Genomic DNA, 72,089 nt, shown 5'->3' on the forward strand with positions numbered 1-72,089 from the left:
ACTATATCATCGATACCTGCTTTATTTGGTAAACACTTTTAAAACAAGACTAACTTAAATTCTCACTAATTTATTATTATGTAGAAATGTTTACCAATTTAAATGACAAAATTTTATTTATAAAACAACATTCCTAAATAAAAATTATAAAAATTGATATACAATTTTATAAAGTTGCATATTTAATATATTAAATTTATTTATATAACTAACTATAAAATATTATGATATCAAATATTAAAATTTATTTAGAATTAAAATAAATATATTTATTTCAATAAAAAAAATCACATTGTTTTATCGATCAAACTCATCTGCCATATTGTAGGCGGTTTCTTGAACAACATTTCAATTATAATTTGCACACATTGGTAAAATTCAAATTTTTATAATACTAATTGAAATAAAATACTTAAAACCCCAAATATTCTATGCATATTCTCTATTAAAAATTATTGAAGATAAATTCTAAAATCCATCATGCCAAAAGCGGTAATTAATATTTTATTTATCTTAATTATAAGATCAACCCTTTGCACAATAAAACTTTATATATAAATATATGTCAAATTTAGTATTTTTAATTATTCAAATAGTGTTTCATATTAAATATATAAATGAAAAAATACATTAAAATATAATATGTTATTATTTTAAATTGAAACTAAGATCAATGTGAGGGTTATGACTATGGATGCTGAGTTGGAGTTTGCCATCCAACCTAACACCACAGGGAAGCAACTGTTTGATCAAGTATTTAAATATTTATAAATTATGATTTTTATACCAATATTATAAATATATTTATAATTACTATCAATATTTCATATAATATAGGACATATTGGTCTTTTATTTTTTGCATATTTTTTTAAAATATTTAATAATAAATTACTTGTTAATTTTATTTTTTAAAACTTTAATTAATTCATATCAAAAAAATCAAACAATTTTAATTTAACAAATCAATGTTTGACAGAAAATATGAAATGGTATTATGCTGTGATATAAATAAGCTCACCAAACTCATATTTATCTTGATCTATTACTGAAATTATTTTGATATGCTTTTCTTATATTTTAATTGTTTCTTATATTATAACCAACTAACTATAAGACATGAATATTACATTTATTCAATTATTTATAAAAAAAATCACAAAATAGATTTATAAAATTATTTAAAAAAAGATTTTATTAATATATCTTTTGTTTAAACATAGATTCTTATTGTATTGTTTTTACATGATGTTTTTTAAATTTTCCTTTACAGAATTTTATTTATTAAAAATTATAATTTACAAAAAGGTATTTTCTATTTTTGCCATTAAAATTCTCAGGCCATAATGCATATGTATTTTTTTGAAATGCTTGTTAACTTCTTCGCTTCAAGATAAAATAATAATAGAATCCTCTTAAGAATTATAAAGCTTATATTATTTTGAGAAAATTATTTTTTCAATAGATTTTTTTATCTTAATTAAACATTAAATAAATTTTAACCTTGAAACCTTGAAAATGGCTTTTTATTATTTACGTTATTGTTTTTTTCTTCTCATGATAAACTTTTTTTGTTTATTAAATTCTTTTCAGATTAAGGGGTATTAATTAGTTTATATTTTTGAATATTCAAATTTGATTTGTATTTATAATGTAGGAGATATAGGTTGAGATGGATAGGCTTAAATAGCTATATTTTAACTGATTTTTAAAAACTGCTAACTTAATATTTTAGCCAGAAAAATATTACCGCATAAGCCTCAAAATTTCACTTATACATTCAATACTTTTTACCACCTGTGAGCAAAATCTGCAGACTTGTAATAGTTTTCTGGATAAAATATTGAGTTCACCATTTTTAAAATAAATATTTTTCAAGCGTTTTTCATAACGATTAATTGGAAAGTTCTAATAAACACTTGAGTTAATAATTTATTAATATATTACTAATCATAAATTCCAATTTTATTAAATAATAACTAACTCAATAAGCTTAAACTCATAATTCTTTAAATCCTCATCTTTCCCTAATAAAACACCTTCAAGAGAATAGCTTCAGGATTTTTTTCCTAGTCTAAGCATTGAACTTCAGTCAAAATAATTTAATAGTTTACTATACCTCAGCCTCAATATGTAACCTCAGCCCAAAAAATGATGTTATGGTTGTATATGTAAAGATAATTTATCATGCAACAAATAATTTTCATTAAACCGAGTATATTTTTTTGCCATCCCAGACAACATAGGCCTAAAACGAATTATTCTATTATTATTTTTTGGAATATGAAAAACATTTGATTATGAATGAAGTAAAAAAAAATTGATAGATCGAAATCATTCTTAAATATTTTAATATTCATCCGTAACCCCCTATTTATTATTTTTTTAACGTTATTATCACATTGTCGAAATTAGCGCGATATCCCCCTTCATAGTTACGATATCCGCTTAATTGAGGCGGGTTACTCATTGTTATGGATCTATATCGCGCCTACTATAAATGCTGCCTTACCCTGCGTTCACGATTATTGTGAATTCGCATAGAAGTATACAAAAATGAATGTATAATTATATTTATATGATATTTTGTGTACTTCGCCACGAATTCGTGCTTCTCTGGGAACGCAGGGTTAGGCCTCGTTATAGTGAGCGTGAGCGCATATCGCCCAAACGACCGCGACATGTATAGCTGGGTATTTTTCAAGAGCAAACAAATAATTGGCAATTAAAGTATATAATCTATATAGATGTAATTCATTTCATCGCAACTCGCACTCAAATTTTTACCTATTTTTGCTTGTTTTTGAAAGATACCCAGCGATACAGGGTTGCATCGCTTTAGCGATACGCGCTTACTACAAACGCTACCATTTTTTTGTCCTTTTCGACGTTATTCCTTATTAATTTAAATGTATTCGAGTTTTAAATTATTTTTCATCTTAATAATTGTTTCGCAAATCTTCTTCATAATTTCACTTTAATTCACTTCTTTCGTTTGTTTTCCCATATTTTTTTTTAATATGTAACAAAAGCGAAAAAAGAAGTTTATAAAAAAATGAAGATTATTTTTTAAAAAAAACTTTTATACAAAAAATATAAATAAATTTCAATATATAATATATAATATGGGTAGTGTATGTTTATTAAAAACATAATATATTTTTTTTATATATAAATTAAATATTAAATGTAAATTATTTGACATTGTAACCTATAATAAATAAAATTAAAAAATTTTTTTAGATTTAATAAAATAAAATATTATGGATTAACTCGATAAATTCTTAACACAAATTTTTCAAAAGAAATTTTTACATGGAAGATTTATCCTTTAAAATCGAGAAAAAAAAAGACAGCGTGGCGGCTGTTGTCAACTTGTTTTAATTGGGAAACTCTTTTCATTTCATCACGAATTAATCCTTGCGTTTTGTTCTTTAAAACAAGGTTAATTTTAAATGTATTGTTTAAAAAATTTTTTTAAAAATTAAACTATAACGAAAACATTGTAAAAGGTTTTTCGCCGTGGATGATATTTTTCTCAATTATCGGATAGGATTATGTATATATTTTTATATACATGTATCAGTTTTTTGTTAATTAATTTCTATTTTTTCCCTTTTTAATTATTATTTTTTGATTAAAAGAAATATAATTTTATCAAATGGAATCATTACTTCGAGAGGAGGATGAGGAAGGGGGGGTGTGGGATATTGTAAAATTAAGATTCGTAATTAAAGTTATTTGTTTTGTTCTTATAACATTTACATAATTTGTAAAATGAAACGCAATATCTGAATAAGAGATAGAGAAATAAAATGGATATTTTGCGCTTATTAATTAATGATGTATTAACCCATATTATTTGTTTTATTTTCGATAAAAATGTATTTGAGATAAGATTTGAGGCTTCTTTTTTTTTTATTGGCCGATATAAATACGAATTTGTCAATTTATTGCGATTTAAAATGCATTCTTTTCTTAGAAAGAAAGAAACTAACATAAGATTTTTTGAGCTCGATTCAAACGTAAATTCTAGAAATTCTCGTTCCTGAGTAGCAAAGTTTGATCAAATCGAACAGTAAAGATTGCTTAAGGGGGAGGTGGCTCACTAAGTCATTCAATTACCATGTTTAATACTATATTTATTCATTATTTTTTTCGTGTAAATTTTTATTTTTATTTTTTCTAAAAAAATAAATAAGAAATACAATATTGTTCTTAGGGGTATTTTGAATTAAAAATATTTTGTATTACATATTCTTTTTTTAAAAACAGAAATCATACTTGATAAGTTGATTAGCCCCCCTGGAGGTGCTAAAAATATGCAACATTTTTTTCTTTACACATATTATTTGGAAAGAAAGTTATTATTTTGTCGAAGAAAAAAAAATTGAGGAATTAAAAATAATTTTGTAGGTGTACCATTTTTAAAAAAAATTATATTTATTTGCTTTTCATGTGACAATAATATAATAACCGGTCAAATAAGTTTCACTTTTTTTAAAAAAATATTTATTATATAAATATATAGATTAAGTGTTACATTTTTTATGTCATTTTTCTCTTCTTTCCTTATAAGTAATAATTTAAAACCATAAGCAAAATATAAATTATTAGTTTTTTACATCATCGATATGATGAATATATTTATTACATAAATAATTTATGAACTAAAATACAATTTTGTTTGTTTGTATCCATAAAATAATACTTTTTAAAAGAAATGTGTGTCTTAGTTTTCTAATTAATTAATATTAGTTTTTCTTTTTTCTCATTCGATAGTAAATATAAGATTAAATGTGCATTGCCGACTACTGGTCTAATTACCATGATGTTTATATCAACATTAATCTTTCACTGAGGAGAAGAGGTTTGACTTAATACAGTAAGGTTCTAGTGTTAAACGGCTAACTCAATATTAGTCAGAAAAATATGGTCTAAGCCTCGAGATTTCTATAATATATGTCTAGACCTTTGTTCCTTGTATGAACAAAATCTTCAGGCTTGCGTAATATTTTTCTGGATAAAATATTGAGTTATCCGTTTTTAAAAATCGGCTCAAACGAGCCATTTAACAACACTAATAGGTTCCTTCCAAGAGCGGTTTTATATATATCGAAACCATAACTAAAGAGTTTCCTGGTTAAAACTCTAATGGTCCTCAAGGGTAATCGGGATTTTATGAATATATGAGAATTCTGGAATTCTATATATTCAAATTATTTTTTATTGTTCTTTAGTTTCAATTGATAATTCTTATTTCTTTTTTTTGTGTGACGCATTTTATTAAAAATGTCTTTTCTTTTTTCTCTTATCTTTTTCATTCAAGGAAATAATCCATAATATAAAATATTAATAATAATCATAACGAACAGAACAACTAAAAAAAAATGGTTCCGGTTCGAAATATTTTCTTCCAAAAGTAATTTCCGGTTTCTGGAAATGGCTTTGTTTCCGGTTCTTAGATTCTTTTTATTCCAGATTTCGACCGTTTAAGTTGAATCATTTGACCAGGTTTTCTAGGGTTTTAATTTTATTTTAAACTATGAAGTTCTACTCAGATTGTTTCTTTGCATGTTGACAGCAATTAATTTCTCCGATATATTCATATCTTATAATGCCAATCAGTTTTTCAAAAAATTCAATCAAAATTCATATGTTTTGTTTAAAATAATTTCTAACCTTTTTTTAATTATAAATTTACTAATATACTCTTCTTTATTACACTTTGTAATCATGTATCAATATAATTATTCAAAAAACATTACGATATCACTAACATAAAAAAGATAAATATTATATAGTTTTTTTAGAATCTAAGCCTCAAATTGATCCGAGTGTTTAATAATTTTACTATTCGTATTTTTATTCATAATTCGAATCGAATAACGGATATATATTTTTTTAAAATCTGAGCTTATGGAAATAAAAATTTGTTATTTCTTTACTGCTTAGAGAAGACCTCCTAAATATTTAAATCCTAAATAATATTGTTTTGCTTCCATTTTTTCAAAACTATATCCACCCTTTCCCCTAACCCGATTAAAATTTTACTCTTAACCCAGAGTTGAACTTAATACCATCGAAATTTTTTCGATCTTTGGGCCCCTGTGCATAAGGTAATGATATTGCACAGGTTGACATGATAAACAAATTTACCATAAAAAACGACCAAATTTTATTAAAATGCAATAAGTTCAATTTTGAATGATACATTAACGAATGGAAGTTTAGTCTAAATCATACCCTACTTGGCACAGAATTACCTGTTAATTTCAGAATATTGTTTCCACTGGGATTGAACCAAGGTTTAAGCTTGTTGGGATTTCTTAATCTAGACCTCAGCGCCCTTCCTGACTCACATGTCACTTGAAAAAAAAGGTTTTTTATGTATAATAATTTCACCACAAAAAATCAATAACAGCAACTAGAAAAGGATTTTAAAATATCGAATGAGTCACATTCAGCTAGTTAAACGGCTTGATTTATCCATTTTAAAAACGGTTAATTCAAGATTTTGGCTAAAAGTAAGTTAATTGATTTAGCTTCTTTTAAATCGGCTAAATGGAGCTGTTTAACAACACTACATTCATCCATAAACTTTACAAATATTTTAATTGAGATATATTATCTACCTTTGAAAAATATTAAAAAAACGAAATAAACTTAACCATTCGTGGAAGTTAAGCTGGTTTTATTTTAAAAAATAGAAAATATTGATATTTTTTTACAACATTGATTCAAGGATAGATGGTAAATTAAAATCAATATAAATATCGGATCGGTATCGAATCGATTTTTTAAAATAATATCGAATAGGTAAAAAAATTTATTGATTGGCTCAGCCCTATTGATATGCTCAAAGTAGTAAAATATTAAATAAATATCATTCAATATATAATATTTAAATTTTTAAAATTGTATATTAATTAATAAATATTGTAAGAGCGTTAACGTAAAAGCGAAATCAACAAAATAAATATTAGCGCGCTAATTTAACAACGTTTGCAGCCGCTGCACACTATCATCACTCTTATGCACAGGGGGTGGGGTAGTGAATACTTATAATAGAGGTCTGCAAAAGTGAGCCCTGGCCGGGTTCGAGCTGAGATGAGCCTCATATTTAAAAGAAGCGGCCCGGGCGGTCGGGCTTAAATTTTGAAATATGTTATAAAATTTTTGGAAAGAAACAAGGCGACAATATTTTACATAGTTTGTAGTATAATTTATATAAAAAATATATGAAAAATTTAATATCAATTATATTAAGTTTAAATGTTCATAAAAAATTTGTCTGAAATTTGTAGGGTAGGTATTTCCAACATGACGGCACACATTTTAGGGCAAAGTGCTCAAAAAATGATTTAAAGTTGAAAAAATAACACATTACCGGAATAAAAATATTGCCGCTAACACATATATATATACGTTAAAAAGCATCGATGCCGGGTGAAAAAATGTGATTTATATTGCTCATAATAAACGATACTATTTATAAAAAAAGATAAAAAAAACTCGATTATGTTCGGTGTAAAAAAAGAGTAGATAAAACCTTAATGAAATATATATGAATTTCTGTATTTATATAAATTCGGGCCTGGCCTGGCGGACAATTAAATTTTATGCCTTTCGGGACAAATACAAGAAATTTCGTTCGAACTTGAGAAATTAGGTCCGACGCAGATCACCAATTTATAAACCTTTACTTTAAACGTATTGAATTGAAGGTTCAAACTTTCCGTTGGGCAGTATTGTATTTGGTTTCCGCCCTTTCATTTAATGAGCAACGTTTACGCTCAAAAATTTCACTTGCCTTTTATTTTATTCTTTAAATTAAAGATTTAAATATATTTCTCGATCGAGCGAGATTTTACGTCTTATTTGTATTTTATTATTTTTTTTTAATGCTAATTTTAATTTAACAATTTTATACACCAACTAAAAAGAAAAATTAAATAAATTATATAATTTTTTCCATTTTTTTTTTAAAAATAAAAAGACTAAGAAAATTATAAAAATGTTTTAATCACCCCTAAAGGTGAAAAGCAACGTGTACAGCAGTTTCGAGAGGAAGCATAAAATTATAATTTTACGTGTAATTAATTTTCTCATTTACTTTTGCTTTTTTTTTTGTTGTTGCATATAATAAATGCATATTTTAAATACTCTACCTGTTTTTTTTCCTATATTTTCATGATTTATTCTTCTTTACCGTAAACCTTTATCTGATTGGGTCCCCCTCCCTTCCAACTGATTCTCGGGTGATGACGGAAGTATTTCTCGTTAAATTTTTACGAAGTATCTTTTTTTATCGCCGGGAATTTCCGTAATAATTTATATCGAAATTTCTTTATTTTTTTTGTACTTTAGTTTTATAAATTACGTTAAAAAAAAATTGTTTACTTCCCTTTTTTATAAGCGATATTTTTTATAAATCGTTGCACTTTCCGAAATTTTCATATTATTGACCCGGATTTTTAATGGCCTCGTAATTGGATTATTTAATTTCTTATTAACTTATATCTTTCTAAGGGTGCTCACCTCATTGAACTGACCGCTTAGGTCCCTTTTTGCCAAAATCACATGTTTATTGACCAAATTGTATCCTGAGTGGTCCCCTCTTAGAGGCTTACATATATTTATTACTTATTTAAGAAGATTTCAATTCAACCTTAATAAATTTTGACAGATTTATAGTAATTTAATCCATGTTAAATACATTTTCCTATTCGCTCCTTTTTAATTGTATGATTCTTGTTATGTTAGAAAACCATTAAACATATAAATAAATGTTTTATATTAAAAAAGTTAGAACCAAAATTAGATGACATGAATATAAAAATATTATTTATTGCACCTAGAAAACCCCGCCATAAAATTATTCACCACTGCATCTTTTAAATACTAAATATTTATTTTAAGTTGTCAGGATTTAGGTTTCCATTAAATTTAAAATTGTTTGGTTTGGTAAATATGATTCATCTTTCGCAAATTTTTTTTAATCTTGTCACTTATCATTTTCCCTGCCAATCAAACATCTAATTCGATATCTTATTTATTTGTAATAGGTTGTCAAGACTATAGGACTGAGGGAGATTTGGTTTTTTGGTTTGCAATACGTCGATACCAAAGGCTTTACCACGTGGCTCAAACTCAACAAAAAAGTTTTAACAACAAACATTTTAAAATTTTCACAATTTGGGAATAATAACACATTTTACTCAACTTATCCCCGCCTTAAATTACACGCCTTCCCGCGTTTTTTCCCCTTTCATCTTTTGAATTTTTGTTTTTTCTAAATTTTTTTAAAATTAATTTTACGAGAATTACCTTTAAAATAAAATTGGTAAATAATAGAGAAATATATATTTTTTTACAACTAATATTAATTAATTAATTTAGACAAAGAAATGTAAATCGTTATAAAATGGCCTTGGATATTAAAAGATTTTGATTAAAAACATTATACATATATCAATATATTTTTTTTTATATGTGTACCAGTGTAGCTTGGAAATTTATAGAAATTTATTTTTTTTATCATAAAAAGGTATAAAAAAAATCATTTCTATGACTCATATCCATATTTTTTATAAGCATATCTACTGTTGTTTCTGTAGTAATCGATATAACATAAATAAGGGAGGAGGAGGGATTATAGTGGAAAAATGTAGGAAACATGATCTGAAAAGGTCCTGCCGAAGTGAATAAATTTTTCGTTCTCATATAAATTAACACTCCCCCCCCCCCACCATATAAATAATTATAAGCCCGATATTATAAAAAAGGGACCGAGAAGAGTAAGTTATTCTCCTCCAGGAAAATCCTGCATTCGCCTTTATTAATTGGTTTGGATTCGGAGTTATCCATACATTTTGTTATTACATCCTTATTTGGACTTGGTGTTCACTATCAATTTCATCTTGTGATACACACATGTATTGTCGATAAGGCCAATTTAATTACATTTGTTTGACACCTGACCAAAATAATACGATTAATCACAATCAATTAATTTTTTTATATATATTTTACCCGTTAGGTATTAACACAAGATATGAAAAAAGAGATTCCATTACAGTTCAAATTCAGGGCTAAATTTTTCCCCGAGGATGTTTCCGAGGAGCTAATACAAGAGATCACCAAAGTAACTTATTATTAATACGCCCATTCTTTTTAATTAATTTTTTTTAAAAAAAATAGTTTTAAAACTTTAAAAAAAGAATTATAGAGGGTTAATGTAACAATTGCCTAAGGTTAATTATCGAGAACGCTTCCCCCTCCTAAAAAAATTTATTTTTAAATATGGGTGCAACTAGTGCTGTTTACGGTTCGATTTCTCGGGCTTTCGTCGATATATGCCCAATTCTGCTTCGTCTATGAAGAAATAGGCTTGCATAATATTTTTTTTGCCTACAATATTGGGTTGTTTTTTAAAAATTCTAATCGTTTAACGAACGCTTGCAATCTTTTAAGGAATGTAAGAAAAAGAGTTCATAGCTTTAGTGATGTCACCTCAAGGCACTGTAACTTTGTCCCAATTATATGGATGAGTATACCTAGTCATCTATTATTCATAAATATATTTATAGAATGCTTAATTAAATGCCTTAGCATTACTTTTTATTACCTATATATTGATTTTTTTTTTCACGGCTTCCCGAAATATCGTTGTTTAAAATATTTTTCTAATTAAAAAGGTTATATTTTTAAAAATAAAAAAAATGCTTTTCGTAAACGAGAAATTTATGAGAAAAAAATATAAAATATGGCGGAAGAATAGTAAATGGATTTTTTTAAAAATTTCATTTTAATTATTTATTCTATAAGAGGATATCTTTTTAATTTTTCGAAATAATATGTTCGTCGCATTGTTTTTAAATGGCATGATAATATTTGCCTATTTTTGATGATGTAAAAATTTACATGGTTGAGCAATGATTTAGTAAAACCGCCCTATTTGAGCCGATTTTAAAAACGACCAACTCAATATTTTAGTCAAAAAAATATCGCCTAAACCTCGCAAACCTTTGTATCATCTATGAGCGAAATCGTCTGGCCTGCATAATATTTTCTAGATAAAATGCTGAGTTAGCCGTTTTTAAAAAAGCGGCTCTTATGCAGTGTTGTTAAACGCTACTTTTAAAAGTAGCGCGCTATCGCTACCGCTATCGTTTTCAAATGAGTAGCGTACTATTAGCTACTTTTTACGCTACTTTGATTTTTTTTTTAAATATTTTTTTTTACGTAACTTTATTTCCAGAAATAAAATATTGATATAAAAACATGACTATAATTTGTTACATATATATATATAATTTATTTATTATTGCATTTTAATAATAATAACATTTCGGTACTGTCATCCCCAAGTCTAGAGCGACGATCAGAAAGTATAAGCTTTGCCATACTAAATAATCGTTCAGCACTAGCATGGAGGGAAACGCAGTATTTAATTTAATAAACAAACTTTTTATATGAAAAAAATCATCAAAAATATTTAAATTAGTATTTTTAGATTTAAAAAAAGCATCTAGAGGTTCAATAATATTATTATTATTATTATTTATTTCAAAAAAATCGTCTATGGAAGGCTGCGGTTTCGATCTTGCTATAGTATCGTGGTTAGGCATGCCATTTTTTAACGTTACCATCAGCCTATCAAGTTGCCCTTTAGATTCAGTCAAATTAATGTATGGCCAATTTAACTTGAAACTAGGATGAACGATAGCAGCTATTACATTATCATCATCATACAGATCTGGAAATCTAATTTATATAAAGCGATTGTATTTATTATAAAAAAAAGAAGAATACCATTTTAATTTTTAAAATTTAAATTTATCTGAGATTTAGATTCATTTATAAAAAAAATATTAAAATAGCAATAAATTATGGTAAATAAAAATTTTAAAAATATAATTATTATACACAAGGTAATTAATAATATATTAATTTTGAATTTTATATTAATTAATAATTACTATATATTAATATTATAGATTGTGTTGTAAATTAAGCCAATTTAAATTATGGCTAATCAAGCAATAAATCATTCATTTTATATAATTGTATAATAGTAAATAAAAATAAAGTTTTGACCTTTTCGCAATGCCTTTTAGCATAGACTCTACCAGTGGTTGGCAAAATTTTAGATTATTGATTCTTTTGAGCTTGGTAATTAATATACTCAGTGTGGGCACATCATATCCCATGCTCATATTATCTTGCCCTTCTAAGATTTTAAGTGAGGCAGCAACATATTGCAAAACCTAAAAAATAAAAATGGTTAAATATCAGTGTTGTTAAAAATAGCGCGCTACTTTTTTCAGTAGCGGTAGCTATAGCGCGCTACTTTTTTAAAATAATAGCGATAGCGGTAGCTCGCTACTAATTTATAAAAATTATTAAAATATATTTTTTATAAAATCTAAAATTATAATCCTTTTATTTAATTTAATTTTGAATATTTAAATTTATATTTAAAAATATATATTATTGTTATATATTAGATATAAACAGTTGTTAAATAGCAATCTGTATTTAATTTATATTTCGCGCATTCATTAAATTATATATTTTTGAAATTCCGTTATTGGTATGTCCTTGCTTTTATCTTATTTTATATTTCATTTTACATTTTATATTAAGCATTATAAATCTTGTTATGTGTGAGATTGTTGAAGATATTGAAATTTCTTTGGAAAATGAGCAAAATATAGATGATCCTTTCCCAAAATTCAAGAAATACTTTAACCTTGAAGAAAAAATTAATACTGGATATCGATTTCGGTGCAAGATGTGCCGCAAAATTATCTCATCAAATTATACGAGCAGCTTTAATTTGAAAAAACATTTAAAGGTAAAATATTAAACAAATTTAATAGCAATGTGTAGGCTAATCTTTAATTTTTAAAATAAATTAAAATCAAAAACCAATTATTTTTTTTATATATTCATAAATTTTATCTAAATTATTTAAAACATTTTAAAATAGTTATTTCAATCATTTTTATGTATACTTATCTCCTACAAAATTTTTATTCTAAGTATTTTATTATTTTAGACTGTGCACATAACAAATTATAAAGAGATTGAAAAATATACAAAAGTTTTGGGGTAATGGAAGAAGATAAACCCACTTCCAAATCAAATTTAATACAAACAAAATTAACCAATTTGGATTTATCAACACCTGGTGTATCCCAAAAATTGGCTGACAAAGTCATTATGAACTTTATAATAGATACAGTTCAACCATTATCCTTGGTGGATAATGATTCTTTTATAAAGATGATAAACACTTTTTCTCCACGGACCAAGATCATCCTAGTTTCAAGTTAAATTGGCCATACATTAAATTGACTGAATCTAAAGGGCAACTTGATAGGCTGATGGTAACGTTAAAAAATGGCATGCCTAACCACGATACTATAGCAAGATCGAAACCGCAGCCTTCCATAGACGATTTTTTTGAAATAAATAATAATAATAATAATATTATTGAACCTCTAGATGCTTTTTTTAAATCTAAAAATACTAATTTAAATATTTTTGATGATTTTTTTCATATAAAAAGTTTGTTTATAAATTTAATTCTGCGTTGCCTTCAAGTGCTAGTGCTGAACGATTATTTAGTATGGCAAAGCTTATACTTTCTGATCGTCTCTCTAGACTTGGGGATGACAGTACCGAAATGTTATTATTATTAAAGTGCAATAATAAATAAATTATATATATATATGTAACAAATTATAGTCATGTTTTTATATCAATATTTTATTTGTGGAAATAAAGTTACGTAAAAAAATAAAAAAAATCAAAGTAGCGTAAAAAGTAGCTGCGCGCTACTCATTTGAAAACGATAGCGGTAGCGAAAGCGCGCTACTTTTTTTATAAAATAGCGGTAGCGATAGCACGCTACTTTTTTTATAAAATAGCGGTAGCGATAGCGCGCTACTTTTAAAAGTAGCGTTTAACAACACTGTTAAATATAATATAATATTATTTACTAATTAAAAATACTTCAGTATATTCTTTAATAAAAGTATGCTCCTCCACATTAAAATACTGTATTCCCATTTGATCCAATATATAATTCATTTCCATTTTTTTCTCATCTAGAAACAATGCTAAAAGTTTCATAGCATTGTAAACACTATTCCATCTTGTAGTGTTTGGTGTCAATAAATAACGTCCTAATTTTTTTTTGAAAATATCAGACGTCTTTGATGACTTATTTTGTTTATTCCAAAGAGCTTGGCATTTATGTAGATCTTGATACTCTTTTAAAATCCTCATTTAATAATGCTTCTTTAGCATCCACTGTCGCAACTAAATTTAGGTTGTGGCAGGAACAACGATGATGGCTAGGTAACATAGAAGACTTTATTGAAGATCCTAAATAATATAAATTATATTTTATATTGGTGAAAAATTAAATATAAAATAATTTAAAACCAAGGATGTCATGAACATCAATTATCTCAAACTGCATTTCATCATCCTCTTCTTGTTCTCCATCTTCAATATTTTTGTCAGGAATATTACTAGTATTGTTATTATTATTATCTTCCCCAAATATTCTATATTATTTATATCATATTATAATAAAATTATAATAAATTTAAACCTGAAGGCCTTCAGAAATTAGACCCATTATCCGTAATCATCTTACAAACCATGTTTTGAATTTTGTAAGACCTATGGATTTCTGCAATAATATTGGCTAGAATGTCATCTGACAGCCAATTATTCTCTTTAGAGCTAACGCTACAGATTTTCGTTTAAGATTTTTAGGATCAATCCAATGTGCAGTTACTCCTAAATAAGCTCTAAAAATATGACATATTATAAATCAGAAAATAAACATTTTTACCTTCTATTGTGAGTCCAGCAATCTGCCGTTGTACAGACGTAGGAGACATCTGATAGATTTAATATCAAAGATTCTTTCATTTCCTTAAAGCTCTCCAAAATTCTTGCCATCAATGTCTGCCGGCAAAATATCTTGGTCCGTGGAGAAAAAGTGTTTATCTTTATAAAAGAATCATTATCCACCAAGGTTAATGGTTGAACTGTATCTATTATAAAGTTCATAATGACTTTGTCAGCGAATTTTTGGGATACACCAGGTGTTGATGAATCCAAATTGGTTAATTTTGTTTGTATTAAATTTGATTTGGAAGTGGGTTTATCTTCTTCCATTACCCCAAAACTTTTGAGATATTTTTCAATCTCTTTATAATTTGAAGTGTGCACAGTCTAAAATTATAAAATACTTAGAATAAAAATTATGTAGGAGATAAGTACATAAAAATGATTGAAATAACTATTTTAAAATGTTTTAAATAATTTAGATAAAATTTATGAATATATAAAAAAAATGATTGGTTTTTGATTTTCATTTATTTTAAAAATTAAAGATTAGCCTACATAGTGATATTAAATTTGTTTAATATATTACCTTTAAATGTTTTTTCAAATTAAAGCTGCTCGTATGATTTGAAGAGATAATTTTGCGGCACATCTTGCACCGAAACCGATATCCAGTATTAATTTTTTCTTCAAGGTTAAAGTATTTCTTGAATTTTGGGAAAGGATCATCTATATTTTGCTCATTTTCCAAAGAAATTTCAATATCTTCAACAATCTCACACATAACAAGATTTATAATGCTTAATATAAAATGTAAAATGAAATATAAAATAAGATAACAGCAAGGACATACCAATAACGGAATTTCAAAAATATATAATTTAATGAATGCGCGAAATATAAATTAAATACAGATTGCTATTTAACAACTGTTTATATCTAATATATAACAATAATGTATATTTTTAAATATAAATTTCAAAATTAAATTAAATAAAAGGATTATAATTTTAGATTTTATAAAAAATATATTTTAATAATTTTTAGATGTATTCACTACTTTCTAAATTAGTAGCGAGCTACCGCTATCGCTATGTTTTTAAAAAAGTAGCGCGCTATTTTAACCACACTGCTCTTATGAAGCGATTTGCATTACTAATTGTGTTGTTAAATGTCTCGATTTGAGTCGATTTTTAAAAATTCCTAACTCAATATTTTAGCCAGAAAAATATCTCCCAATCCTCGATATTTCGTTAATAGATGTCCAAACCTTAGTTATCTACTAATAATATTTAGGATTGCTTAATATTTGTTAAGTTAAGTTTTAAAAAATCGGCTCAAATCGAGCCGTTTAACAACCCTATTATCATTGTGCGTGGTTGAAAATTAAATTATTGAAAATGCTTTATAAAAATGGTAAAAAATTTTGCTTCATTAATTCGTTTAAATTACTAATGAGGATGCACCAATGTTTTTTAAAATATATTGTAACCCTATCATTAAGTAACGTATTGGTAGACATTTTAATATTTTCCTATTCGTTTTTATACCCTGGACTAAAAAGGGTTCCAGTTCTGAATATTTTTCTAAAAGAAGAAATTCCTGGAGGTTTTAAGAAAAATTATTGTTTATTAGACATCCAAAGAATGAGTTCGTTCTAATTCTGGTTCTTAGATTTAAACTCGGTTTTATACTTTACCTAAACCTATTTCCCCCCTCACCTTTACGACGACATACTAGAATCATGACAAATAATTTTGTTTGATATCGCCAATTATATAAATAACGGATGCAATTCGTTTTTTATATGAACGCGATGTCCTTTTATTCGATTAATCTTGATCAGCCTTTTAGTTTCTTAGTTACCTAGAATCCACTATTACTACTCAGTTAAACCAACACACACATATCGATAATGTTTTGGAAAACCGGGATAAGAATGGTACTCGATTAATTGCTAAGACAATTTATCTATATAGGTGATTACGTTTGAACCAACACATGAAATAGATTGGTTTTATAAACAATTCTCTAATCTCTCGAATTTTTTATATTCCCTCGTTTTAAAGACGTGATGCACTATTAAAATATTTATCGAAATACTTTATCTTAAGGCTTGGTTTTATTTTCCCGAATCGTTATGTTACTCAACTCTAAAAAATTTATTCTCTCCCACATTAACGAACAGAGAATGTTTTACCTGCAAGTCAAGGACGCCATTCTCAGCGACGAAATATATTGCCCTCCCGAAACATCGGTCCTTTTAGCCTCTTACGCGGTCCATATCAAATACGGCGATTATAACTCAGACGTGCACAAACCCGGCTTTCTCTCCAACGATAGACTGTTGCCACAAAGGTTTTTTTAAGATATGAAATACCATATTATGTTCCTTGTGGAGTATAAATGTAAGCAGATATGTTTTCTTAACCTCCTCCACCAAATGCGTTAACACAGTTCACAAAAAATCGATTTAATATTTTGATAGCTGATAATTTGAATTAATTTGGTTACTGCCGGCAAGTAATGACCATTATAATTCTTTATTACTTATTTAAACATATGTAGCTAATTGAGTATGTTTCTGACAATTTTATTGTTCTACCAATTAATATGATCGATTTATTATGACAATATAAATATTTTAATTCTTTATTAAGTAATTTAGTGTTGTTAAAAGCCCGATTTCGATTTTATAAAATAGCCCGATAAGATTTTATTCAAAATAATTTTATGTAAGCCTAACAAATCTTCTTGCCATCTATACGCAAAATCTTCAGACAGTGACAAAGCATCGAATACTACAAGGGAAGCAATAGAAAATCATTTTTCCTTTTTATAAGTCTAACCATACAAAAAATTAAAATGTATAAATAAGCAGAATTCGTCCTTGTTTTTGAGTAAAATTTCGTTTCATATTTTGCGCCTGGAATCTATCATATTTTTTAATTCAATTTTTGGCAAATCGACTTCAAATAAGCCGTTGATTCTTCATGCTGTAAAACTGCCTTAAAAAATTATTCATATCCAAACAATTATGTCAATCCAAACATATTTTTCCTTCAAGAATAATAGGCGACCAACAATATAGAGATATAGAAAATCCACATCCAGTGAGCCACTCATATTTTTCATATTAATCGCTTTGGTTTTTATCTTCCTATTAATAATCCATTGCTTCACATTCTTAAACTAAATGATATTTTTAATAAATTTTCAATTTTACAATTTGCAATTATTAGACATAATTAATAAATTCTTTTAGAAGTAATTTAAAAAAAGAACAGATAAAAATATAATATAAATATTCTCAACCTCTTTTATTTATTTAAAAAATAGGTATTTTTTTATTTACTTCCCCAACACTTATTTTTTTATATGTAAAATTACACATACATTCGCATGATTTTCTCTTTATTTATTTTGAAAAATAGGTAATATTAAATTTGCTTCACTCATGTAATTTTTTTAAGGTAGTAAAAATAATAGTAATTTTTTAACATAGTATAAATATTTATTATTTTTATTTAAGAATTAATGTGTATGCTTCCTGGGGATATAGGCAGTAAAAAATCTTTTTCGGATGGAATTAGGGTTTTTTTTCTCTCATGTAGAGGTAGCTGATATAATTTATTAATAAAATGAAGACTAAATAAACACTCACAAAAAAATATCCAGGTGTAAATAATATTATTTTAATTCAACCCAAATCGGAAAAGAATCATAAGACACCAGTTGAACATGTGTGTTAAATAATCCTGTGAGTCACTAGAATTTTATAAAGATTCTATAATTTTTACAATATTTTTTCAGAATAAAAAACTCCTTTAAATGCCTTTATCTTTCATTTTTATAAAAATTATTTTCACCCAAAAGGATTCATATTTAATCGAAATTTTTTAAAAGCAGTTAAAAATATATTTACGTAATGTTACGACTACACATTTTAAAGTAACGTTTAATGAATGAATCATCAGTTTATGTATTATTATATGTCATTGCCCTCTATAAGAAACAATTTTAGGTCAAAGCATCTACTATATAAGTATTTTTATCACTGAAAATATGTATACAATAAGCGCGAAAAGAATTTATTTATAAATTTTTATATTCAATTTACAATATTGTACAAAATAATTATAAAAATGTAAATAAAGTATACACCATATATAGCAAGAGAATAATAAAAATGTAAATATATAAAAGAAATATAAATAAATCGGGTTATGATTGTTGTTTTATAAAATATGAAACATTATCTAAAAAAGGATACATTTCCATTGTACGCTCGTATATACGAGTTAGATTATCAATGTTGTTATTTAATTGATCGTATTTTTTATTTTTTCTCCTCACGTTCAACCCACTATTGATTTGTAAGACCTTAAGCTCACTCGAATGTTGGCGTCTTTTTAAAATATTTATCAGACAATAAATATTCGGATGAGCCACCTTTGTTTTTCTCTCGAGGGCATGATGATACCCCGCCAGGTGGTTGTTTGTACTAGGGCCGTCAATTTGATACCTAAATTGATTATAAGTAAAGATAATAGGGAATATGGCATTAACACCGAGCCATGTAAAATCCTATACTCCATAAAATTTGCGAGCAAAGGATAGCAGACAGAGCATGGCATGATGCCCGTACCTCGGGAACATGTTCTTCTTTGCAAAATGGCAAAGTGGTCATTCGTCTAACAACTTGATGAACGGTAGTATTATGCAAATAACCGGTAACTAAACCCAGCGCCTGACATTTACGTCAAAGAGCCTGGGAATAGTGAAAAAAACAGTCTAATTAATTTTTATGGACATATTGGGGAAAAAAAACCTGAGCGCCGATATAGCTGCGGCCTCGTAATCAGTTGGGGTTTCATCATGCCCTCAAGAGAAAAGCAAACGTGGCTCATCCGAATATTTATTGTCTGATAAATATTTTAAAAAGACACCAACATTCGAGTGAGCTTAAGGTCATACAAATCAATAGTGGGTTGAACGTGAGGTGAAAAAATAAAAATACGATCAATTAAATAACGAGCGTACAATGGAAATATTTCCTTTTTTAGATAATGTTTCATATTTTATAAAACAACAATCATAACCCGAATTTATTTATATTTTTATTATTCTTTTGCTATATATGGTATACTTTATTTACATTTTTATAATTATTTTGTATTATTATTCTTGAACGAAAAATATGTTTGGATTGACATAATTGTTTGGATATGAATAAATTTTTAAAGGCAGTTTTACAGCATGAAGACCGCTTATTTGAAGTCGATAATTCAATTAAAATCATTTGCCAAAAATTGAATTAAAAATATGATAAATTCCAGGCGCAAAATATGAAACGAAATTTTACTCAAAAACAAAAACGAATTCTGTTTATTTATAAATTATAATTTTTTGTATGGTTAGAATTATAAAAAGAAAAAATGATTCTCTATTGCTTCCCTGGTTGTCTGAAGATTTTGCGTATAGGTAAGAAGATTTGTTAGGCTTACATAAAATTATTTTGAATGAAATCTTATCGGGCCATTTTATAAAATCGAAATCGGGCTTTTAACAACACTAAATTACTTAATAAACAATTATAATATTTATATTGCTATAATAGTTAAATAGTATAGCCATAATTTACAAAGTTGTAATATTTATTTTAGATTATATAATTAAAGTTTTGTAATATATATTACAACTTTTTATATAATTAATCGTTTAAAAATTGTATAAAAATTATATGGGAATATTTTATAATTATATAACAATAGTCTCATAATATTATAATGATTTCTATATCAATAATTTACAATTACATATTAATAATTTCTAAAATTATTTATATATTAATAATTTAGACTTTTTTACATTTTCATCATTTAATATCTCGCTATTTTGATCATCGCTATTGGGTTTAGTTAGCGTATATTTACATAACTTTGCCATTTTGCAAGGAAGAACATGTTCCTGAACTACGATCATCATTCCATGCTCTGTCTGCCGAATATCATCATTCTGCTTTACCATTTTAATAAATCAAATGAGAGATAAATGTTTTTCATGGGTTCCCTAGTTTCGTCACTGTTATAGCTATTCACCATAAGCTATGTTAAAAGTAGCGCGCTACATTTTTTAAATAGCGATCGTTATATTTACTTTTATAAAAATAGTAGTTAATTAATAGCGCCGCCATTTATTTAGAGTAGTCATAGCTAAAAAAGAGGGGAAGCTTGAGAGGAGATTGTAGAACAATCTCTGAAAATATTTAATACGTAACTTATGATATTAGATTAATTTTTAATATTTAATTATAATTTTTTATAGGAAAAAATTGTAGTTTTTAATTAGTTTTCATTTTTCTAATAATTTATGATTTGCTTCTTATCAGCGTCTACATAGAGAAAAAAAAACTCTTACCTCCTACCCCTAAATGATTTTTTATTCACTATTCTTAAAGACTATATGATGACATGTACATTCCCCCCCCCCCAGCATCTCGCTATTGCTTCTTATTAGTATTCTCCTTCATTAAATACAAATTTATAATTATACTATAATACCGCCCCCCCCCTCCCTCCCAATACAATTGTAATATACATGTTTATAATATATGATAAATATAATATTAATATGGATAAAATATAGTTAAAATTTATGAAAGATTTATGTGTACATTTATTATATATTTATAATAATATAATAATAGTTTTATAATATTAAAATGATTTATATTTATATATAATAATTTATACAACACTATGAATATATAAAACTTGTAATATTATAATTATATAATAAAAGTAATATAATAAAATGATTTATATATTTATAATTTATAAAATTATTTACATTTTAATAATTTATAATAATTTATATATTATTAGACTTCTTAAGGTTTACATTCATTTAATTCTTTGCTATTACGATTCTCGCTATTTAGAGGTAGAACCATCATATCAAATATATGGCGGCCATTTTTGTGAACATTATTGTTAATATTCACATTTTTCGCTATATTGATACTTGATATTTAGGTCTCTTGCCATTCTAATTCATATAAAAAAATAACAAAAGTACATTTCTATTTTTTTTTAAAAATATGCAGAGTTTTCGATCAACACAAACTAAGCAGGGAACAATGGGAGGAAAGGATCATCAATTGGTATGCCGAGCACCGGGGCATGTTGAGGTTGAAATTAATTATACTTTTTTTTCAAAATATAATTACATAAGAATAATATTAAAATTTTGACAATTCTATATGAATCGCATTTAATTCGCTGAACATATTTATGATTTGAATTATTTCGATCCACTATTACAAAATGAACTAATAATTATTTCAAAATACATCATGCAAATGACACGTGACATATTCGTTGGCCTAATTAATATAAACCTATGCTCTGGAATCTTTCACAACTACTATCAGTCAGCCATGCATAAATTTCTAAATTTCGCGAGTGTTTTAAATGTGTGATTTCGTCATAATTGTGATTTTTTGATTAAAAATACCCCACATGTGTGACGAAGAGATAATCTCCATACCGATTTTACTTTATCATATAAAACTACGAATTCATACTTAAACAAAATATATATTGACAGAGAGGACGCCATGATGGAATACCTCAAAATAGCTCAAGATTTGGAGATGTATGGTGTCAATTATTTCGAGATCAAAAACAAAAAAGGCACCGACCTATACCTTGGTGTAGATGCTTTAGGCTTGAATATATACGAGAAAGATGATAGGTTACATATTTTTAGAGATCTTATGAAAAAAAATATGATTAAATTTATTTGATTGATAGGGGATGTATACAAGGTAAACAATTCAATGTTAAGTGTATTCATTTATTAAGAAGTCTTAATTTTTTTTAGAGATTATTCTACAGTCTCCTGTGAATTAGTTACTATATATTAAAGTTTATAAATGAGGATTTCTATTATCGAGCATACTTTCTTTATGAAAACCTTAAATCCCTAACAAGCTATCAAATTCAATCCATAAATTCCAAAAAATGTTTGATAACGACCACCTGATCAGCTGATAGACTTTGCAAAAATTTATCGTTTATTTTTGTTGGTTAAACATTGAATTAAAAATATATATTAATAAAATTTCATTGGCTTTTAGGTTAAATCCAAAAATCGGTTTTCCTTGGAGTGAAATCAGAAACATATCATTCAGCGATAGACGTTTCGTAATCAAACCCATTGACAAAAAGGCTCCCGTAATAATATATAATTAAATTTGAGTTGCCATAAACGAGATTTATAAAATCTTTATTTAAAATAATATTGCTTTTTATTTGCATGAAAATTAAAACTTCTTTCTTATTTTGAACAAAATCATGTTGTTATTTAGAGTGTTAGGTGACATGAAAGATTTATAAGGTAACCCGAAAAGTTTAATTTTTCCAGTTACTTCCCATTAAATCTAATCTTAAAATTATGCAATATATTCACGTAAAAGGATTTCATCTTTTTCGCTCCCCGCCTAAGAATCAACAAGCGTATTCTGGCGCTTTGCATGGGTAACCACGAATTGTACATGAGGAGGAGAAAACCGGACACCATAGAGGTTCAGCAGATGAAGGCCCAGGCTAAGGAAGAAAAGGTGGCCAAGGAACAGGATAGGTTTAAATAATCTCCATTCATTTTTCATTCAACCCTAGCCTCCCTCTCCAATTTAATATTTTTCATAGTCAATTGAGAGATACTACATGTACACAGGCATTTATTCTTCCTATTGTATCAACCTATTTTGTCCTCAAATAAATTTTATTGTTAAGAATTATTTGCTTTTCTACTTATTATTATTAAAGAAATTTCGTTTAAAAACAATCAATCTTAAATATACTGGTGTTAAAATATTAATTTTTAATTTTTACCAGGGCCCGTCTTCAGAAAGAAAAACAGGCCAGAGAAGAGGCCGAACGGATAAGAGGAGAATTAGAAAAGAGACTGATGAAGATGGAAGAAGAATTTAAACGGCTACAAGAATGTAAACACTTACGATTATTTAAAAAATAAAATTTAAAGGGCGAGTCATCCTGATAAGCTCTCCCTACCCAAAATCAATCCAATTTTTCCATATGGTTGCAACTTACATACTTTCCTAATAATAAGATTGATAAAGTGGCCAAGCTGGGAAATTTCCCTCATTTATTAGGTACCATTTCAGGTTCTATCTCAGTGATATTAACCCTTCGACAAAAAAAACAGCATCTGGGTTCAGAGATAAAATTAAAAAAAGGGTTGGATGTTCAGGATTAAACATGAATGCTCGGGTTACATCTCTGATCTACCTAAAGATCTTTTATCATTTTATCTAGCCTTTACTTACTTGATTAAATATCAAATTTATCAGACATAGCTACACAGCAGCCATTAAATGGAGACTTGTTGATCATAATTCAGCTTTGCTTTATATAGTGTGACTCTTAGAGAAATGATCTATTATTATAAATTCGAGAATTAATTTTTTTGTTAAATTACATTTTCCTGGGTGAATTACTCTTATTCAAGGTTGACAAGGCGGTCATTTGACCTGGTCAAATATGGTCAAAAAAATATTATTGGTGAAATAAATATATTGATTTAATTAACTATTCATGCTTATCAATATAAATTTGTATCATCAAGAAGACATTGATTTAATTATAATTTTATATTAAAGTATAAGATTTTTATTAAAATATTAGAATTTCTTAAAATATAAAATTGAAAGAATTTTTCTCATTAATAATTGGATTGGATTTCAATACATAAATAAATATGACAATTTTATTACATTATGTACAATTATCCAAACATGATGGGCATCATCATTAGAATGTAAGAGCAAATACAAATATGCAAAGCTCTGAAAACAGCTGTTGAAGTAGTTGGATATTTGTTCAAAAGGAATTATCAATATATATTAAATGAAGAAATATTTTGGACGAAAATTTGAAACCATTCTTTAACCTCTATTTATCTAATTGTTGTAAGTGCAAATGGATACATACACTTTATCCCACATAAAAAACAAGATGTTTAATTTGGAAGACACATAATCATGCCATGATTTTATAATTTCTCTACCCGAAGAAAAAATAAATTAAAGATACATTTGAAAAAGAAAAAACAATCCAAATACATGTGCTATTTATTGGATTCTCAAAATAAAAGAAACATCTTACTAGTAGTGAGTTTGATGAAATATGTTATATAATATAAGAATTAGACATTTTAAAAGGTGATGATAATTAAAATAAGTGATATAATTTTTGTAAGTAAAACGGCGGTATATTTAATGGCCAAAATATGTGTAAAACAACTTAATTTCGGTCTCGATTTGTTGAAATGGGCTTTGTCCACCTTGAACCTGTGTCTAATATCATACTAACATTCCTAGTTATACTTATTTTTCGTAAGAAATTGATCGGTTTTGGGTAATATTTATACGAAGAAAAGAAATCGATTTAAGATCTCGACAAACAGAAAATTGGTAAAAGTATATCATAACCTTAAAGAAAATGATAATATTGAATATAAATCCCTAACAAGATTCTCCCATAGAAAGCGAAACATTAATTATGGAATTTAAAATAATTCATTTTTTTTACTAGTTTAATTTGTCTTAAAAAACATTTATTTGAATTTGACCATTCAAATATCGGTCATTTGACCGAATGCTATTTGAGCCGGCAAATGTACGACCATACTCTTATAGCTCATTCACCCCCTAATATATTTACCCCCTCCATCTTCTCTTTTCTATTCATAGGTCTTAAAGAATCGCAAGAAAAGACGGAAAAACTAGAAGAACAGTTCGAGGATGCCGAGAAAAGGTCCAGGCAACTCGAGGAAGACAGACGTAAGCTGGAAGAAAAGAAAATGCTAGCCGAACAGTCGGCCCACTTGGAAAAGGAGGAGAGAGAGCGATTGGTATTATACGATTTAATAAATACAAACATATATACATTATACTCTGCCTTTATTCAGTTATACCCACTCTCGTTATTTATCTTAACATAATACAGGGAAATAGTGATGTATATCAATATGATCCATATTATTATTTATAATAAATGAAAATAGACAGCAGAAGCTGAGGAAGCCCTGCGAGGCATCCGCGAGAAGGAAGCGGAAATGGCCCGGGTTGAAGAAGATCGAAGGCGCTTACGTGAAGAACTGGCTCAATCTAAGGTCTGTATTTTTTTCATAGAATTTTAACATTAATAATATATAGGGATACAAGTTTATAAGTAAACTGTTTTCTTAAATATAAAAGAATTAAATGTTTAGCATTTTTTTATCAGGCGATCTTTTTTGAAACTGCCTTTAAAGCAATATACATGGTAACCTTTTCTTAAATTATTTGTATAAATGAAATGTATTATTTTGATATCTATCTAAAACTATACTAATATTCTTATTATACATAAAACAAATGTAATTAATTTTTTTTTGAAAATATATCGCATCATGATTTAAATGATTTATTTTACAATATTAAAATAACTGCGAATGGTTTAATTTATATGACATAACGAAGAACACGGTTTGACATTAGTATTCTGGATTTCCCAGGGGCTTGACTACCCTGAGCATCTCTGACTGAAGATAGGACCTTGTTTTTCTCGTGTTATTTATTGATCATCAATTCCGTTTAATTTTTCCCGTCTTCTCACTCATAAAATTTAAACATTACATATTTATGAAGCGATCCCAAGAGGAAGCACAACACGCCCTCTTGCGAGCCCATTTACAACCACCTCCCGAATCCCACATGAATAACGAAGGAGGGTCTCTTAAAGACGAAGATGAGGACGACTACGAAGATGATGGGAAGTATCATAATGGGAACGGGATGGCCAATGGTCGGGCGATGGGTAATATATATATAAATCTCGGAAATTTTAAGAAATTGTTTTAATGAGGGAATTTTGCTTTCATTCATGCATTCATTCTTTCATTCATGTATTCATTCTTTCATTCATGTATTCATTCTTTCATTCATGTATTCATTCTTTCATTCATGTATTCATTCTTTCATTCATGTATTCATTCTTTCATTCATGCATTCATTCTTTCATTCAAAAAATTAGGGGGAGATCTAAATTACAACGAAAACATGATGAATAACGACGAATACAGACAAGAAGAGTTCCGCGTCACACAGTTAGAAAAAAACGAAAAAATCCAATCTCAATTAAAAGTACCCTATTAATAAATCATAATTACCCTTTTAATCATGGTTTATCTCAAATTAATGTATACATGAGTGCTTTATACAAAGAAAAATTTGTAAATTGATAAATTCGATATCTTATCTCTATAAACTAGATATATAATATACTTTATCACGACTTTTTATTTTACATAGTCACTAGGTGCCGACCTAGCCGTTTCAAAAGACGAAGAAAAAATAACCAAAAACGATATGATCCACACGGAAAATGTCAAACAAGGCAGGGACAAATACAAAACTCTTAGACAGATCAGACAGGGAAACACCAAGATGAGAGTCGATATGTTCGAATCTATGTAGAGCCCACCCTTCAGAATTGCTGCCTCCAAATTTTTTTATATATAAAATTCACTACCAGATACATCTTTTTCTTTACAAATGAGATATTTCTTTGAGGGTACTAAATTAACACTATTCCATTTTACAAAAAGTTTTTTTTTATTCAAACCGCGGAATATCAATTTTTTATTATAATACCATTTTCTCTCCTCATACTTTACCTGTTATTTTAAATATTTAATTCTAATATTTAATATTCCTACTCTAAATCTCGCTCATTTAATAATATGAAGAATAGATTTATTATTATTATTATATAGATTTTTTAAATTTTTTTTTTTTATGTTGCGTTAAACCAAACACATTGTGCCTAAAATAATTTAGAAATTATTGTTTTAAAACAAGTGCTTTGCCAGAGATAAATATTTTCCACAAAATGGGTTCTTTAACCGTAAACAATTTTTAAGAAACATAGTTTTGTTATGGGGGCTGCTCATTTGACCGATATGAAAACTGCGATAATTTCTACCAATATCAAAATTGATCATTTTTTTTATATAAAAATCAAAGTAAAATTGAAGTATTGCAAACCTTTTGACCATATTTAAGGAGACATTACATTTTGTGTTCATTTCTCAACAATTCATACTTAAATTACCTTTATAAAAAAATGTTTTTTTATAAAAAAAAAAATTATATTTATAAAATAAAAATTAAATATTTTGTAATTTTTTTTGCTAGATTTAATTATTGTAAATATATAAATTATGTATTATTATATATATATATAAATTATCCATCCAATTTAAAATTTTCTTGCCTACAACCAACAATTTTTATATTGAAATTAATTAAAAAAGGTAATTTTTTTTATCTTTTCTTACACAACGTTAGTTTAAATTTAAGATTATTTATAAAAGTTATTTTGAAATAATTTTTTAAAAGAATAGTTAGCCAAGTGCGGTAATTCATTCATGAGAGACCCAATAATTCCATATTTATTTTTCAAACTTATTTTTCGTTTTTAATTATATTCCGACATTTAATCATTCACATTCATCATATCAACTATTACTTCTTATGTTTTTTCAAATTATACATTTTTTTTTTATCATTCTCTCTTTTATAAATACGATAAGAAGATTTAAATAAATAGTAAGATTGTTTTTTTCATAATATATTATGTAGAACAGAATTCATAAAATGAAAATTTCATCAGATTTAAATTATCGATAAAAAAATTTACGTTTATATTCGAAAATAAAAACCTGAAATTAATCAAAGCTTTTGTAAAAAAAAATTTCCATCTGAATGCTAGTAAAATCTAGCCTTGTTAATTGGCTTAATTTTCAAAGACGGCTAATGGAAATTTTGTTCATAGATGGCAGTAAGGTCATCTATAAACAAAATCTCGAGGCTTGGATAATATTATTTTGGCTAAAGTCTTAATTACTTTCTTTCGCCATATGGATGTAAGTGGTAGTGGATGACGTGAGAAAAATGCCGCTCACAAATTTCTAAGCCCATGACCATGGAGGATCAAACCTAGAAATCTAAAACCGTTAATGGTGGCTCCTATTTTTTTGCCCTAAGAAAGTTTGATTTTTTTTATAACTCATGCCCTATTAATATCAACCCGATATATTATTAATAGCTTCTCTAATTATCTTTATACCATAATATATCGTGAATTTTATTCCAATTACGAAATTTTTTAAACAAGATTTTTTCGTATTGAATAATCTTTAACCTATTTAGGATGAAGGTGGCATTAATACAAGGTAAATTTAGGTTTTATTTATCACACAACTCAAGGCCTACCAAAAATCGAATTGAATATAAGTATTCATATAATAAGAATAAAGAATGGTAATTTTAAAAAAAAATCGAACATATTTAAATTGCATTAATATATCATATACAAATATGATAAAAATAACTATATTTAAAGTAGTCTTTTAGTGATTACAATTATAAGCGTTTGCGATTCAAAGGAAAAAACGTATGCACCATGTAGACAGCCCACATAACCATAAATGTTAAAGGGTCATCGAACAATTATCGCTTGAACCATAATGAGACCACTTTAACTTTACCCTCCACCAATTTATCCCAGATCCAAATCTTCCTCTATCATCATTAAATGTGTAGTCATAATAACTTGTCCATATTGACGGACTCTCCCCTTTGTAAATTTAATCTGCTGGGCAACTATTCCTAATGGATTACGTCTAATCTTTAACTTAATAGAGGGTGGCGACGTTGCTAACCTATAGCCCCAATTCAGCCTCATATTTCTTGATTTGTTGCTAGCCCATAGCCACAGCGTAATATATAATTATGTTAATTAACCATGTTTTCATCAGTATCGATTTTGATATATATTCTTTATTTCTTTCCCTACTATATCCTAAATTCCATATTTTTACATTAATTTTCCTGGTCTCATAACCAATAACCTAATTGCCATATTTTTTTTCAAATATCTCAATTTCTTCAATTTAAGTTTGATAATATACCATCAATTTCTTCCAAGGTCACATTGTGAACTAATTTTCATAAAACATTAAATTCATCAAATTTTATAATATTTTCAATAAATTTAATATCATAATTATTTTATAATATTTTCAATAAATTTAATATAATAATTTTTTAATAATCCCATTAAATTATTATTAAAATATATCAGATTTCCAAATAATAACATAGAATTATAAAAAATTTTAATAAATCTCAATTCCAATATTTATTAAACAACGTCAATAATCATAATTTAAATTTTATCATATTTTCCAAATTAATATCCATTTGTTCCATTATATTCCATTCATTATAATAAGATTTCATAATATTATCACCAAATTAATCAAAATTAACATAAAATTTAATCACTTCTATACCTATATGAAATTACACCAAATTAACATTATTCATGTCATACTTTAATATTTTTATGATCACAAAATTTCCATTTGAAACCATTTATTAAATTATTATAAGATTTTAAATTAATACTCGTTCATATTTGTCCTTCATTACTTCCCGACTTTCTGACGTCTTCGCCTCCGTCACTTTTTGCTTTTTTCGCTGCCGTCCTACCTCCATTTCCCCAATTCCTCTTTCCTCCTCCTTTCTCTTAATATCCCAACTATTATCGCTACTTGTTTCGCTCCTAGAATTGTTTTTCCTTATTTCGCTCCTTGACTTATTTTTACTTGTTTCTCTCCTTAAATTATCTCTCCTTGAACTATTTTTCCTAGTTTCGCTCCTTAAATTATCGCTCCTGGTTTTGCACTTAGAATTATTTTCTCTGGTCCCCTCATTAAACATGGTCTCAATTCCTGGCCACGCATTCTTTCTCAAGGTCATAACGGCATACTCCTCACTCGTGATTGGTACGAATATACCCCACCACGAAAATACCCCCCAAAAACTATATAATGGACCAATCCTAGTAATCCAATCCTCCCAACGCCGCTTTTATATTCCTATTGATAACCCATAAATCTAATATTTTAACCCTTTCCACCAATGTTGCTACAATCTCCATACCCATCGCAGTCAACAGGGTCCCATCGATTTCTTATTCTTAACCCCTCATTCTCTATCAAGCCACTGGGCTAAATACTCTGATATTCATTATAACCAATTACTGAAATGGCTGCTTCCGTATCAAACAACATGGGAACCATTCTCCCACCTAAATTTATCTTCACTCTGGGACACGAATCATGTACTAGACCCTCTTGTAGCATATTTACACATCCCTCTTTATTTGTTTTTCTCTGATAAAACTTCTCTTTTGTCCCTTTCAACCGCCGTGCCTCGACCCGGCTTGCAGATTTTTTGCCATCATACAGTCACAAATTTTTAGAGTCCATCGCTACATGACCCTCCTTTCGGCCTCGAAATCCATATTTTTCCCCTCCCCTTTCTTGATATTTACTGCTCGAACTCTTTCCCCTTTCTCCCACTCAATCGTCCTCACATTCGAAGCACTCGGCCCCATTTCTCTCTTGGGAAAACAGTTTTTATTGTCATAATTGCTCGTTGCACTCCTCTTTATTATTTGCAAATCGACTACAACCCGCACATCTTAATCTCTCCTGCCTACCTGGACAATAAGGAGCTATATGTCACAACTTTCCACAACCAAAACATCTTGCCTCGCGGCAATCTCTGAGCATATGACCTGGTTTACCACAATTATAACAACTCGTTACTCCTCTTCTTCGCGACTTAAAATTTTGTCTTATCTCCAATCTTCTTCCCCGAGAATTTTCTCTAGACTCTCTATACGGTCGTAATTCTTGATTATCCTCGAAATTATGTTTATCCGAATTATATAAATCTTTACTTATATCACTATCCGTCCACCCTTTAATTAACTCCTGAACAGGTAACCAGGTTACTTTACCCATCTTATCGTCCTCTCCATTATGTCCCCCAATGGTCAATGTTTGTCCTTTTATTCTTACGCTGCGACTCCTCCTCATTCTCCTGCCCCAAACTAAACTACATACGCATATTAATAGTATAACCATTGCACCAAAAATATTATATTGTATCTCCCAGTATTTAACAAATATTATATTGTATCTCCCAGTATTTAACAAATTTTAAACTTTTCATCTCAGCGATATAAAAAATTTATGATTAATTTCAAAATAAAAATCTTGGCTATTTGCAATGTCAACAAGTAAGATATTATAAGTAGCGTAAACAAACTAATGATGCACATATACATCCCCAATTTTCAAAATAAAAATTAACCTATTTCCAATACGAGATTGTCTACTCCACGTCTTTAAATTATATAATATTCTTCAAAATGAGCAACAATTAGTGTAATTGATTTATTATGTAAATTTTTGGCAGCACTACCGTGTAATTGGATTATTTAATAAAATTTGGGTGATTTTCGTCTAATAGGTTTATATATGCAAAAATTTGGGCAGCACTTCCGTGTCACTGGCCTTTTTAATAAAAATTTGGGCAGCACTTCCGTGTACCGGGATCCTATTCGTGTAACTAAATTTCTCGAATTTACTCTTATGCAAACCTGCCCTTATGGCCTTTATATTAATTCCTGGAATTCAGTCTGATGCTAAACTGCCCTTATGACCTTTCTATTAATTCATCTATTTGTTCTAATGCAAACCTGACCTTATGGCCTTTCGATTAATCCTTCTAACTCTGATGCAAACCAGCCCTAATGGCCTTACAATTAATCCTTCTATTTGCTCTAGAGCAAACCTGCCCTTATAGCCTTACGATTAATCCTTCTATATGCTCTGATGCAAACCTACCCTTATGGTTTTCTATTAATCCCTGAAATTTGCTCTGATGCAAACCTGCCCTTATGGTTTTCTATTAATCCCTGAAATTTGCTCTGATGCAAACCTGCCCATATGGCCTTTCTTTTAATTCCTGGAACTTGCTCTGATGCACCTGCCCTTATGGCCTTTCTATTAATTCCTGGAACTTGCTCTGATGCACCTGCCCTTATGTCCTTTCGATTAATCCTTCTATTTGCTCTGATGAAAACCTGCCCTTATGGCCTTTTGATTAATCTTTCTATTTGCTCTGATGCTAACTTGCCCTTATGGCCTTTCTATTAATTCCTGTATTACAAACTTTATGCCAAAGCGATAATGGAAGAACAGTCCTGGCCACCACCTAAACTGTTTGGTCGCAAATATTAAATTGATTGATCTCACTATGATTGGTTTCTAATACTATATTGACTGGTCTCACTAAATTGATTGGTTTCAAATACTAAATTGATGAAAACTAACAATGCCAAAAAAAACAGATAATGATTTTATTATATTTTTCTTTTTTTATTTATCTATTTTCTACAAACAAACCATAATAATAATAATACAAACAAAAATAAATATGTCAACAAAAAAAATCGATAAAAATAAAATATTACTATAATTAATATATATGAAATATCTCTACTCTAATAATAATTAAAATAATACAAAATATCATCACAATATTATGGGTATTTTTTAAGCCGTTTATATCTGCTACATTTTAGATGAAGACTGCGGATCTCATATAATTAGAAAAAAATTTCTTAAATAAAATAAAATGGGCAAATACAAAGCTAAGGATAAAATAAATTAACTTTTAAGTTATACAACAATTTTATTTCTAGAATATATGATATTTTTATATTTTGATTAAATAGTTATCGTGTTTTTTTAAAACAAGGAGAGATTAATTTTCATTTTTAGGAAATATAATATACAGTATTAAAATATTTTATTAAAATGTATAAAGGAAATTCCGCTAGATGGCGTGATAAAATTTAATGAATATTTTATTATATATTTTTTTATAGATAATATTATCTATGAAAGTATAACTTCCATTTTTAGTTGAAATTTAATTAGGGATAAAATATTATTCACAGGGATTCCCTGTACCTACATTAAAAAAAAATATATAAAAAAATTAAAATATTATTTGTTTGTAAAAATATAGTTCTAACGCCTTCTTTGATCAATGTTCTAATTATTATAGGAAGCATGAAAAAATTTTGACTAGTCAAACAACTTTCAATTTATAATCTTAAGATTTATGAAACTTTTCTAAACTAAAGAAATTTACTAGTAAATTAATAACCATCAACAAAGACATGTGGAACCTCAATAAACTTGTCATTGTTATGCGTAACAACCATTCATTACATTGATAAGAACTGGGTAGTTTCCCTTTAGATTTAGTATCTTACCCATACCGCAGCCTAGACCTATAACTAATTATTCATTATTCAATTTGATTCGTATTTCAATAGGTGACGATATGTCATTAATATTGTTACATTGTTAATATCTCTCGGTTCACATGATAAAATTTTATCTAACACACTAATTATTTTAATTTCTATTTTTAGTCGATCAAACATACAACATTAAATATAATATATTTCGCTAATAATTTGTACATTATCTTTGGTATAGATTTTTAGTCGATCAAACCTACAACATTAAATATAATATATTTCGGAAAAATTTATACCTTTTCCTTGGTATTAGATGTAGGATAATCTTAACAAAAAATTAATTTTAAAAGTTATTAAATATTAATTGATTTCATATTAACCGAAAAACAAACCGTAAAAATGCTGAATCGATATTTTTTTTTAAAACCTGGGATGAAATTTTTAAAATTCAGGCAAGTTAAAAATTTTTTTTTTATAAACTCGAACCGTGCCCGAAAATGTAAAACCTGGAGTTAGACAGGCCGAAAAATATAATTTAAAATAATCTAGGCTGGGCCAAAAAACAAATTTTTACAAATCCTGGTCGGGTATAATTGGAATTTGTGTGGATATTTGATATATTATTTGATAATATTATATTTGAACAAAAAATGAGGCTATTGATTTCATAATCCTACATTTTTTTAAATCTTACATTTTTTTTTATAACTATAATTATCATTTAAAACAGTAGTATTTTGTAATTTATTAATTAAAATATTCGAGTTTTTTAGATTGCAAAACTTTTATATTTTTTTAATAAGTTACAAGTAACCATTGTTTGGCCATTTTTAAACAAAAAGACTTTTTCAAAGCTAGAAAAAATAAGCCGAGTTTAATAAATGAATCATTCCTATATCCAAGTCCAGAGAATTCTCAATAGATGTCCAAATATTTCTGCCATCTATTTTGGTTAAAATATTGGGTTAGCCATTTTAAAAAAAATCGAGCCCTTTAGACAGACTAATCTTTCCACAAGCAATGTTGTTTTTTAATGAATGTGATTTTGCGTTTTTTTTTAACGATTAAATAGCGTCATATCCGATTGAAGTGAAGGAGTAGTTTTTTTTTTTATACAATATATTATGTAATAAAGCCAGGTTAAACATACTAGATGTGGATTTTATTTCTAATAGGTAAAATAGTGTTTGATATTACATCATATCTCGTTGAGTATACTAAACACCTTTTTATCTATAATTTTTAATCAATGGATTTTTTTAAAAATTATTTAGGCATAATTATTTGATATAAATATATTTATCTATATGAATTTAAGGGAAATTATGATAATAGATAGATAACTATCCATGACATGATCTTTAGTGAATGTTTAGCATTAGAACAATTAAATACTTAGCTTGACAGATATATAGTTATTGAAATATTTTTTATTATTTCCGTAAATTTTTATTGAAATTTTATATAATTTACATATATTTATTGAAATATTATAAACAATTTCATATTTAAAAAAAAACCTTGCAAATTATTGATTACACAGTTATATCGAATGACATTTAATATAATTTTAATTCTTTATAAGTTATAGCAGCATCAATTGATTATCTATCCCTACCTTATTTTTTCTTAAATGTATACATGTAATAATATATTTAAGATATTTAATACCTACATTTTCATATGTCATTACATTTATTAATGTAAATCTTCTAATAAAAATATATAAACTTTCTGGTCAATAATATTTTAATAAAATTAAATTTAAGAATTAACGATTAAGTCTTATCTTTCTCTTAGATAATTTATCCCTCTAAATATTAAGTTTGTTTATTCTTCTAGTATAGCTTATTTGAAAATTATTTGGTCCTGCAAGTATTTTAATAAGTAAATAATATTAGCCTTTACAATTCTTTTTCTACAATAAGATGATGCCAAATATTCATAAAATTAATCAAAGACAAATACCCCTCTAATTTAAAAAAATTTAAAATTCCACGCCTATTTTTCTCTCTTAATATTTATCATTTAAACGTTTAAAAGCCAGTTTTGGTATGAGGTAGCTGCATAGCTTAGAAATGCTTAATATTCCTTTAAATCAATATTCTTATAAATTAAATTATGTATAATATTCGAATGCGGATAATTTATTCAATTAATCCTAATAGATATATTTATGAATTATATTATAATTTTTGTTCATATTATTTTGTGTTTTTTTCTAATTCATTTAACTTCCAAAGGGTACATTTATTAGGAGGATTCATGGTGTCTATAGATGAACAGTTATACGCATCTGAGAACTGTTTTAAATTAGAAACAACCCCATTTACTCTATTCATTGTTTTTGTCAAAAGTATAAATTGAAGTTAATATGTCATTAATATATTTTGTATAGAATCATAAAGATTTGTCTTAAAACTCGCGTTATTTTAAGTAAATTTAAGAAATATAATTAAAAGAATGTTAATGTTATTATGATCATATAATATATATATATATATATAACTGAATAAATAACCTGTATTTATTAGGACTGTGGTTATCAAACATAATAACCTCGTATATAGCCTCGGGTGTTTCCTTAGAACACAGGAGCTTATTTAATTTAAAAAAAATATATTAATTTATAGCCGTTATAAAGAATAGAAACTTGGGCAAAGGCTAGGTAGAATAGTTGATCTTCTGTTATATTAGAATTGGAAGGGTACTTTAAACCCTTGTTCCTGATCTGATAATTCTTCAGTGCCTATTTTATTTTATTTTTTTTAAAAAAAGGAAGAGTTTTGGTGAAATTTTAAAATGCCATAAAATTAATTATAAAACTTTTAATAAATATCACTTTTATTAAAATATTTGATAAAATTTAAATATCGCGTTAAAAATAAAATTTATATCATATTTATATTAATTTTGAAAATATAAGTTATTCTGACTATAAATGATCATAAATCTATATAAAAATATATAATTAAAAGAAGGGAAATAAAAAAAAATAATTCAAGATAATTAAAAATTTTTTTTTTTTAAAATTATGTATGATCGACAGGGCTTAATGACCCATGTATGGATATGCAGTTAGAATACAGATTTCATTTGATATTCTCTGTCGACTGTGATTAAACGTAACCTTTGCCCTATTGTTTTAAATAATTTTAGGATTTGGGGTCAAATGATCCACAAGTGTCTGAGACTACCGGAACAAACAAAACATTATTATAGTTGTTATATTTGTTTGTTTTTGTGTTTTCGACTTTCGTGATAGAGTTGGAAGAAAAAGATCTGGCAAAACGATCCACGTATAATCCCAGGCGAGAGGTAGACCTTGGTTCCAAGGGACTAGCGTCATACCATCTGGTCTGGTTTGATTGTCGGGGCTGAGGCCGGTAGGTTCCAGGGTAGAGAGAATATTTGAGGATTTCAAAGTTCTGTTGATGATTGAATTGATAGAATGGTGTCTGGGTAATCTGCCTTTTGAGAAACGACAGTGTATGGGGTGGTGTCCATGACTATCGATGTGGATTTTACATAGGACGCATGATGTAGGTGTTACGATTTCACATCCTAAGCGAAGACCTATGGCTATTCTGAGTTCTTCGTTGGTTAATAACAAGCCTAGATTAGTAGTTACAATTTCTAACTATTTATATCCAAGGAGGCATGTGAAGTTGGAATTATTGGATCTGGCAGAAGGGTCATATTATTGTCATTATGTATAATTGGGTTAGGGTTTAGGTGGAGAAAGAGCGATAGAGATTTTCTTTGAACAGCTTTGAAGTGTAAGTAATCGACGCAATGCTGTATCAATGGAAAATTCCAGTCTCTTTGTTTTAGTGAATCTGGATATGAGCGATTTGGAGCATTTTTGCTCCAGAGGTCTAGTGCTTTTGTACGATGTGGGTAAATATCCAAGTCTCAAAGTATCTGTCGAATTTTGGCAACTGGATAAAAAAGCTGAAATGCTTAGGGATATGGGGAATTGTATACCTATACCACCTAGCTTTAGTGGAAGGGCAGCTTGCATCCAGGAGAATGATGAAAATTTGATATTTAATATGGATTCGAGAGTATTTTTTAAGTGGACTTCGAGGTCCAATAATACCTCAGGGTATGTGAAAATTGTAGATGAACGAAAGGCATGTAAAATTTTTGGAATGAATGGAAAATTTTTCAGTAAATAAAAAGCCTGATGAGCAGGTAAATATTTTAGAATATTTTTCATTCTATTGAATTTAGCAAGGAATTCATCTCTAAAATGAAATATAGCATTTTCCCCTCCAATGGGTGAACCTAGATGGGTAAAGTTGGCTTTGTCCATTAAAATAAAATTTTCGGGTTGGCAGTCCGATTCAGAAGGGGAATAAAATTTACACTTATGAGGGTTTAATGACAGTCCTGTAATAGGGGCTAAGTGATTTATAATTGATAGAATTTTTATGATTTCGTTATAAGGGCCTGCTAGTATGCCATCGTCCAGGTACCATACATTTAATTTGAGATCACAATTGGAAGATTTTTATAATAAATTGAAAGCCATGGCAGAATAATGCCGGACCTAAAGGGTCTCCTTGTTGGATGCCCTGTTTAGAGAGAATGATAGAATCATTAAATTTTAAAAAGGTGGGTTGGTTGTAACATGCAACGATGTATGTTGAATAATCTGGGAAAGTTTAACAAAAAGTGGGTATAAAATGTTCCCTCCTAAGGTGAATTGAAGGCATTATGTAGGTCGATTTTGAGAATGCATTGATCATGTGTATTATGGAGGATGACACATGTCTAGTGAGATGCAGACTCACATCCTCCAGGAACATTAAAACCAAGCTGGTTTGGTTATAGTAGATTGGATAAGTTAGATTTTATACTTTTAATTAATTATTTGTTATGATCTAATAGTTCGTGTGATTTCTTAAATATTATTATATATATATTTTATTTTTATCGGTGTAAATGACTTGATGGAGACACTATTAAAATGAGAGATAATCTTTTTAAATGTGTCTTAATTTGAGCCAAAATAAATAGATTATAAGTACGCGTATGGAGGTCATCATAGTTTGGAAAGTTAATTTAAAAAAAATATTTTGAAAATACATAAGAAGAGCCCAGTTATTCTTAATTGAAATTACATGATAATTTTAAAATGGCGTTTTAAACATAAATAAGCCAATTTCTTGTTTAAATTTTTTTTTATTGAAATTATAAACACAAAAATAGGATAATTAACACAAAGTTATAAAGGTCACGCACAAGTAAAAATGTTATTAATAATAAATTGTATTTACAAAATCCATGATTGAACAATTTTTTTTATAAATTAACTTGTAATGCCATGAAAACTCCTCCATTATCTGCCATATTCTCTCCAAGCGTTTGTATTCCGTTCACCTTTAGTATCGATAATGATAGAAGTATGTATGCATTAGTGATTAATAATAAAAAACAAATTGAACTATATTGTTTTTTTAAAATAAAGTTATATAATATAACTATATTTAATATTTATATAAGATGCATAATATAAATACGATGGAATGGAGATTTTATCTTTATGATAGATTATTAACCCTTAGGCCATTGATCGAATATTTGAAATATTGGTCTATGTAACAATTTGTTTTTGTTATGAATGACTCTATCGATTTGTTCGTCCACCATAAGTTCCAATTGCCATTTTTATCGTATTTCCTGCCTATATAAAATATATTTATCAGAAACCTGCAAATTTTGTCAATTATTATTAACAATAAAGATAATATTATCATCATTTCTTTATTTCTTTCTTTATTTATTTCTTTCTTTCTTTCTTTCTTTCTTTACTTTCTTTCTTTCTTTCTTTCTTTCTTTCTTTCTTTCTTTCTTTCTTTCTTTCTTTCTTTCTTTCTTTCTTTCTTTCTTTCTTTCTTTCTTTCTTTCTTTCTTTCTTTCTTTCTTTCTTTCTTTCTTTCTTTCTTTCTTTCTTTCTTTCTTTCTTTCTTTCTTTCTTTCTTTCTTTCTTTCTTTCTTTCTTTCTTTCTTTCTTTCTTTAAATTATTTACCTTCATTATCAAAGGCATGACTTATTTCATGGGACATAACATGTCCAATGGCTCCAAATAGATAAGCGCTGCGAAATAATTATAAATAGTATATTCATTTTATTTATTTATATACTAGCAAATAGTCCATCTAAGTAAAAGTCGACTCGACCCTCATACTATAGACAAAAAGAATTTAGCAAGATGCCAGACAACTTGCCAGAATTGTTTAGTTATTTAAGGTTATGTAGGAAGTGGTTATAAATATCTGTTTTATTTGACCGAGAGAAAGGTCATAATATATGATTAAATTTTTTCTCGGCAAAGTATTTTAAACACATATGATCTGATACCATCCCACCAATATACTAATGTGGAGTTAGGATTTTAAGATCTTTTTTTTTAAAAAAATGGGTGTATTAAATATATCGTAACAGGATATGGAATACGTAAATTCAGAATCTCTCAATTTAAAAATCCCCTACTGAGGGAGTTTTTTTTAATTTTGAAAGATATCACATGAACCGTATACATATTTCAGCATGTATAGATTTTAATCAACATTAGAATTATACAACATACCTCGTTTTCGATAAGACAAATCAGATGCTGATTCACAGCCCTAAGTTATCGAAAAATAAATAACACTCAAAATTTTAATAAAAATATAATTAAGTAATTGTAATTGCAAAAAAAATAAATAATAGTTAACATTTGAAATAATGTTCCTTTTATACTCTGGATATGCGATATCGTAGAATGGTTTCCGTAAAATTCCGGCGGGGAATACTTGTGTTGTATAAATAAAATATTTTAAATAATTGAATTATTTTTGAAGAAGGAAAGAAAGAGAGAAAAGAAAATTTCTCAGAGACCTGCAGAAGTCAAAATTTTGCTTTGCCTGGCCCAAAATTTTGAAATTTCGTTACTTCGATAATATTTTTTTAAAAGGGAAATTGAGGATGATAAATGAATAATAAATTCTTCATTATAGTTGTGCGCAAATTGTGAGCGCTTCAAAAAGCTAAAGTTTCAAATGAAAATGAAGCATTTTAAATGGCATTAAATAAATTGGTTTTAAAATAAATTCTGGGCAATCATTTAATCCATTATTTTTTACAGTCATCAATTTGAACGAGGTATGCGTTATGTTATTTTTTTATATTAAAAATAGAACGGCAAAAAAACTGCTAATTACCCGTCAAATCATTTTCTAAATAACTACCAAAGACTCATTTTTTGAATATATAATGGCGGAATCACGTGGTCATCTCTAATATTCCATACACCCCCCCTCTCCCACCCACTTAAGATGAAACCACCTAGTCGGCTTCAAAAAAAATGGGGGTTGGATTCGAACCCAGATTTATGGCGACTTGGGATTTAGCTTAAAACCGACTAGGCCACAGACGACCGAAGAAGGCATCAATTCTTTTCGTACATAATGATAAATAAATGATGTGCTCAAATATATTACGAAAAATACATTAATAACATAACACGTCTGGTGGAGAAAATTATTATTCCACAAAAGCTAAAGCTCAATTTTGTGCGCATTATATGAATTTGTTAACATTTTTTTTACAAATGATCAATTAACAAAATTAATTAATTTTTTCTTTCAATCGGCCCCGACCCGTGGATTTTTTACTTTTAAAAAAATTTTAAGCCCAGCTATGAATTATAATTTTATTTAAAAAAAAATTTAAGCTCGTGTTTTTAAATTAATACAACTTAGGAATGAAAAAAACCGTTTTTTTTGAGGAAAAAAACATACGAAACGTACGAAAGTTTTGTATTTATTTTTGGTCATCTATAATTAATACTGCAGGCTTATGATATTTCTTAAAAAATAACTATAAATTCTTAGTTTTTTATATAAAAAATAAATAAAAATGGAAGAAAACCTATTTCATTTTTGTTTGGATTGTAGAAGGCGTTAACCGTGTGAGGGTAAATTTCCCATTTGCTATTATAATATTTTGTATACGCACAATTAATTGTATTCAAACCATAGAATTTATAAAGAATATCGAATTTTATAAAATTTAAAGCCATATTAGTTTAACAGAGGTAGGATTATGCAGACCCCTACACTTCTAAAAAAAGACGTTATTACTCAAATTCCTCTAGTTTTAAATATATGAATATATTAATAGTTGATTTTAGGCAAAGTATATTAATAAAGTGTAAGCTTAATTTCATTTTTTTACCGAGTGGTTTTTAAATCATACCCGTTTAGATTCCGCTTATATCCTCATTTATTCATTCGCGTTATTTTTTCAAATGTTTATATCATGGGGGCAGGGACTTAAAAGCCTCCCCTAAGTCATAGCCTTTGCCCTGTCCCATTTCTTACCTTCTACCTCTCTCCTACACCTTCCTAATTAATTAGCAGAAATTGGAATCGAAATTAGCAACAAAAATAGCAAATCCAAATCAAAATTAGTAAAAAGAAATAAAAATTGTTCTACCCCCCCTTTTTAAAAAGTAAGTACCCTCACTCTTTCAATCTTATGGAGATCTTGCGTCATAACTCATAACCCCCCACCCCCCCTCCCCTTGCGTTAGAAGACTTATTTTAATATATTTTTTTTCATAGTTTAAGCATTAGATCATAGGAATGAGAATTCTTATCATCATTTATATTATTTATCTTCACATATTATTATAACTTGTGTGAGTTTTACAATAGTATTGACACTTTTGACAATAGCTCTCAATAAACTTTAATATGTTTAAATTATACATTAGTGTTGCTAAACCGCTTTATTTGAGGCCGATTTTTTTAAAAACGCCTAATTTAATATTTTATCCAGAATAGATATTGAAGCATAGCCTGAAGATAGTTGTTCATATATGCTTTGAAATCTATTAGCAAAATCATGAGGCTTAGACAATATTTTTCTGGCTTAAATATTGTGGCTAAAATAGAGCCGTTTAACTACACTACTCTACATTAATTTCTTTGGGGTGTAGTCTATTTAATTTGGGGTCTGCATATTTTAACCGGTGCCCTAGTGTCTTTTTAAAATTTTTCACTCGTTTTGAAAGGTTAAAGTTAATATTCCATAATTACGCACAAAGTTTATTAAGTTATTCCTATAAAAGTGATCAGTTTCAATCAATAAAAATTAATTAAGAAAGATAAATATTTTTTTGTAGGTTTGCCACGTTAGTTTTTTTTAAAAAAAAGCGATTGTTATTATTATGTATTGAATCGATACTAACCTTTTCCAGTCAAATCAATAAATATTATTTTAATTTTTTTTTTACAATAACCTTTTGGAATTAATCACGATAGGACTAAAAACCTTTTTGATTTCGTTTAAGTGGTTTATCTTAGATTGGCGGAGGAAATTTTTAAAGTAAGAGTCATTTTGCATATGTAGCTTTGGAAGGGAAAAAAAATATAGAATCGTAATGAGAGGAATGATGAATATAATATATTAATAAAAGCATTTGTTGGAATAAAACTAACACTTTTTATCTGTGGGACAAACCGGGGTTAAAAATTTATCAGGGCAAAAATAGAGGAAAGGATTTGCAAGTATGATATATATTGGTATTTTATAAATTTATGTGAGGTTATGTTTTATTTACCCCCTGGTAATCTTTGTCCAGTTCACTAGGATCTAAGATGTAGTCAGGATAACCAATTTTGACTTTCATAGCATCTATCTAATATGCAATTTTGCCAATGTCATAAAATATTTTAACAATATTTTTATTTATATTTTAATAATGGTTAAAATGTGTATAATACCTTAATGGAAATTTATTTTCCTAACATTTGAAGCCGAGGATTCAATTTAAAAAAGGAAATCCTTTATGCCAAAGATCCCTTAAATTTGAATATAAGATAATGGATTCTTATATCAGAATAAACAAATATATTTAGCAAAGAAAGGCTAATATCTAATTTAAAAATCATAATTGTAAATATTATATATTTGAAACATCATTCTATATGAAAATTAAAATATTATTAAAATTAAAGAAATGCAGGAAAGTCCACTAAAAGAAAAAGGGGTCATGAAAACTCTTCTGAACCAAAATGGGAAGAAAATATTCTTAGAAGGTAGAAGAAGTAGAGATTGAGATTTCATAAGCTATTACAGGTCGTTCTAGACTCACAAATTAGTGCGGAATTGCCCCTTAAATTTATTTTATCTCATCATTGTCACGGAAGACTGATTAAATATTAAGAGATATTTTAATTGTACGGTTAAAATAGAAATTTTAAAATGAATATAATACATTTATTCTGTGGATTATAATGTGTAAAATGTATACTTTCCTTTATCAGCCAGTTCAATTTCTGAGATAATTTCTTATTTGGGAATAGATGATGGTGTTAGAGTGAGAATCCAATCCTCTTATAAACGTTAATCCAATTAAGTTTTTTAACAGTGATATCAAAAGAAATAAAAAAAAATATGCATTCCTAAATAATTCATGGGATTATTAATGTAAACATCGCAGAATTAAGAATACTTTTATTACTTTTGAGATAATAATGCAATCAGTATTAAACTTTTAAAACATGCATCTTTATACAAGTTTAGGCATGTATCTGGAATTGCAATTTTTTTTGTATCTATGAAAATAGATTCACATCCAATTATTTATACGGGCGACTTGTGCAAAATTATCGGCCGAGACCATGCTTTGTTAGACCTCTAATCACAATACAAATGAAGAAAATGTTTAAACTAATAAAATAGTTTGTAACCAATATAAATGTTTGTAACTAATACAGTAGTATCGTATTGGTATTATAAGCCAACCCTCTATACAATAATATCTAGAGAAAAAATTTCCCTAAAATTGATGTTTTTAACTGATATATTTTATCAAGCCTCCTTTAATCAGCTGAAGAATATCCAATATAAGATTGAATTTTATCGCACAAATTTATCAATATTCGTATTCGTACAATTATTTTTATTGGGGAAAAAAAAAATAATTGCAAGAATTTCTTGGCTAATCACGCATCCGAAATCATTGGCTAAAACACGACCAAATTTTGTCAAAATATAATTAGACTCTTTAATATATATTAACGGAATCACGTGGTCGAGTCCGATCTACCAAATATCATACTCCCATGTATGGTACCACCAAGTTGGCGTCAGAAAAAAAGAAGCCCTTACTGGATTCGAACCCAGTTCTATCGGATTCATGTCAACGCACTCACCGACTAGGACGCAGAAACAAAATGTACAATTAAACAACCAGAAAGGGATTTTTAGTGCCGTCCTTTTCATTAATTTTTAACCGGTTCGACAAGATTTTGCCAGGAGAGGCCTCGCGTAATTCATGTAGTCCTTAAAGGACAGGTCATGGCCGAATGTGCCTATGAATGAACTAATGAATATAAAAAATATTGACCGAATTAAAGGGATGAATAGGTTTGAATAATTATATTTGCAAGGTATATTAGTGCTGTAAAAGGGCTCAATTTTCAAAAATAGCTAGCCAAATATTTTAGCCAAAAAATAATTCATAATAGATATTTGGCTATAGAAGGTAGAAAAGTTTGGATATCTATTAGCGAAAAGAACAGAAAAATATGAGATGATGTCTCAACGGAACTACCTTGTAATAGTCAATTAACTCTATTTCAGAGTGAATAATCACTGTTATATAAGAAGCAATATTTTTATTTTCAAAAAAAGTCCTCATAGCTGTGACCTTGTTCGACTTAATTTGTATAATACTTAGGCTAAAAATCTTTTGGACACCCCATTTTGGTTTGCTTGAAGTATTTGGTGGCATTTTTATTTTTCCTATTTTATTCTCGTTTATATCTTTGTTTGTTTTTTAAAAAGTTTTTATTATTAATTTACATGGATGCCCCACATCATAATTCAAAAATGGCTAAGGGTAATTATTCTTTAGTATTTTGTAAACTTAACAAAAATTATTCGCCATAAGGAATTATTTTGGTCTCTTTTTTATTGGGGATTTTATTGATACCAAAAATAAAATTAAAGAATATAAAAAAAACAAGAACCTTTTCCATAGATATAATTTTCGTAGTTTCATCCATCCAATCAATAATCTTTAAACTTTCTTTATAAGCCACTATTATCATATCAATCATTTCCTCAACCTGCAAGATGAATAAAATTTAGCGAATATTCAAAAATTACATTTATTTATTTCAACCTTCGATTTATCTCGGGGATTGAAATTGGATCTCAGATAAAGGGAACTGAGGGGAAATTGCATGAAAAAGGGAAATTCTTGTAAGCATCTTTTCCAACTAGGTAAATCTTCGTAATCTTCCATATTTCTTAACTTTTGAACCGGTTTAAAGGCGTCCCTATACACTTTGGATAAATAGGTTACATAGGGTCCTACATTATGCCACATTATGTAATCATGTAAAATCCTTGTAAATTTTTTTTTTAAAAAAAAGAAAGAATTTTTATTGTAAAATATTTAATATTGATGATATTTTTTAAAATATTTTATATTAAATATTATAATAAATGAAATGTTTTTTTTAAATATTATAAAAATATTATCCAATATAAAAAAAATTGTCCCATAGTTATAACTGAAATGTATCGCTTTTTTTAATGCATTGTTATGATTTATGCTATGACAGTAAAGTAAAAGTAACGTTATAATAAAATATCTATGAAAAAGAAAGGAATAAATTTATTTTACGATTTTTGGAGATTATTTTTTTAAAAGAATTCTACTTATCACCTACGCGACTTGGTTCCGTTTAAGTAACGCTTGATAAGACTATTTAGATTTTCCATGTAAGAAAAAGAATAGACCCGAAAAACGTAATCTGGCGATACGGACATGTTTAGAGGTTCGAACATCTGTTTTGCGAATCTTGTCCAATTCATCTTATGGCAAAGTATAAAATTTGTATTTTTGTTTTTTCTTTAAAAAAAATAATATTTATTTATATGATTCCCCAATTTTATTTTTCACTTCATCAAGATTTGCCACTTAATTTTTTTTAGTCATAAATCTTAATATTTTAAAATATATACGTCGTATTTAGTTTCGGAATTCCTGGGTATTCTGAATCTCTCAATTTTAAATCATACTAAGGTCGATTTTGGATTTTAAAAATGTGATTTTACAGGAATTGTTTTCCATAAATTTCAGCCAATTTCAGCGATAGACATTTTAGTAATTTTTAATTTATATGAAAAATCCAAATTAGAAGTAGTCTAAAGTTCATGGCAAAATTGTTTGAAATTTACAGTTCGGGTACTCTACCCATGCTAGAATAATCGAACTTAAAAATGTTTTAAATCGCTCTCGGTAAAGGATTTAAAATCAAGAGATTCCGAATCTCCACGGATTCCGAATCGCAATACGACATATATATGTTAGCTTCAATGTGTTTTTTCCGACAATGTGTTATTTTTTTTAACTTTAAATCATTTTTTGAGCTAGTTTTTAAAAATTTAAAAAATCTGATTTTTACCGGAAATATATGCCGTCATGTTTGGAATACTACCCAACGAATTTTAGACTATTTTTCCGTGAACTTTTAAACTTAATATAATTTATATTAAATTTTCCTCATATTTTTTATTATAAAATAATAAATGATTTAACAGCAAAATTCTATAATTCATAAGATAGACATTATAGAATATATTTTTTCCCGGTATCAGATTTATAAATTTACAAAAAATGATTTAAAACTGTATAACACATTGCCGGAAAAAAGCAACTTGACGATAACATATACACATTTTTTTTAGATATTGGCTAAAATTGATAAAAGAAATATTAATTTTTTTTTGAAAAAATTTTTATTAGATTAAAAAAATGGATTATCTTACGAAATCAAATTTTTTATCCAACTCTTTTAACGACATTACCACGTATTGCGACTCGTTAAGAGTATGAAGATCCGTGAGTGTCGGAGTAAACTTGTTAAAATAGTAATAGTTTATAGTAGTGTAAAATAATTTTGATAATTCTAAAAAAAACCTGAATATGTTATTTATAAATGATTTATTTAATTTATCTATCTATCGATTATATTTTAATATTTAAATTATAATATATATTGCGTTAGTGATTACTCGCTCTCAACAATTTAAACATTTGTTCCAATTACCTTTACCTTACCAGATGTTTGTAACCTCGATTTTAAGGGAAAAACATGAGAAATAAAGGCTAACCACGTGATAAAATAGCTATAAATAGAGTATGGGAAAGGATTCAGAATACGGAATCCTCGAATTATAAGAACTTATAATAACCCAACTCAAGGAAATTTTTTATTTGGATGAAATATATTTAAGGTTAAACAAGTATGTAAGGATTATAGGTTAAGATATATAGGAATAATTTGATAAATATGGATTATTATTAAGATATATTAAAAATGGTTTGAAACAATTTTATAAATTACCTGTTAAATCTGACAGGTCCCTTGATTAAAAATAATTTCCTTGAGATGAACCATAATCCTAAGAAATCAGAATCAAGATTTTCTTTTAAAATTTCCGAGAATGACCAGAAACTCTTTGACCTAAGTCAAAATAAAAGTTTAACTTAAATCAACTAACCATTCATTGTTGATAAGTGTATTGGTTCAAAACGGATAAATTATTTAGAGTGCTAAGTACTTGATTGATTATTTATCTATTTAGGTTATTAGCTCTAAGTCAATTGAGATAATTTTAAGACATTTTCTTAATCTTTGCAGCGATTTGTTATCCTCCTAAACTTATTTAGTCTTAAAATCTTAGTGGATATACTAGAGGTCTGCAAAGGTCGGCTCGGCCTGTTGCAGCCCATTAAAAATTTGAAGTTATAATAAAAATATTAAATTTAACTTAAAATTTAGAAAATATAAATATATAATTTGAAATTAAATTTCTCTTGTTTAATAAATCTAATCCATTACTGCCATCTGATAATAATTACTTTAAAAAAATATTATGAAATTTTGCTGCCATTATCCATTCAATTTTAGAATGAACTGAGCATACATTAATCTTCCTGTGTCTATGGATCCTATTTTGAGCATACGTTTTTTAGAAATTAGACTAAAGTCAGGAATAAGTCATGGTTTTTTAGTATGACAATAAATAATTAAGGTGGAATCAAATAATATAGTTTATGGCCTAGTTTAAAGATATTCATTGTATCTATAAGTGGAGATTAAGAACCCTGATAAATGCGATATCCTTGCTATATGCGAATTTTTGCATCGAGGTGAAAATCATTATTCAGCAAGTTTGCGTGTAAATTTCGATTTATCAACGGTTGGATATAGGGTTCAAACTTGATTAGTTTCATATAATTCTCATTGAATAGTAGCAAATAATAAAAATTATTCATTTCGTAATACAAAAAAAATATATAATATCATGGAGTGTTGAAATGTCACTTAAAAAAAAATATGTTATGAATTTACTTGATTTATATATAAATATATATATACACTAAATCACCTGTCTAAGATTTATCAATTACTATTGAATGAATAAACAGTATTATTTATTACATTAGCGATAAGCCTCTCGAACTCTAGCACGTCTGCCATAACGATATTCAGTTGACTCTCTCTCTTCTTCTGTCGATCTTCTTTACTAGAGGAATCACGAGTTGTATTAATATCACTCTGTTTGAATCTTCCCTCCGTGTCGTCCTGGATTTTAAAATGCCTATAACTGGTGTTCGATACCAACAAATTTCCAATGTCAATCATGGACTCTAAGTAAGCATTGTAGAATTTTAGGTTCTCGGGTTCGGAATTGATATAGGTATCCTTGTGTGGGAGGGTGAGTATGCTTATATAGATGCCGAGTAAATACTTCGTAGAGTTTTTAGGATCTATTTCTAAATTTATACGAAAGAACCCAAAATTCCATTCTTCAGTAAAAGCTTCATCAGGGTACCTGACTTTATTTTTGTTTTGAATGGAGAATATACTGTTAAATAAAGAAAGGGCAAATATTTAGATATTTATTATGGTATAAATTGCTCACTTAGTTTAATAAAATAAAATAAAATGGCTATTAAACCTTATTCTTATCCTAAACGTTACCATTACCATTTGGGTAACCATAATAAGAGGAAGGGTTGGCTTTGAACTCGAAAAATAAAATTTGGGGTAGGGTAAGGGCCCAAGTCGAGGAATCTTTTATAAATGGAGTTCGGCCCTTTATAAATAGATAACTGGTATAAGCCTTTGAGCGATATTTTGAATTATGAGGAATGTAAGAGTTATTTTATAAAATTTATATACAAGTGTCAATCAACACAGCGGAGCTTCGAAGATAGGAATGTAGCACGAAGAATAAGAGAGAAGTGACTAATTTGAATAACAGAAATCTTATTATACATTTTAAATTGTTCCCTTTTTGTTAATCTCTGATAAATTTTATCTATATGTGTCAAACAAATCAATCCTTCAATATTTTAACTTCCAATAGAAACATTAGTAGCAAAAATATAAATAAACAAAATCGAGTTGTTACGTAATCAAATATTTTTTTAAAAAAAATTTTGCGGATAAGTTTTGAAATTTTTAATCGGATCATACAAAATGATTTTAGCCTAGTTGATTATTTAAAGAGAAACAAGTAATAAGGATAACGGGTAAATTATATGGTTTGTTAGGCGGATTCTTTCTTTCTTTCTTTCTTTCTTTCTTTCTTTCTTTCTTTCTTTCTTTCTTTCTTTCTTTCTTTCTTTCTTTCTTTCTTTCTTTCTTTCTTTCTTTCTTTCTTTCTTTCTTTCTTTCTTTCTTTCTTTCTTTCTTTCTTTCTTTCTTTCTTTCTTTCTTTCTTTCTTTCTTTCTTTCTTTCTTTCTTTCTTTCTTTCTTTCTTTCTTTCTTTCTTTCTTTCTTTCTTTCTTTCTTTCTTTCTTTCTTTCTTTCTTTCTTTCTTTCTTTCTTTCTTTCTTTCGCTTTCTTAAAAAAAATGATTTGAATTGCCACTAATATTTATCTAGACATTTTTCTTTATTTGTTTTATGTGATTTTAATATAATTGATAATATTATGATTTATGGTATCGATAGATAGAGAATTTTGAGGAAGAAGAATTATTTTATATCACAACGTATACTTTTTTACCTATATTCTACGAGTGCTTTAAGCCATTTGTAAGGAGTAAGAGATTTTTTTTTAACTTATAAATTTTCATCTTGATTTTCCATTCATTCCATTATGCTACAGTTATCTTAATTATGATAGCCTAGCCAAGAATTTGGTATATTTTTTTATAATTTTTATTTTTATGATAGTTATTTATTTCAAGAGTCTAAAAAAAGAATGTTTAATTAATAAAAAAACATGCTTTTAAAAGAAAACTTTTCTTTAAGTTGGATGACTCGTCTATAAAAGGGGAAGGCTTGTTATCCCTGTTTAACACATCCCAACCGCCAAATAGATCTAATAGATCGATTAAAGGACGACCCTGCAATTTTTCTCTAATGTTGGTCGCATCTAAACAAGAATCGTAATATATCTTGGCTTGTCTCTCTGCCATTCCTTCGTATTTTGTTTGAGGATTTTCTTTATTTATTTATTTTTATATTTGAAATATTTCGCAATTAGAATTTGTTTGCTTGCTCAATAAGGCACTGCATCTTATTATGAATACCTAATATATTCTTGATGGTCAAAGATATCGATTGGCTATTCTGCATTAAATAATCCCATTTGTTATAACCGATCGGAATCGAGGTGTCCCTTATGTAACTTCCGCAAGCAAATTCATAAAAATCTGTGCACGGATTAATACTTTGATTCATTTTGGATGTTATTTGGCTCATGTCAAAAGTATTGGTCAAATCTTTATATTTTTTTTTAAAAATTAAAAATATATCACATTTAAACCTAATCAATAATATTATATAATCTTAGCTACTATGTTATTTAGTGTTGTTAAACAGCTCGATTTGAAACTGCTTACTCAATAATCCAGTAAAATATTACTCAAGATTTTGCTCATAGCTGGCACAAAGGTCTAGACATCTATTAGCGAAATCTGGAGCCCTTAGGCAATTTTCTTTGCCTAATATATTGAGTTGGCCGTTTTTAATTAACAACACTGATATAATATTATTTTCCACATGTTTAAATTAAACTCATATTGAAAAAAAAAATGATAAGTCGAATATTTAGTAATGCAGTAAATATATTTTTAGAAAAAATTAACGGATTTGAAATTAAAATACTTAAATTAGTTTTCGCATTGTATAAAAGTTGTTTTAAAAATCCAAATCTTATAGTTTAATTCAAATATGACGTTTCAAATTTTTTCACTGAAATTGAAAATTGCGAAATTTTAAAATACTTTGCGAAATTTTAAAATACTAAATAGACGTGAGATTTTGGCAATTTAAATGACCTGTATTTGATGCGATAAAAATCAAAATTCTATAATTTCAATTTCACATGTTAGCCTTGTCATTTTGATGGTGTGAGTTTTCAAAATTTCATTTATTTCACTTTCTCACATGTTTCACATGCCCCTGCCTATCTGAGTCCAATTCGAGTCAGTTTTAAATTTGTACCTCACATAATAGTTCAAATCAGTGCTGTCATAATGCTACTATAAAAAAATATAGAGGCGGTTTTTGTTTTTTCCAGGAATTTGCGGAAAAATTATTTTTGAAAATTTCTTATTTATTTTTTTAAATAGTTTATATCGTAACATTTCTTATAAAATACATTATATTTATCAGAGACGGGGGCAGTATATTGTAAAACCAATAATAAGAAATCGTCATTATTTGCTATAAAAATCAAAAATAAATATAATATATTTTTTAAAAATGGCCGGGCCTGAAATTAAAAAGCCGGGCCTGACCGGACCGGGCCGGGCTGTAAAAAATTTAATCCAGTACCTCTGTAGGTCTCTGATATTTATATTATATAAAATGGATATTTTATAAAGTTATATAAAAATCAATATATTGCATAAAAATGACCTTTTTAGAAATTCATAATTATATAAATATAATTATTATATAATGCATTAATCGGAATAGAACAGAGAAAAAAATTATAATCGCCATAGCGAATCTTTTTCAATATTTTTAATCATGTTCGCACATTTCCTTGATAAGTTTCGCAGATCCGTGACTGGTTAGCTACTTTTTAATATATGGGAAAAAAATAGAATTCCACTGACGGAGAGGCCGTTAACGTTTATCATTTCTTCATTAAACTGGGAATACGTTTTAACATAAGACTTGCAGGCAAATTTTAGAAACATTTAATAATTCATTTAGAAATTATAAAAAAGATTTAGAATATACCAGGCATATCTAAAACGATTGTAGAACACGAATCGTTCACTTTATTGATTTTTCAACTTTGGGTAAACTAATTTTTTTTTTATCTGAAGACTTAAAGACAGATTGAATAATTCAAATAGAACATTATATATCGAGGCGAAATCTAATAAAATTCTAATTCCCACCGGGTGAACAGAGCCCGGCAAATTTTGCACTGTTGCTGGAATTTGCTGAATATTTTGAAATGCATATACAGAGCCTAATAATTATTCCAAACTGCCTTTACAGTAATAAGACTGCTAGGCACCCATCGTACATTAAGTACCCTTCCAATCTTCAGCAACGGAAGGAAGGAAGAAAGATAGCCAAATTAGCTGATTTGAGACCAGAAACCCACCTTTAATTATTATTATATATCAAAATCAGTGTTATCTCGCAAATTATTAATAAATCTTAATATTTTAGATAATACTATTATTTTACCTTCATTTTTTATTGATTAGGTTTCAACTTTTAACCTTTGAACTTTTATTTCATTTTGATAAGCGAACATTTTTTTAATATATTTTTTTTTTTTTAAAAAAAGGGAGATTTTTATATTTGTATCATATTTTTATTTGTATCATTTTATTAAAATTTTTGCTTAAACTTGTGGAATTTCTTTATTTGATTTGTGACCACCAGCGAAATTTTGAAATAAAAAATATTTCCGACAATAAAAAAGGCAATCTCCCACCAGGGGCTCTCTAAAATGCGCAGTGGGGCACAAATCATTCGCCTCAATAGAATCCATGGTTCCCATGGGGGGATATCATCTCAGTTAACATGCATAGTCAATATTTATTTTAGTCACCGGGATGCGCTTCATCGGTATTGTCATATGAAGGGAGGAAAGGGGGTATTTAATTTATTTTATCTAAATGCATTACACGAAACATCATTGTTATTTTTATTAAATGATATTTATAAAAAGCCTGAATTCTAACCTATCCCTCACCATAATGGACATATGGTACTACTTTTGTCGGTTAGGAAAAGGGCAATATCTTAACATGGAATTTTCCTTATTTTTTATTCCTCAGATTTAACAAAATTGAAATAAACTCTGACTTGCCCAGCAATAACATATTGATTCCCGTAAAAGTCAGAGTTCAAAGGTATAAGTTTCCAAAGAGCGTAGCACTTTTTATTTTATAGATGGTAAACAGTATAAAGAAGAAAAAAAGTTATTAATAAAATAAGAAAAAATTGTCAAAATTCGCATCAAACTAGAGGGTAAAATATAGAAGAAATAAATAACTGGTTTGCTCTAATATTTCTTACCTGGCTGGTACTTTTCCTCAATCAGTTATGCTAACCAAAAAAAACCGATATAAACAAAATAAAAACTATGAACATCACGCTTTAAACGTGAAGTGAACCAAGCTTTTGGAAGAACAAATTCTAAAGCTTACACCAAGGTAGTGCTTACTTAAGATATTTTATTTCTTTATTATATTACTCTGTTTAGTAGATGATTTAAAAGTGAAAAAATTATGGTAAAATAAGAAAAAAAATTCCAAAATTGGCATCTTGACAGAGATAGTCGAGATATTCTAAATATCTGTTCGTGTTAATATTTGGAGCTTTACTTATCAATTCTTTAATCAATATCGCCAACCACAAGTAAACCGAATTCTAATAAAAACTATGATATCACGCTTTAAGCTTGAAGTAATCAACTTCAATTATATCCATAATTAATGGGTAATTATTTATTGCATTTTAGTGCTTTCCCACCCGTTATACAGTTTAAAAAAAAACACATTATTGGAATAATAAGTGAAAATTATCAATGATATTATGTCAGAACAAAAATTATAAATCTGGATACGTCAAGAGTATAAATGTTATTTTTTTCTTAACATTAAATCATTTTTTGAGTACATTTTTTAAATTAATTGCTGGAAATATATTTCAGCATTTGAAAATTTTGCCACAAAATAATATCATTTTTATATTAGTTTTTTTTCCATAACTTTTATACAGATTTTAATTGAGTTAATAACTATATTGTCTGAAATTCATAGAATATGAAATACATTTTCGTCAAAATCAGATTTTAAAAAAATTAAAAAAAAAACGCACTCAAAAAATGATTTAAATTTGAAAAAAATAATGCACTGACTGAAAAAACTCAGTGATGCTGACAATAATATACTTGATCCTATTTTTGGATTTTTAAAATCAGTTTACAATGTAAATTAATTGTGAAAAACTGGGGGCAGGCTTTGGGCGGAATATGAAAAACCATCTTTAAGCAGATATTTACTTTTAATATAATATAATCCCGGTTTTTTTTAGAAAAACATCATATTTTACGAGGGTAATGAATGATAATATGAATGTGGTTGACTTGTTTTTTTTGTAAATTTTCTTCCGAGTTATATAACATGGCGTATCTAGAACTTTACTATGGGGAGGGGGAAGGATATTATTGGGTAAGGTTTCCCGCCATAGATTTTATTCGAGATCTCTAGGTCCATTTATTGTAGACCTTTGGTTATGTTATATTTTTATAAAAATACTTTTTTTTTTAAATATAATAATTTTTCTTTTTTTTCTAAAAATTTTGAATTAATATGGTAATTTTAAAAAATCATTAACTTTTACTTATTTTTCTTTTAAATTATTATTTTATAATGATTATATTTTTTTGAGGAGAAAGGGGAGTGGGCGTAGGGAAATTTTTTTTTTTGATTAGCTTAAAATTATATTTAGGAGAACATGCAAATTCCCGATTAGGTGGAAGAAATTAACCATTTTCCCACCTTTTGGTTTTGAGGATGGAATGTATTACATAGTATGGATGAACATATGTGACAATAGTGTTGTTAAACGGCTCGTTTTGAGCCGATTTTTAAAAACGGCTAACTCGATATGATCGCCAGAAAAATATTGCCTAAGCCTCGAGATCTCGCTAATAGATTTCCAAACCTTTGTTCCTTCTACAGACAAAATCATCAGGCTTTCGTAATATTATTTTCTGGATTTATTGAGTGAGCCGTTTTTAAAAATCGGCTCAAAACGAGCCGTTTAACAACACTATTTGACAATGTATTTTCATTTATAAAATACATAATATGGATGAACTGAACATACTTGACAATAGTGATCTGCATCGGGCCTAATTTTTCAAGCCCGGCCCGGCCCGAAATTTTTTTAAAAAAAGTTTTGCCGGGCCGGCCCGAATTCGAAATTTATTTTAAAAAAATTTACCGGCCCGGCCAGGTCCAAATTTATTTAAATATAGAAATTAATTTTTGAATTACTTAAAATAAAAGTATATTTAATAAAATTTCCAATGTCCGATCCGACCCGGCCCAAAATTTTTTTAAAAATATTAGGCCAGGCCCGAACCCGATTATTTTAAATAGAATTAGGTCCAAGCCCGAGGCGTTCGGGTCGGGCCGGGCCGGGCCTAACTTTGCAGCTCTACATGACAATGTATTTTCATCAATATATTTAGTCAAATAAAAAATATTAAGAAAATAAAAAAACAAGGAACACGAACCGAGAACGGCTTAAAAGCATCTGTCGTTTTTCATAATTCTAAATTTTAATTTTTGTAAAAAAATTTGTTTTCTAAAATAGTAGATTTTCTACTTTAAGAAATTAAATCTACATTTAAAAATTTCCATATTTTTTTTTATGGCCCTTCAATTTTTCGTGGATTTATAATTTGAAGATATAACTTACCCTGCTTCGTAATAGAAGTTCCTGGGATGATAGAAATAAATGAGATGAATGCTCTCATTAATACTGATAAAATAAATTGAAAATCTCGACTAACCATAATAAATAGTTTTTTTTAAAAAATATATATATTTCTGAGATCTTAGAATATCTGGTTAATTTTTAAAAAAATGAAATTATTATATTTGTTTTATAAATGGGGATTTGAAAAGATTAAAAAAAAATGATAAAAAAAAATATTATGTAATTGATAAACTATTAAAATTATTGTGAAAATATTTTCAAAAATTATCTTTTGCTAAAATAAAATAGATACCAAGAAGTAGCTATTTTTTGTCTATCTTTATTTTTTCTTCTATTTTAATAAATATTTCTTATATATTTTTTTCTATTCTTAAATTTTTAAACCCTAGCATTTCTAAAAAAAAATTATAGAACATTTCATAAAATTTTTTTATATTTTTATTATATAATACAGGCTTACGTGCCCAATATAAGAGTAACGTAGACAATGAAGATCGGGGTCGGGGTTGAATACCCACCCTATGGAACATATGATTAGGTCAAATAATGTGTTTTCGTAATACTTTTTATAGTGATAACTAGACAAAAATTTGCCTTTATTTATTTTAAATTGATAAAATCCCCTTCTTAATTATCTATTTCATCATCTCAGTAATTTCATCTTCTCTTCTCTTCTCTTCTCTTCTCTTCTCTTCTCTTCTCTTCTTCTTCTCTTCTTCTTCTCTTCTCTTCTTCTTCTCTTCTCTTCTTCTTCTCTTCTCTTCTCTTCTCTTCTCTTCTTCTTCTCTTCTCTTCTCTTCTCTTCTCTTCTCTTCTCTTCTCTTCTCTTCTCTCTCTCTTCTCTTCTCTTCTCTTCTCTTCTCTTCTCTTCTCTTCTCTTCTAAAAATCTTCGAATAAACAAATCAAATACTAAATATAGAAACATTTTATTTTTAATCAAATTCTTAGATTGTCATCAATTATGTGAAAATTGAAAATCGGTAAGCCTCCCAAAGATGCCTTATTCATATGGGATCAACTTCTAGCCTTTTTATTTTTAAATATAAGAGCCCACTTAATAACATTATTATTAAATAATCGCAACGCTTGAGGGTGAAAAATTATCTATTGTTATACCAATCTCATCGTAACCAACCCATATTATTTTAGTTTCATTTTCATAAGATGCAAAATCTATTAGAACTACCTGATATTGTTACAAGCATGTCAGATAAATTAGGACATGTAATCAAGGAAGTGGAATTAATACCAATTAACCCTGTATTGCATGTACTATGTTAGAATAATTTTTTTTTGGCAAACTAGATTTTTTATTTCTCTAGATACTATTGATAATCTCATGGCTCACTTTTTTAAAAAAAATTCTAAATTTCTTAGAAGATGAACGGTATGTGGATTTAAATACACATTATGCAATAATTAAGGATACAAATTTCAATTATTTCCACAATAATTTTTTTTATTGTACTTTAAACTATAAATATATAAAATTTTATTTAAATATAACAAATATTAAAGGTTTAAACATTTTAATTTTCATGAAAATCTATAAAACAATTATTTGTGGGCGTAAAACATAAATATACACCACATTTTTTGCAAGATACTTTTGTTATAAATAAGCATCCTGGCATTTTACATCTACCCTTCTTATCATTATATTTTGGCCAATGAGCCGTGAGGTCTTTCCTAACCTCTTGAAGTGGTAAATATTGAGCTGGTCCTTTTTTACATTTTTCCCGATAACCAGTTTGAACTGATTTTCGTTTTGGAATATTGTTTGAAGTGCATTTGCCATATTTGCAAAGGACTTCCGCCACCGAAATTTTGAAATTGTACAAACTTAATCGATCCTTGCCTGCTATTGATATACTATTATAATCCCGTTTGTATAGCAACCAAGAATTTATAAGTAACATGTCGAATACATGAAATAAAATTCGATGGTACCATTTTCTTGATTTGGTATGAATTCTATATAATGAAAGTAAAGAATCCATAAGATCTACTACACCTCCCATTGATTTATTATAAACTTTAACAATGTTTGGACATTTTATCATTATTTTATCCTTTTTTTTTCTATCATATCTTTCGCAATCGATAAGAGGATGTGCACCTACAAAAGTGCTCAATAAGGTCGTGCCACTTCACTGAATTTAATTCAACCCCGTTTATTATTGTTTTTTTTGAAACAAAAAATCCTCGTCCTTTTTTTTTCAACTCCTTATCTGTTGGGAAGTTGATATTTGGTAGTCGATTACCTCTGACCGTGGCCGCGCAAAATATCCCTCTTTGAGCGAGTACGACTTGCAAATTTGGTGAACAAAACCAGTTATCAAAAAATAATTTATAATTAATTTGCTGTGGTATATAAGAAATTAAACGTAGCACAGCATTGCCACTTGCTCCAACATCAGGCAATCCTTCCGCTGGTAGTATTTTCCCAGAGTATACTTCAAAATTATGGAGAAGGCCATCATCTCCGCATAGTAGAAAGACTTTATAGCCCCATTTTTTGGGCTTTTGGGGGTTATATTGCTTTAATCTGCTCATCCCTTTGTATGGAATTATTTGCTCATCTACGCAAATATTTTTTTCCCCTATCGATAAAGATTTTAGTATATTATTGGTTATAGTTATCAAGGGTCTAATTTTATGAAGTGGGTCATGGCCCTCACTTCCAAGTGGAATAAATTTGTCATTATCATTTATATGAATGAATGATTTGATTTGTTCCCAGCGATTTAGGGTCATGACATCAGCCACCTTGGCATGTCTTGTATTGGTGGCCCAGTAGAGACGTGCTCTGGGAAGTTTAATAATTGACATGTAAAAAATAATTCCTATAAATTTTTCTAATTCATCTATCGATAAATTCAAAGGTTTGTTGGAATTACATTGAATTGCATATAAATTTGATTCGTAAACAATTAGAGGTAATAAATCATTGAGATATGTATTATAATAATCCATTGGTTTTTTTACTTTATCAACAGTTGGGTTTTCTCCTTTCCACTTTGGAATAACTAATGGTAAATTAGTTAAGCAATTTTTCCAAATCATTTTTCTCACGATTCCTTTTTCATTATTTATATTTTCATCCTCTTCCGATTCATCACTCTCATTGAAATCTAGATATTTATAGATTATATAAGAGCATACATTTTAAATATACCTAAATCACATTATTTTGGGTTGACAGAAACTCCTCATCAGACGATTCACTTAAATTTGAATCTTCACTATCATTAGGTATGGTACCACAATTCATAATTCTAAAAATATAAAACTCAAATAAAATACCTTATTTGCATAATGTGTCTTTAAAGCAACGTATGATTATTACAAAATATAATTATCAAAAATAATAAATATATATAAAATAATTTCATAAACATTAATTTTTACCTTTTATTTATCTAATTTTAATGTTTTGAAATTTGTCAAATATATTATTTATCCTTTTACGATGTGTAGAAAATTGAGAAGAAAAATTTTATAAAAAAATAGCCATTTTTAAAAATAGGGTTTAATAAAATGCGAAATTAAAAATAAATAATAGATCACGTGGCCCAAATTAAAATTCCAATCGAAGATATAGAATATGGCTTCAAATACACACCATGCAATTGATTGAAAATTTATTTATAAAATATTTATTATATAATTTGTGGTATGTGGCTTGAGATACACAGTATGCAATACAGGGTTAATTAATAAAATTTATAGTTAATTTGCATAACAATTATTAAAAAAATAAAATAAGAATTATGAATATGAGAAAAAAAATGAGAAATTTAGTCAAACTAACATTTTTTTTAAAATATTATATTTTCCTTCATTTTGCTAGTCTGTTAAATACCTCCAAATAACAGAATAGTGACCCGACAAACAATGTAGCCTGATTTGCCCTGTGCCTGGGGCTCATTCTTTACATGAATATTTTATGGAGACTCTTTTGCTTACAACTATATTAGGTAATTTTAACCTTTTTTTGGTTATCATAATCAATTATTAAATTTTAATAGCCCCCACCCCCTCTCTTATCAAAATTAAATAGCCTTGCAATTCGAAAGTGATAAACAAGTAAAATTCAGTTTCATTTTTTGTAAAACAAAGACTGGTATTTTTAACCACATTGATATTTGTGAGTACAAGATATCGTAGTGTTGTTGAAAAGGAACACATAACAATCTCGTCGGGTTTTTAATTTTATCATTGGCTAAAAAGATATTATTCCATACAATCGATAAAAAAACCTATAAAAAGACGGAATTGCTTGTTAACAGGTTTTTTCTCATTTTTAAATTTTTGAAAAAATAAATGAAAGAACAAAATTGACTTGTGTCGAATCCTGTGTGACATTTTATTTTACCTCAATCTCCTTAGTCTACCATGACTAAAACTATTCCACGTAATCTTAGCCCTGAACTAGCAGGTACACCAAATCTTATGACTTTCCTCGTCCCCTCCTCGTCCCTTACTATAAATTATCAGAGGACGAAATATAACAGAGATCAGCTAAATTAAAAGAATATAAATAATAGCCCAAGAAAATTTGAAATTTCTAATTACATTAATCGAAATTTTGGGTACATATTTAAATTTTATTTGATTAACAATTTTTTTAATTTTGTAAAGTAATTGTAATGTAACCAGCACCGTTTAACAAATAAAGATTTTAATTATGTTAAAATATCTTATATAAAATATGAAAAGAAATCTAATAATAATATTAAAAAAGATTGATTCTTTTTGTTCATATTATTTTGTAACCCATAACTACATTTATATCCAAAGCGAACATTTGTTAGGAGGATTCATCTTGGCTTTAGCAGAACAGTTAAATGCCTTTGAGAACTGTTTTAAGTTAGATACAACACCGTTGATTCTGTGAAATATAAATAAGTATGTTAATTTTATTTTTAATCAAAGATTTATATGGAATTTTCGAGTCTATTCCTTATTATCATAATATCTATATTTTTAATTTGAATAATTGGCAACGGTTTCTATATGACGGGGAAAAAAATTGGAGGCCAGGTTTGGGATGTTTTTCATTCCCACAATATTTATTACTCTCCATAGGAGCTTATTCCTACTAAAAGATGCATAAAAACATGACTCTTAACCCCCCCCTTCCCCCCTCCCCCCCCCCTTCCCCAGGATTATGTAGACACTGATTTTAAGCATGACGTTTTTATATAAATGCCTAAATTATATTTTTGCCTAAATATTATATTATTTTATTTTGCAACTTTATAGCTACTGAACAGTGTTATAAAGTAACGTTATTAGTAATTGTCCTATTTTGGAGAGAATACGTCATTCGTTACTTTTTTTAAACGTCTGATTTATATAAGAAAATTTTTTAAAAATATACAAACTTTATATAATATTTTTTTTAATTTTACTATACAAATTATATATTAAATTCTATTGTCTAACATTATAAAATCGTTTAAAAATTTGTGTGAAGAATGCCATTCAGCATTTTTTTTTAAATTTAAATAATCTTTCAGAACACATAAAACGCACTTAGTCAGTATCTAGAAATAAAATAATAACTCCTAGGATGACATAGCAATTAAGGCTTATATAAAAAGTCTTTATTATGGATCTTAAAGTTTTGAAACCCCATAAAATCATAGAGGAATGCTATAATTTCAACAATAATTTGATTGGATCAATATAATTAAAATTTGGTTGCAATAGATGCCTAATAATGTCAATATTTAATAAAAAAATGAATTAAGCCTAGCTCATCTCTTATGTTTAGGCGAAATAAGGCTGGTCAAATTCTTGTATTCATGAACATCTATCACTTTGCCAGCAAAAAACAAGAATGGTTATAGAAATTTAGATATAGCTAGAGTGACGTTACAAACTATGAGTGACTCTAATTTGTATTAGAAAATGTTGTTATAGCCCAATCCAATCAAACTTTGGTCCTTGTTTATAAGTTATATCTTTTCCTTTTCATATGGCTATATATTTGCGTAAGTAAAACGTTTATAAATAAATCAAAATAATCAGACATTTTTTTTTTACAGAGAAACATGTAGAATAAGTAACCTATATTTTTTTGGGCTGTGCAAATCAGATATAATTTCCAATAATTGATTCTCCAGTGTTTGCTTGTCACAATGTATCTTATTTTATTTATAAATAAATGTTATTTATTTTAATAACAAATTTATTATAAATAAACTTGAGCATAAGCAAGGAAAAATAGTTGATCATCGGTTATATTAGACTCGGAAGAGTATATGGCACTCTTGTTCATGGCTTGATAACTTTTCAAAGCCTATTTAATTTTCGTAAAAACTTTATATTAATTTAAAAAAATAATCGTCTAAATAATTAACAGGCCAAAAAAGTTTTTAGGCCTTATAAGGTTGATTTAACTTAGATAACCAATTGTATTTTACCATAGGCTAAAATGCTTCTAAGAATATTATCTCAACATTTCAATTTTTGTATTTTTCAAATAATAATTACTATTTTTTTTCGAGAATTAAAAATTAAAATTTATTTATAACAGCCATTATAAAACTAAAATATTTCACTACTTGATGGGAGGGATAAAAATTGGGCAAATTTTTCGTAAAAAATTGCATATATAGGCTATATTAAGCGTGGATGAGACATGTTGATTAGCTCAGTAGAGACACCTTAACTAAGCTAACCACTAATTTATTAAAAATAATGATAATTATAGTATAGTTCAAATCTGAATAGAAACCGAATCAAAATGACAACTAAACCAGTTTACAGAGGTTTAAAGAGATAATTTTTATGTAGGTTTTCGAGTTTCAGCACTTTAGTAAATTTACAAAATTCATATAATTTAATAATCTTATTTCTGATAATTTTAACTTGTAATGTTACGGAGAGTCCTTCGTTATCTGCTATATCTTCTCCTAACGTTAGGTTAAAGTTCAACTTATATATTTTTTTAATTGATAAAGAGAGAAGAAAAAAAAATCGTATTAAAATAAGAAGACAAGATATAAATAATGACAAAGAATATAAAGCTTTTTTGTATAGTAATCTTCTGCTAAAAGACCATCACCCTCAAATAATCAAATTCTATTGCTTTTATATATAGGTAATCAGTGATATAATAATATTAAGCGGGCTAATTGGTGCAATTATTTTCAAAATCATCATAGGTCCGAAAATAAGTGTTGTATTGAATTTAAAAAATACCATAAGATAACCTAAACACCTACCTAACCTTAAAAATTTATAAATTTTAAATTATTTGATAAGATTGATTCTAGTAAAAGTAAATATTGCGCCAACACCAAACTCAATGCTTGTGGATTCAATTATTTAATCAATTTATTCATGTATAATGTTTAATTCATAAAAATATACCATTTACATAAAAGTAATTTATGTAAAAATGACAAAATATGATATGATTTAAATTATAAAAAAGTGTAAAATTTTTAATATATTTTATTTTTTCCTATTTCTATTGTATTATAATATAGAATTGATTTAAATCTATAACAGCGTCCAATAAATACTTATCTTATATTATTTTATATATTATAATATATCATATTTGTAAGCATAATTTGATTGATCGCTTAGCTCTGATTCTACTAGCCCTTATTTACAAATATAATTGATACTTTTTAAAATAATAATGATTATAAAACTTTCGGAAATGCGAACAAAAGGTTTAAATTTTATACATGTCAATTTTATTATTTATAAATTCTACATATTTTAATGCCACCTAATATTGTGATGCAATAACATTTTGATTTTTACCTAAAAAACAGATTTTATCATAGAATATTTTAAATAGCTGCCAAATATGCATATTATAGAATGCTATTATAAAATTAAATTTGAATTTCTAAACATGTATGGTTTTATAATAAAATCCACTAAACCGACAAGTCCCCTGTTAACGCAGGGTTATACTGATGAGGTCTAGCAAGGTCAAACCCGATTTATAGTAACGAAATTGATATCACGTATATACTTAAAATTTTATAATATTTTTCTAGGTAGTAATTCAAATAGTAATTTAAGATTATAAGTAAATTCAATTATAATTAATTTAAATTGACATAAATTATAAAGATATAAACACCACGTGATAAAATAAATCAATCATTTAGTTATTATACTACTTAACTAATAGACATATAAGCATGCATTCAATCAACTAGATATTTTATCTAGTACAGTCAAATCTGTCTAATTTGGGCACTGTTGACCAAGATTTTTGTCTTTTTTAAAACCCTAATACTTTTCTTAAAAAAACACATTTTATCATCTGTTTTATTCTTAGTTTAGCAAGGGAGTAAGATAATGTAACCATTTTTAAATAATTTATTTATTTTTTATTAAATTCATCGAAATCATGACTTTATACAAAATAAGGTTGCATAAAATAATTATAAAATAGCTGTATATAATTATAATATAACATAACGATAAAATAATTTATGAAATCTTTGTTTATTTATTTGTTATTTTGACATGAATAGTTTTAACAAAATAATAAAATAAATATAAATAAATGAAATCAATTTAAAAAATACCCACTCTTACGCAAATAGATAAAAAATAAATAAAAATCTGCCCACTTTTCAAAGTAAACAGTTGCCCATTTTGTCAAGGCATTATCTAATAGTAGCTAAGAAAAATTTGATCTCAAAATTTTCGTTAAATAAGGGAGTTGCTCACATTGAGCCCAAATTAGACAGGGTTTACTAAATAAGGTAGTGTTCGGCCCGATTTGGGTCATTTTTTTAAAAACAACTAGATTAAGATTTTAGCCAAAATTATATTATGTAAGCCTCAAGATTTGAAGTATAGATGTCCATACCTTTCGCTACCTATGAACTAAATCTCCAGGCTTACATAATATTTTTTGCTAACATCTTAGTTGGACCGTTTTAACCCATTAATGGTCAAATTTTTTAGTGGATAAAAATGTTCAATTTTTTCAAATTATATTGATTAATGCTCAAATATGATATTCTAAAAAAATTCGCCGAAATAAAATAATCCTAAATAGAAAATCTAGCCTGATGCATATCTGCACAGTTAACCATTAAGAGGTTAAGAATTGAGCCGTTAAACAACACAGGTAAAGGGAAATGAATAAACCTGATGTTTATCAATCGAATAATTAGAATATTGTTCTCGGTAACAATTTATTTTTTCTTCGTAAATTTTTATCGATTCGTTCGTCCACCATTGATTCAAATTACCTTTTTCGTCGTATTTCCTACCTATAAATATAATTGCATGTTTACCATATCAAGCAAATACTTTTTATAATATATTCTTTAATCTTATCTCTTTTCTCCCTTCTTTCTTTCCTTTCTATCTCTCTGCAAACCATAACATTTACCTTTATTATCAAAGCCGTGGCTTATTTCATGAGATATAATGCTCCCCATAGCTCCAAATAGATAAGTACTGCGAAATAAATAAAATATGAGATATTTTTATTTTTATTATATTTAGCAAATAACCGGTTAAAATGTGGATGGTGTATTAATTATGTATCAAGTGAATAGGAATATTTTTTGGAAAAAACGATTCAGAAGTGAATTTATGAAGGGAAATATTTTTAATGGATTATTTTTTAAAAAAATACTAAAAATATTTGATATAAAGCAAATATTTTATTTTATTAAGAGATAGAAAATTTGCCTATATCGTCGCACGATCGGATGAGGAGAGACAAATTAAGCGAGGGAGATTAACTATAAATAAAATTAGTAAGAATAAAAGAGCTAATTGGAATAAGGGCACAGTCTTTCCTCCTCCTTCTTGTATATTATTCCATTATTTCCCCCTTTCCTTCACTCTTTATTTCCTTAACCTTATCTATCATATTCATTTTCTCCCACTGTTGGCAACCTGGTGATTTATAAATAGAAGATTAAAAACTTAGATTTATTAAATATAATTGTTTTTTAATCAAATAGTGACCATTTTCTGTAACATATTCTTACCCAGACTGATGATCAACTGAATAAAATCTTTTTTCAAAAAGTGTTAATAAAATTTTAACGTAAATGTTTATATGAGAAACAAAAATAGCCTGTCATATGCTGATTTGTTTTGATGCCCATGTAAATAAACGAATATTCTTTCTAGGTAATATTATATGTCATACATTTCCAATCACAAAATGTATTTTTCAATAGTGTTATAATTCGATAAGTAATATGAATTCATCATAATTATTATTTTTATCTCAGTGTCACCATATGTTTCACACCTTAACATGTAAAATACGAATTTTATATGCCTTCCAACTCATATTTCCAACTGAAAACTTCTCAATGGACTTTAAATCTATTTTTCCACATTTCAGACTCTTCTTTTGGAAGGAAAAGCAGCAAAATCCAATTTACCTTATAAACTCATTTAAAAATGTTAACAACTCTTTTATACATTGTTTTTAAATTTAAAAATAATGATAAAATTAAGTTAATTGTTTTAAAGTTATTATATATACATAAAATATATTTAAAAAAAATAAATAGAAAAACAATTATTAAACCCGAAACCCTAAATAAAAAATGGCCTCGGGTTCAGAAAAATCGCTCCGGTTCTTAGAGTTTTGTAAGTTATATAGTGGAAATGTTATAATATAATAATTTTATTTCTTTGTAAATTATCTTGTTAGCTTGCCAACTTAGACTAACTAGAAACTAGCTAAATTTTAAAACCAACTTAGTTAGTGCCTGCTATTGGTAATAAATAGTGCTGTTAAACAGCTCGTTTTGAGTCGATTTTAAAAAACGGCTAAATCCAGAAAAATATTACTCAAGACTGAAGATTTTGGTCATAGAAGGAACAAAGGTTTAGACATACATTATCAAAATCTCGAGGCTTTGGCAATATTTTTCTGGCTAAAATATTGAGTTAGCCGTTTTTAAAAATCGGCTCAAAACGAGCCGTTTAACAACACTAGTAATAAATAATAATTTGTTTATCTCATACTCTGGATAGGTGCTTTCATAGAACGGTTTTTGCAAAAGTCCCGCCAAAAAGGCTTTTTTAAATAAAAAAATGAATTATTTTAAAAATTTATTTGTATTTTCATAGATTCAATAATTAAATTGATTACAAAAGTTTCAAATTTAAGAGAAAATAAGCTATATTCAAATTCTTAAATATTTATTATTAAAAATTGAAAACTTATGTCGTTTTTGGCCCATAAGTAATAAGCTCCAACGTAATGAGGAGGTAAATAGAATCTGTAATATAGCGTTTTTATATATATTTAATTGTATAAAAAAAATTTTCATTAAAACTTTAAACAATATCTTTGTTAATCGAGAGAATGTCTTTGTCATCCTATTCTAGATGATATTCATAAATTCCTATTTTATAAAAAATTATAAATTTAAAGATTCTCTTGATTAATATTTATTTATTTTATTTATCTTTATGCTAAAATATTATCACTGAGCGTTTAGTAAACCTACATTTAAAAAAAATGGAGAAAACCAAACCTAATAATCTATAAAGGAAATTATCTAAATACAATGTTAGGAAACGGAAAGACTTATTTCACCCCACTCATGTTTTAATTTTTACAATAACCTTTCCTTATCGTTAGGCTCAAAAAGTGTTTTTAATTTGTTTAAGTGGCTTGCAATATCTTGGTTGAGGTAATTTTTAAAGTACGAATTCTTTTTCATATTTAGCTTTGAAAAAAAATGAGATATAAAATAAATGTAAAAATTTAATTATATATTATGTATAATAATTTTATTAATTATTAAATTGAATTCTAAAAAGTTTGTTTAGTGAGATTTTAACTTAATTTAAATATAAAAAAATATATTTCTGCGGCATAGATATAGAAAAAGTATTATTTTGTAACTTTAAAGGGGCATGATGCATTTGGAATCAGGATTGATTAAAGAAAACACGAAAGATAAAATAAAATTTTTAAAAAAACTTGTAAAAGCAAAACTTAATTAGTATTACTCAAAAACGTTCCAATTTAAAAATTATTCTGAATATAGATAAGAAAAGCAAGGAGCATAGGATATAATATACACTTATATTTGGGAATCCTAAGAGACTAAGCAAAATCTAGCTAAGAGGAGGATTTTTATAAATTATTAATTTTAAAGATTCTAAATTTATTAAACTTAGTGGTAAAAAATTTTTATTTACTCCTCGGTAATCTTTGTCCAGTTTATTGGAATTTATTATGTAGTCAGGATAACCAATTTTGAATTTCATTGCATCCACCTAATATATGTATTTATAAATTTAGTTAAATTTAAGAATCTGATACTAAAAAATTTACTATTAAACTTAACTGGTCTGGTTATGACCAAGTTACATATTAGAATAGACATTGCAGTTTAAAAGAATTCAGGGAAATTTTTTTATGAAACCTTTGCCACAGATCTAGCCTTCGTAGTTTTATCCATCCAATTAAGATCCTGCAAACTTTTTTTATAAGCCAATTTTATCATATCAACCATTTCTTTTAGCTTAAAAATAAGTGTAGAAATAATGGTATCATTTTTTAAATAGACATAATAACTTTATCTATTACTTTCGATTTATCTTTGGAATAAAATTTGGATTTCAGGTAAAGGGAGCTGAGTGGTAAATTCATAAAAATGGGAAATTCTTCTAAACATAATTTCCAACGAGGAATAGTATTATTTTTGACCTTAGGGTCATCGCTGAATTTTTTTGACAAATAACGTGTGAGAGGCCTTATCTTGTGCCACATTATATAATGATGTAAAATTCTAATGATGTTTTATAAAATATATTAAACAAAATAAAATAGTTATGTGCTATAATTTTAATAAAGAAAAAAAAGGAGTAAATAATTTTAATTTTTTTTTGTTGACTTTCTTTTATTTGAAATACCTAGATGAGTTGGGTTCATTTAAATACTGCTTAATAAGGCTAGTTAACCTCTCCATGTAGGAGATGGATGTGACCCAAAATAGATGATCGGCAGATATGGAGATGTTGAGCGGTTCGAAAATTTGATTTACAAAACTTGTCCAATTCATCTTTTTATAATTGGGGGAAAATATACCTTTGTTATTTTTAGAACATTTATTGTTCATTACTATTTTCTACTAAATTTTGTTAAAATGAATCAATATTCCTCTAAAAGTCAATTATAGCTAAAATTTGTAACCTAGGATTACAGCTATAAATAGATTTTTATTTCTTAAATTTAGAACCTACATGCTAATATTTTTTAACCAAAAATATATTCAAGTATAATAGAAAACACATATACGGCGAAAATTTTAACGATCTAAACGTCTCAAATTTAATTTCCTTCTAATATATAGCAATACATTATGAAGTTTTTAAATTTATAACTAGAAACTAGCTACTTGCCTAATTTAATTTTTTTAAAAAATAAATTTATAAACTGCCATAGTTTGTAAATATCTAAAAAGTTAAAAAAGATTTAGCTTAGAACTCACGAAATCAAAATTTTTATCCAACTCTTTCAAAGACTGGTATTTCGCATCATCATTTGTCGGTGGAGTAATCTGGTTATAATAGCAATATTTTTATAATATAAAAATTTATTATAACTTTAATAATGATTATATTGTTACAAAAAAGAATGATTACAAATTATAAAAATCAACGCGTTTAACAAAGATGAAAAGGGAGAATAAAGAAATTATTTTTTAAAAAAAGCAGAAAATTTTATGGGGTAATAAGATATTAAAATGAAATAACAGAAATGTGAATTTATTTTTTAGAAAATTTGAAGAAGGATGATATAAATAGATTAAAAATGATATAAAATAGAAAAAAAAATGGCATAAAATTTAAAAAAATTATAAATTGAACATTTATATTTTTAGTTACTTTTAGGATAAAAATATGTAATAAATATATGAGTTGATATAAGTGAAATATTTCATGTCGATATGTGTATACATCGTTATTTATCATTAGGACAAATAAACAGATTTTAGTCACTATTTATAAAACAAATTTAACCTCGTTTGTGAGATTTTTCAATTTCATTGATTAATTCTAATATTTTAAACTGTTAGAATTACTATGCCCTAATTCAAAATTTCAATTTAAGAAAAATAGTTTAATTACCTATTTTATAATAAATATAATAAAACTTTAATAATTTTTCTGCCTTCACCTCATAATAATTAAGCAATATTATTGTTTCCCTATGAATAATTAATAATTTTTTTTTACTTGCGATATTAGCCTCTCCAATTCTAATACATTTGACATAATGTTTCTTAGTTGACTCTTCTTCTGTTTCTTCCACTCTTTTTGTTTCCGAGTGTGGTCACTTTTGTTAAAGGAGTGCTGATTGAATTTTATATTCTTGTCTTGCATTTTAAAATACTCAGAAACAATTCGCTTCTTTCGTAATAAATGCCCAATTTTCGTCATGTACTTTAAAGTGCTATTATAAAGATCACTGCCATCGTAATAATCCTTGCTTGGGTTGGTTAGTTCTCCTTTTAAGATATATAGTAAGTTCCTGGAAGAATTCTTAGGATCGGGGAAAATATTTAAACGAAAAAACACAGAATTGAACTTGTCAGGAAAACCTTTTTCGGGGTATCTAACTTTTTTTTGAGGAAGGGTTGACAAATGATTGGTAAATAAATTTGAATTTTATTAAATTTCATTAGTTTAAAAAAAAATTATTAAAGGAAAGTAAACTAACTGAATATAGTATGAATTGAATAAAAGAAAGGAAATTTTCATTAACTTGATAATGAAGTATGTGTTTTATCATTTGTAATAGTAATCTGCGACAAGGTTTAATTTTCCAAAAAAAATGAAAAACTCTTTTTCCGTCCTACTCTGCCCAAATTTTTTAATGTTTTTTTTTAATTATAAAAAAAAATTACTCTTTTAATAAAA

The 72,089-nt window shown here is 27.2% G+C and overlaps 1 protein-coding gene across 2 annotated transcripts; it reads left to right on the forward strand.

Moving 5' to 3' along the window:
• Positions 1 to 254: 254 nt before the first annotated feature.
• Positions 255 to 28,620, forward strand: LOC135923557 (radixin-like). 2 transcript variants are annotated; one of them, XM_065458368.1, is made up of 16 exons: positions 255 to 371; positions 462 to 492; positions 670 to 753; positions 9,068 to 9,163; positions 10,042 to 10,146; positions 17,065 to 17,234; positions 21,985 to 22,068; positions 22,488 to 22,634; positions 23,020 to 23,116; positions 23,359 to 23,522; positions 23,780 to 23,889; positions 25,657 to 25,817; positions 25,971 to 26,078; positions 26,596 to 26,764; positions 26,981 to 27,090; positions 27,259 to 28,620. In XM_065458368.1, the coding sequence occupies exons 2-16, from the start codon at positions 481 to 483 to the stop codon at positions 27,421 to 27,423; spliced, it is 1,782 nt and encodes a 593-aa protein (XP_065314440.1). In that variant the 5' UTR covers positions 255 to 371; positions 462 to 480; the 3' UTR covers positions 27,424 to 28,620. The 2 variants fall into 2 exon arrangements, with proteins under 2 accessions (XP_065314440.1, XP_065314441.1); XM_065458369.1 differs by lacking the exons at positions 255 to 371; positions 462 to 492; positions 670 to 753 and adding an exon at positions 4,066 to 4,069.
• The last annotated feature ends 43,469 nt before the right edge of the window (positions 28,621 to 72,089 follow it).

Source organism: Gordionus sp. m RMFG-2023, chromosome 2 (assembly GCF_954871325.1).
Source record: "Gordionus sp. m RMFG-2023 chromosome 2, tfGorSpeb1-WG-v2, whole genome shotgun sequence".
Taxonomy (NCBI): domain Eukaryota; kingdom Metazoa; phylum Nematomorpha; class Gordioida; order Chordodea; family Parachordodidae; genus Gordionus; species Gordionus sp. m RMFG-2023.

Excerpts from the sequence above, each read along its gene's own strand:
- LOC135923557 (XM_065458368.1), top strand. Across the intron at positions 23,890-25,656 it reads ATTTAAACGGCTACAAGAAT|GTCTTAAAGAATCGCAAGAA; the intron begins GTAAACACTTAC and ends TTCTATTCATAG. Across the intron at positions 26,079-26,595 it reads AAGAACTGGCTCAATCTAAG|CGATCCCAAGAGGAAGCACA; the intron begins GTCTGTATTTTT and ends ATATTTATGAAG.